At 44.1% G+C, this 72089-nt stretch overlaps 1 protein-coding gene across 2 annotated transcripts; it reads left to right on the top strand.

The window, feature by feature from the left end:
• Positions 1 to 23421: 23421 nt before the first annotated feature.
• LETM2 (leucine zipper-EF-hand containing transmembrane protein 2) lies at positions 23422 to 51987 on the top strand. 2 transcript variants are annotated; one of them, XM_015414206.1, is made up of 11 exons: positions 23422 to 23460; positions 39884 to 39959; positions 40226 to 40676; positions 43332 to 43475; positions 44089 to 44226; positions 45503 to 45706; positions 47496 to 47615; positions 48853 to 48963; positions 49774 to 49863; positions 50126 to 50200; positions 51649 to 51987. In XM_015414206.1, exons 1-11 carry the CDS (start codon positions 23430 to 23432, stop codon positions 51697 to 51699), a joined length of 1491 nt encoding a protein of 496 aa, XP_015269692.1. In that variant the 5' UTR covers positions 23422 to 23429; the 3' UTR covers positions 51700 to 51987. The 2 variants fall into 2 exon arrangements, with proteins under 2 accessions (XP_015269692.1, XP_015269693.1); XM_015414207.1 differs by lacking the exon at positions 23422 to 23460 and adding an exon at positions 37468 to 37538.
• The last annotated feature ends 20102 nt before the right edge of the window (positions 51988 to 72089 follow it).

Genomic DNA, 72089 nt, shown 5'->3' with positions numbered 1-72089 from the left:
TTATCTAGATCCATGACACCATAACCTCCACAGTGAACTACTGTAATGAACTCTATGTGGGGTTGCCTCTGAAGACGTCTTGGAAGCTCCAATTGGTGTAGAATGGGGCCACAAGGCTCGTCTCTGCAGTCAGCTGCTTGGAACTCATAACTCCAGTGCTGCATGAACTGTATTAGCTATCTATTTGCTTCTTGGCCCAGTTCAAAGTGTTTTAATGCCATTTATAGCCTAGGACTCTCATACTTATAGAACCACATCTCCCAGTATAGTCCCCTGTGCCATTTATGCTCTTCAGACAGCCTCCTCCTCGAGGTGCCCTCCATGGCCCCAGCAAGATCATGAGCCTTTTCTATGGTAAGCCCAGTCCTTTGGAAGGGTGTGCCAGAGAAAGGTGAGGAGACTACCTTCCCTTGCTACATTTAAGAAAGCACGTAAGGCTGTCCTCTTCTAGACAGCATTTGGTGGAAGGTGAACTTTTGAGCAGATCTGACTATGAGTTTGCTGACCTTGTGCTATGATTTTAAATTGGTAAACTGCATATTTTAACATGCTTTAATTTGGTTAATTTGTGCCTTTGCACCTTGGTCACTACACTGTTCACTGCCTTCAGTCCAAGGAGATAAGATGGGAAAGAAATGTTTTCAATAAATAACTCAGCAAGTTCAAGCAAACACTGGAATGACTTCTATACAAACTATGTCCTGCATTTATCTGAATTACTTTCTGGCATAGTTGGCCCTGTGTCCCCATCAGTTTTATCAGAACTCTACACGCTAGATCAAGTATTAACCTTTAATATATTGCTAATCACAAAACAATGGGATTATATATATACACTTCAACAAGAGTAATACGCCCTGTGTCCCCAAGAGAAATGTTCTAAATGTGCCTATCGTATCAACTTTTCTGAGATACCTAACTAGCATTAATTTTGAATTCAATTAGAATAATTCCATAAATGAGCATGCATTACATTTTCCACATGACTCATTAAAAGTTTGTTACATGAGGGATCAACTGCGCCTGTTTTATCTGAACTGGTAAATAAATCTCTTACCATTTTCTCTGGTGGTAAAGCTGTTTTTGGAGATATACTAGACGGTTAGAGCCTAAGTACTGCCAATTTCCCTGTCTCCACATTCCCTTTTCAGCCCATGAAGCCATCCCATCAGTTCTGCTCCCTGGGGTCAAGGGACCCTCAAGGACAGAGTGGGGGGGTTGCCCTGAGAGAAGGAAATCAACTGAAACTGCCACTGCCTCCTCTGCCAATAGAAGTGCCAGTCCCTCAGTGTAACTGCTGTTAACATTGGTAGAACAGCAATCTAGGATCAAACTCAGTAGTATAATTTTAAACTAATACTGAAAAACATTTTAAAATAGCATTTTGCACTTGAAGTGGAAACTCTCTCCACTATCTACAAGTTAAACTATATCAGCATGAACAGTTCAGTTTACTAATAGCACAAACGCAAAATGTATCTCACCTCTCAAAATACAAGACAATATTGGAAGGCAACCATAACTGAAAGAAAAATGCCAGCATAGGTAGATTTAACAAAGATACAGAAGGTTAAACAAAACATCTTCTAAAATTAGAAGTTACACAAAGAATGAAGAAATTGAAGAAGAATGAAGAAATCAACAACACTGGCAAATTAAAATCTAAACTTTAAGCGAAGCAGACCAAGAAAGAATCTGACGTGTACACTGCCCAAGACAGATCCCTGATTAAGGTTCTACCTGAAGGACTCCACACTCCCTTCCCTCAATGATGCAAAACCAGTCTTAACCATTTTAAAAAATCATCGGCTTGCTGCTAAACAGAAGTTCAAAAAGCAACCCCAATTCTTGTTTTCACATCCGAGTTAATAGTGAGCTCTTCAGCATGAAGGACTAACAGAATCCAAGTGACTTGTTTCCAGGCCCATCAGCATCCTTTTATGCATCATTAGCAAAAATACAAAGCCAGAAGTGAGAAGGACTATCTCCTCCATTTTCAGATCTGTTCTGTTACAAGACAGACAAGATGGAAGAGGGAGAAGCATCACCATGCTCAGTAAGGAGAAGCCACAGCTGGAGACAGCCCCTTTTCCTCTACAAAAGAGGTTGTGGCAAAACAGGAGGAGGAGGAGTTGTTCTACTACTGACTTGACATTCTTGCTCACAGAACAAAGAAAGGGGGGGGGCTTTTGTAAGCACCTTTTATTCTCCCACAGCTCATACCACACACTCAAAATTCTGTAGTGCTCCTGCACCTCAGAACTACCCAGCATTAATCACTGGAAGGGCTGTAGCTGACAATAAACAGTCAAGATGTACTTCATCCACTTGCTTATGTGTTTCACGTTTACTCATTTACACAGGAGCTAATCCTAAATTGAGAATGATCTGCATACACTTCAGCTACCCCATTTACTAGGGACACACTCAGCTTTCTGGTCTCTATTCCTAGTAAATAACTCTCCCTAATTTGCCCCTATTTTTGACTTTGGGGAATGCCTTGATAAAATGCTGCCAGACAAAGGTTGACATTTTTAGAGTTGCCATTTTTCTGGGTTCATCTCCCACCCAAGGGACACTAGAAATTAAATCTTGGCGTTAGATGCATCTTAACTGTAGCACACATGTAGATCAATGCATGTGCATGAGTGCATCTGTATGTGCCATGCAGTACACAATCTGCAATTGCCAAGGCATATTTTAAATGAACAGCAACATATTTTAGGACAATTATATTTTTCACATATATCTTTAACTGAGAGCTTATAAATCAATAAAGATCAGCTATTACACAGTAAATAACACAATGCAGAGCACAACCTTCAACAACAGGGAAATCAAGCAATAATCCTTGGTATGAAGAACTAGCATATTACACATATGTCATGTTCTCATGTATGAAAAGCTGGAAAGCCGGGATCTGGTACAATACTTTAATAAAGGACTACCTAAAAACATAACTGGATGGTAGATATTCTCTGTCTCAGTTTTGCTGCATGGAGAGAAAACTGTGCAACCTGGACCACTGGTTTGCTTATTGATACAATGTGTGGTCTTCAGAATACAAAAAGCTACTAGAAGCTAACATTAGAAATAGATCCATTAGTGCAGTGGTGGCGAACCTATGGCACGGGTGCCAGAGATGGCACTCAGAGCCCTCTCTGTGGGCACACGTGCCATCGCCCCAGCCAGGCCCAGACCATCATTAAAGTGTCGAATTCTCTGCCAAATAATTTTAAGTAAATGAAAGCATTTGGGATTGCTTTCCTTACTTTGTTTGGATCATCTTAAGTTAATGTATGAGTTGTTTTTTCTAAAGTAAAACCTCAGTATTCAGGTTAAATTGCCGTGTTGGCACTTTGCGATAAATACGTGGGTTTTGGGTTGCAGTTTGGGCACTCGGTCTCTAAAAGGTTCGCCATCACTGCATTAGTGTACGTAACATTTTTTTCTGGTTGTGGCATTTACCTGTTTTTCTGCTCTGTCCAAAAGACATTCCAATATGACAGTTAGCAATCCCCTACAATCAAATCCCCATGGTGTCACAAACTGAATTTTAGCTATAAGGATTTTTTTTTTTTTTGCCATTCTGCTCTTTTAATGATCATTTCTTTCTTTCTACTTATATATTTGTAGGGGTTTTTTTGCCTACAGTCTGCATGTCTTAGTTATTTAGAATATATGTAACTGTTAACTGCTTAACTTCATGCCTTGTATTTCATTAATTCATGCATTTTCCCCCCAGTGTGCATCAAATTAGGAAAAATCAAATGCATAATTATAGGATAGGGGAGACTTGTCTTGGCAGTAGTTACGTGTGAAAAGGATCTAGGGCAGGGGTGTTGAACTCATTTGTTATGAGGCCCGGATCTGACATAAATGAAACCTTGTTGGGCCGGGCCATGTGTGTCATAAAATGTAATGCCAAGTAGCGGAGATATAAACTTTATAAAGAACACAAACACAATTAAAGATTTTAAAAATTTTAAATAAAACATGTTTAAAACACTAGCACTTTTGCAATATTTTGTCTATTTAACAGTCTCTGATAACTGACACCTCTGCTCTGAATTATTGCATCAAAATGTCTGTACTGTAGCAATCTTGAGTGCTGTTCAGGTGCGTATCTGTAAGCTGCAAACCTACTTTTGATTTATTGACATTCGTTACAGAAATCTCAAGCTCAGTGTTCCTAGCCTAGGACCCAGGGGAAAACATGAAATGGCTGGGCATTGCAACCTTTTGTACATAAGCGGTTTCATGTGCTGGTCAAGAACATGAGAAGGCATCCTGACACAAACTGAGAGCCATGTGTTTGTCTACAAAACTATACTCTTCCCCAGAGAAATGTGCTGGGTGAACTTGGTCTGGACACACACTCTTGCCCTAACTCACCCCACTGGCTTGTTATTATTCCTCCTCTAAAACAGTTCACATTGCTTTCTTACTGAGAAATACTGGCTCATGAGGGCATGAATACAGTGAAAAGGGGGAGGGAACCCAGTTGCACCCAGGAGAGCCCTGGCATAAGGAGCCCAACAAAACACACACACACTGTAGCAAGGCACACAAAAGCTTATACCTTGAACAAAACTTTGTTGCTCTTAAAGGTGCATGGTATTTCTCCCCTGCGATTAGGGCAGCCCAGCAAAGCAAGCTCTCCCTCGTTCCCTCCCTCCCTTCAGGGAGGAGCCTCAGCCAGTGGAAAGAAAGAAAGGCTTCCCTTTGTCTCCTGCAGCCTGGCCAGGAAGCAAGCTCTGGCTGTTCCCTTACTCTCCCTGGGTGGGTGTCACGGCAGGACCAGGAGGCGTGATGCAAGCAAGCAAAAGTCCAGGAACAGTCCGAGGTCAAGCCGGGCAAATCAGGTAGCAAGGTTCAAGCAGGTTTAAATCACAGTCCAAAAGCAGGGTCAGACATACCAAAGTTTCAAGTCCATAAATCACAACAATACCAGAGGAGTCAGAGATGAACGCAGGGTCAACAAAGCCGAAGGTCAAAAGCCAAGGATCAAGCCGAGAAGAATTCCACAAGGTCTGGAGCAGAGAGGCAAGGATTCAGGTCCTGAACAAACGACGTTGCCAGCACAAATGACTGCTGGCAACAGACTTGCATATATACAGTGCTAGCTAATCAACTCATTAGCTAGCCAGGAGTGAGGTGTCAGTTATACCAAGATGGCGGCACCGCGGCGTGTTTGTGCTTCCACGCCCGCGGAGAGAGATTAAAACAAGCTAAAAACAAGCTAGGAAACGGCGGTCTGGCTTTTTGCAACCAGCTGAGCCAGCAGAGACTGATCCCTTGCAGGTGTTCCCTGGGAGGCTCTATCCTCCTCACCACTTAGATAGCTTTCAGCTACAGGATCCAGTCTTTGCCTTTCTGCTGCAGTACTGTCCTCAGGAGCCTGTTCAGGGGCATCAGCAAAGGCAGGCATGACATCAGCAGGGGCAGGCATGACACTATCCCCCCCTCAGGCCCCCCTCATCGAAAGGGCCAGGTTTGTCCGGGTGGGCTGTATGAAAGTGCCGGACCAAGTCCGGGGCATGCAGGTGAGAGGCAGGTTCCCAGGATCGATCGTCAGGACCATAGCCCTTCCAGTCCACCAAGTACTGCAGGACACCCCTATGAAGGCGGGAATCGAGGACCTGCTGCACCTCGTATTCCTCCTCGTCATCGATCATGACAGGAGGTGGGGGTGCTGGTGGAGTGTCCCGGTTCGGGTCCGGAGGAGCTGTCAATTGCAGGAGGGATCGATGGAATACGGGGTGAATCCTGAGATGATCTGGTAGAACAAGACGGAAGGCTACAGGGTTGATCTGGGCGTCTATTTTGTAGGGCCCAATGAAGCGAGCGTTGAGCTTGGCACAGCGGCCAGGAGCGCGGAGGTACCGGGTGGAGAGCCAGACGAGGTCGCCGACTTTCAGGGGTGTCCCTTCCTGTCGGTGGCGGTCCGCTGCCCGTTTATAGGCTTCCTTGGCATGTTGTAATTGCTCCCGAAGGAGCTCGTGAAGTGCATGGAGCTCTTGGATCCTGGCATCTGCAGCAGGAACGTCAGATGGGGGTCCAACGGGCAAGAAGAAGCGGGGGTTATATCCATAATTGGCTGCGAATGGGGTGGCTTGGATGGACGAGTGCACCGCGTTATTGTAGGCGAACTCGGCCAAAGGTAACAAGGAGTACCAGTTGTCTTGTTGGTACGTGGTATAACAGCGGAGATATTGTTCAAGAGTGGCATTCGTTCTCTCCGTCTGGCCGTCGGTTTGGGGATGGTACGCGGATGACAGGTGAACCTCCGTCCCCAGTCCCTGGTGCAATGCCTGCCAGAAGCGGGAAGAGAATTGCGGGCCTCGATCTGATATGATCTGTGCTGGGGCCCCATGTAGCCGGAAGATGTGATGGAGGTAGAGCTGGGCAGTTTCCGGCCCGGTGGGGATTTTCGGACAAGGAACGAAGTGCGCCATCTTTGTGAGGAGATCCACCACCACAAAGATACAAGAATGTCCGTGTGAGCGGGGAAGATCGACGATGAAGTCCATCGAGATGATTTCCCAAGGGCTCGATGGGACAGGGAGCGGACGAAGGAGGCCGGAGGGCTTGGCAGGAACCTCCTTGGCCCGGCGGCAGACATCACACGTGCTCACATACCGGTCAACGTCGGCCCGAACCCGGGGCCACCAAAAGTCTCGGGTGAGCAGATGAGCGGTTTTGTGTTGCCCGAAGTGTCCGGCTGGAGGTGCATCGTGGGTGAGGCGCAGGATGCGGGCTCGCAGGGGTCCGGGAGGAACATAGACCCGGTCCCGATGATAGAGTACGCCGTCTTTGACCGTTAGGTCTTTGGAATCCCCTTGTTGTACCTCCTGAAGGCGTTGTTGAGCCCAAGGGTCTGTAGCCTGACTGGCCCGAATGTCCTCAGCGAGGGATGCAGGTTCGGGAGCTGCGGCGAAAACGTTAGGTGGTAGGATACTGGTGTCAGGTGCTTCCGTTTTCGACGTTGGGGTATATTCCGGTTTGCGGGACAGAGCGTCGGCTTTTTGGTTTTGCGTCTGTGGAATGTAGGAAATCGTGAAGTTGAACCGCGAGAAAAAGAGGGACCAACGAATCTGGCGCTGGTTCAACCGGCGAGTGGTTTGGAGGTGCTCCAAGTTGCGATGGTCTGTGAGTACCTGTACTGGATGACGGGCCCCTTCGAGGTGATGACGCCAAACCTCGAAGGCGGTCTTGATGGCCAGTAACTCTCTTTCCCAGATGGTGTAGTTCTGTTCGGCTGAGGAGAGTTGCCGGGAGTAATAGGCACAGGGTTGCAACGGCTGAGAGGGATCCGCTCTCTGGGATAGAACGGCCCCTAAGGCCACACTAGAGGCATCAGCTTCCACTACAAAAGGAAGGTTCGGGTCAGGGTATCGCAGGAGGGGGCCGGTCGCAAAACGTTGCTTCAAAATGGCGAAGGCTTGGTCAGCTTCCGGGGTCCATCGGAAGGGTTCCTTCAGGCGAAGGAGACGGGTCAGAGGCTTGGTGAGGTCGGCATAGGCGGGTATAAATTGGCGGTAGTAGTTGGAGAACCCCAGGAGGCGTTGAACATCCTTCGGCAGTACCATGGTCGGACCACTATTCCCTGAAGGCTCGTCTGAACATCCCACCCCGACCCCGTTTAGGCGGCGAGCAGATTTTAGCTCGCCCGCGGAGCCAAATGGACCATGTACGGCTTCAGCTGGCTCTGCGGGATCCGATGCCCCCTGGCGGTTCATTAGATGAGCTTGTGGGGGACTGGCATGGCCGGCTCTCCGCAGCCATCGATGTGATCGCTCCCCGGCGCCCTCTGCGCCCCCGCACTAGGTTGGCCCCTTGGTATACCCAGGGGCTCCGACTTATGAAGCGGGAACTTAGACGGCTAGAGAGACGGTGGCGTCGAGCTCGTGACGAAGCATCGAGAACATCCTTCAGGACGCTTATGAAATCCTATGAGATGGCGGTCAAAGCTGCTAAGAAGGAATTCTATGCAGCCGCGATTGCGTCCGCTGGCTCGCGCCCAGCCCAATTATTTAGAACAATTCGGTCCTTAACAACTCTGCCACAGGGCAGACAAAACAGTAGGGAATTGGCTATAGGCTGTGAGGCTTTTGCGAGCTACTTCGCGGATAAAGTCTCGGTGCTCCGCCGTGATCTCCCCGCCACAGTTGAAACAGTGAGCGAACTTGAGGCCCCTTGCACGTCCTCGTTGAGTTTAGAATGTTTTGACTCGCTCAGTCTGGAAGAAGCTGACAGATTGCTCGGAACTGTGCGCCCAACCACATGCTCCCTGGATCCGTGCCCTTCCTGGCTCGTCAAGGCGGGCCACGAGGGGTTTCGAGGCGCTGTTCGGGAGATTATCAACAAGTCCCTCTTGGAGGGACGATTCCCGGAAGCACTTAAGGAAGCGATGGTCCGCCCTCTCCTGAAAAAACCAACCTTAGACCCGACCGAATTGGCCAACTATCGGCCGGTGTCTAATTTGCCCTATTTGGGCAAATTGATTGAGAGGGCGGTGGCGACACAGCTTCAGGGCTTTCTGGATGACGCTTCTGTCCTTGATCCACTTCAGTCCGGCTTTCGCCCTGGTTACGGGACGGAGACAGTGCTGGTCGCCCTTACTGACGATCTCCGGAGGCATCTGGATCGAGGGGGTGTGGCGGCACTGGTGTTGTTAGATCTGTCGGCTGCGTTCGACACGGTCGACCACCAGTTGCTGACCCACCGCCTCGCCGACGTGGGGATTCAGGGACTCGCCCTTCAATGGCTTGTCTCCTTTCTCCAAGGTCGGGGACAGAGAGTGGAGATCGGGGAACAGCGGTCCCAGAGGCACCCACTTGAATGTGGTGTCCCTCAGGGGGCAGTGCTTTCCCCGATGCTCTTTAACATCTATATGCGCCCTCTCGCCCAGATTGCCAGGAGGTTTGGGCTGGGTTGTCATCAGTATGCAGATGACACCCAGCTCTATCTGATGTTGGGCGGCCGGTCGGCCTCCGACCCTGAAGACCTTCAACAGGGATTACAGGCTGTGGCTGAGTGGCTCAGGCTGAGCCGGTTGAAACTAAACCCAGCGAAGACGGAGGTCCTGGGCCTGAGTCGGAACGGGATGGGGTTAGGGCTCCCTCTCCCGACCTTCGATGGGGTACCTTTGGTGCCTGCGTCGGAGGTTAGGAGTTTGGGAGTGCTCCTGGACTCCTCCTTGACAATGGAGGCCCAGGTAGCAGCCACTGCCAGGTCTGCTTTTTACCATCTGAGGCAGGCTCGGCAGTTGGCCCCTTTCCTCGACCGTGATGATCTGGCTACAGTGATCCATGCGACGGTCACCTCAAGGCTAGACTACTGTAACGCTCTCTACATGGGGCTGCCTTTGTCGTTGATTCGGAGGCTGCAGCTGGTGCAGAACGCGGCAGCTAGGCTGCTGCTGGGCCTCCCCAGGTGGGAGCACATCAAGCCTGGGTTGAAGGCGCTGCACTGGCTGCCCATAGCATACCGAATCCGCTTCAAAGTGCTGGTACTTACCTTTAAAGCCCTATATGGCCTGGGTCCGACCTACCTGAGGGACCGCCTTTCCCCGTATATACCCCCAAGAGCACTTCGGTCGGGGACCCAGAGCCGTTTAGTGGCCCCGGATCCCCGAGAGGTACGATATGCTGCAACAAGGGCTAGATCCTTCTCAGTGGCGGCCCCTACCTGGTGGAATGAGCTCCCGGAAGAGATCAGGGCCCTGCGGGATCTTATGCAATTCCGCAGGGCCTGCAAGACGGAGCTCTTCCGCCAGGCCTTTATGTAGGGGCCGCCGCACCTGCCCCCCCCTTCCACCACTACCAACGGTGGAAATACCATCAAAGTTGGATCGCCCTTGATGGCCCGGTGGCAAGACGGACTATGTGGCGGCAAGATCAGCCGATTAGCTTGGATTAAGACTGCCGGTATTATATTAGTATAACTAGCGCTGGCAGGGGTTACTTCCTGTAAGAGACAACTGTAGACCATCTTGGAACTTAAAAACTTAAAGCACTTTATTAGTATTACTATTAACAGTATGTATTGATTGTATTCTGTGATTTTATCGGATTTTATTGAATTTTATGTATGGGCCTATGCCCCTTGTAAGCCGCCCTGAGCCCGCTTGCGGGGTAGGGCGGGGTAGAAATACCTGAATAAATAAATATAATAAAATAAAGTAATCAGGGCTAAGAGATCTTCTGGCACGCATGCGTGCATTCTGCCTTCGCTCTCTCAGCTGTTGTCTTCTTACATTCCTGAGCCTGGTTACAGGTGGAGGCGAGTCTGATGATGAATTACTGGGCTGCAGCAGAGACTGATCCCTTGCAGGTGTTCCCTGGGAGGCTCTATCCTCCTCACCACTTAGATAGCTTTCAGCTACAGGATCCAGTCTTTGCCTTTCTGCTGCAGTACTGTCCTCAGGAGCCTGTTCAGGGTCCTCAGGAGCCTGTTCAGGGGCATCAGCAAAGGCAGGCATGACATCAGCAGGGGCAGGCATGACAGTGGGAGGAGGAGGGGAAGTAGCCTCAGCCCGTTCTTTACCAGACTCTCTGAATCACACAGGAGAGGCTTGCCATCTCTCTCTCCTGTGTGATTCAGAGAGACTGGTAAAGCAAGCTGTGACATGGCAGCAGCAAGAGAACTGAAAAAGGAAGTAAGAAACAGCCAGGGCCTTGTGGACCGGATTGGGACCCTCTGTTGGCCCAATCCAGCCCCCGGGCTGCATGTTTGACACCCCTGACCTAGGGGTCTTAGCTGACCATACACTGAACATGAGTTAGCAGTGTGATGCCATAGATAAAAAGGCAAATGCAATTTTGGGCTGTCTCAACAGAAGTACAGTGTCCAGATCATGCAAAGTGATAGCATCGCTTTACTCTGCTCTGGTTAGACTTCACCTAGAGTACTGTGTTCAGTTTTGGGCACCACAATTTAAGAAGGATATAGACAAGCTGGAACATGTCCAGAGGAAGGCAATGAAAATGGTGACCAAGTCCTATGAGGAAAGGTTGAAGGAGCTCTGTATGTTTAGCCTGGAGAGGTGACGGCTGAGAGGTGATATGATAACCATCTTCAAGTACTTGAAGGGCTGTCATATAGAGGATGGTGCGGAGTTGTTTTCTGTTGCCCCCGAAGGTCTGACCTTCTTACATGCCCAGGGAAATGCCGATCACCACTTTGGGGTTAGGAAGCAATTCCCCCCCCCCGGCCATTTTAACCAGGGATCCTGGAGGATTTTTTTTGCAATCTTCTGGGCATGGAGCAGAGGTCACTGGGGGTGTGGGGGGAATGTAGTTGTGAATTTCCTGCACTGTGCAAGGGGCTGGACTAGATGACCCTGGAGGTCCCTTCCAACTCTATGATTCTATAAAGGTCCATTCAGACAGATCAGCCAATCCTTATTTCAGTCAAGTATGAAATGTAATGAAAAAGAGACCATTTCCTTGCTATTTTGCTTTCGATTAAGAGGCCCAATTTGTCTCTCGCATAAAGGCCAGGAGATTCTCAGTTCTTCCATGTTGCCCAAGGACCCTTAATGGATTCATCCTCTATTGACCAGATCACCCACTGATAACTGACAGCCCAAGTCAGGTCCAGTAGCTTTACATATCTTTTCCAAATGAGGCTGCAGTTTTACCCATCATACCAGACTGCCAAGTGCAACACTCAACTGACCCTGAAGAAAACGTTACCAGCTTTGATTCTGAGATGGGAAAAGTTGCATCCATCCCCCTTAAGCCCTTTTCTCCCTTTCCACATCCCTAGAACTCCTTTAAAAAGTGTTAGGAAAGTGATGGAAATCTGCATATGGGCAAGTGCCAGTATAACCTCTTCAACACAGCAGTGTCACGGAACACTGGGAACATCTCTGACAGCTGCAAAAGATCCAAATTGAAATTCTGCTTCCCTTTCCTGTTTGCAGGTATTTAAGCCTAAGTGTGGCCAGAGGCATGAACCTTTTGGCAAGGGGTAAAGGGCTCGTGGGCTCTTTGACCATGGCTTGTCGCCAGTGAACCTGAATAAGCTTGTCTAGTGGATCCAAGGCCAGCCCAGGATGTAGTTTACTGTATACTTCACTTATTTCAACGCATTTTGTATGCTGCTTTGGGTTCCAACTGAGGAGGAAAGCTGAGTAAAAATATCTAAATAAATAAATATGACACACCTTCATAGATGAGGCTTAGCAAGTTTTAGGTAATGGCAAAGCATAGTGCTTAGCTAGAAACACCTGTTTATTTTCTTTGAACTATACATTACCCTTTTCCCTGTAGCTTTTGTTCTATGTACCTAATCAATTCAAAACCAGATTGAACAATCTGTCAAATAATTGTTTACTGCCCCCCCCCCCAAATGAAGCTGGCCTTATACTACTGGAATATAAGATAAGAAACAATAAGAATGCCACATGCACCCCTCCAGGAAAGCATTCTGAAGCAAAATTTTCCCTTTCTTTCTTGCACACCAACCTCTAGAAGGGATCGAGAGGAAGTTAAGACAGTAACAGAGGTGATGGCAGATCCTATTTCGGCTACAGTCCTGTGTCAGCTAATGAATGGATTGCAAACAAGGAGTTTAAATGTGGTTTCGTACATGTCAGCACAATGATCCCCAGCATGGTACCCTTGGGCGCTATGGTACCCACCAATGGTTTTCCCAGTGCCCATTTACTGATTCTACAAAATATCCCTTCCCCAAATTAGATCCTGAAAATTTGTTAGGAGGTCTGCAGTATGCAAAGAACCTAATACACCAAAGATTTAAGGATATTGAAGCACAAAACGACTATGCAGCCCTGCCTTCCTATTATAAGAGATTAAAGATGGGACCAGGTTTAAATGCTGCATCTTACCTTGGGCTCATAAAAAACTCTAACTATAGATGGGCATTTACTAGAGCACGGCTCGATGTTTTACCCTCAGCAGTACTTTATGGTAGATATACCCGGACCCCCATGCATCAGAGAATTTGCTCCTGTTTGTTAGAACAGGTGGAGTCTGCCTCCCATATAATACTTCATTGCCCCTTGTATGATGAAGAGAGACAGCAGTTGCTGACACCCCTTCTCTCACGTTTTAACCCCCTGGCTCATTATCTTACATATGATGAGGATTGTTTGATGAAGTTTTTATTGGCCGATACTTATGATTCTGTCACACGCAATGTTGCTAAATATTGTTACTTGGTAATCAAAAAGCGCAGAATGTATTGTAACTCGAGCCAGTTATGATGGAATTGACCGGTTTGGTATTTTAGTAATTAAGGCCATAAGGATCCTATGTTGTAGATTCTGTGCTGTACTATTTTGGTCTATTTTGCTGGTCTTATGACTGTTCTTAATAAACTTACTTACTTACTTACTCCCCTTCCCCAAAGAAAGAGACAGTTTGTGGCTTTCCTCCATACTGCTGGAGGCACCGCACCTTTGTTTCTGCAGGGAGCACCCATTCAGCAAAGCTGCCTTCATCACAGTAGGATACTTGGCTTGCAACCTTCCAATATTTTGAGATTGGCTTCAGAACACCACACAGCCATTTTGTGACAGCATCCACATACCAGTCTCAAAATTTCTGAAAGTGACCATAGGCTCAAGATTGTTGACCCTTGTTTTAGCAGATATCCTGGGAAAGGGGTATTGTTGCTGGATTCCATTCTGTTGTAGCATGGCTATGGAAATGAGGGATGCTACAACCAACTTTAAATTAATATACCTGTGCTACAGGTAGGCATTAGGCCTTCAAATAAGGTACTGCTTAGAGGGTGCCTGTCTACTAGTTCACAAACCTCTTCCTATACTGTCAAGACATAAATACACTGTATTGCCCACTCTACATGACACTCCTTTCATTGCAATCCCTTCCTGTTTTGCCTCTGCACACTATGGTATGCCCACCTATACACATTCTCTCTCTTTCTCTATATATATCTATAAGCCAATGATATACTATACAATCCCATCTACATTTTTACCTTGTATAATATTCTCCCTTGATACTTTTTTAATACTTAGAACACTATCTCCCACTGAGATAGGAAAGGTAGTCCTGCTTCATGGGAAGAGAGCCACACTGTTATTTGAGCCCTAGATCCCACACTTTCAACCTGGTGAGGTGCATACTCCAGCACACGAGAGGGAGAACACAAAGACTTCAGAAAGTTTTAAAAGATGATAACCAAATGGCTCACAAAATGGCAGGCTGCTGCTGCTGCTGCAATGACTGGCCTTCTTCCCCACCCACAATTAAAGAACAACACCACTAGATGAATACTCCTGCACCAAAGCAGTACATGAAACAGACAAGGAAGTGAAGAAAGTAGCATCAGCAAAAGAGCAGACTTACGGGAAACATTGAGCAAGCTTGCTCTTTCCACAGGATTTCCTTTGGTTTCCATAACATCTGCCCCAAACCAGCTTTGCATAAACACTTGGTATCATTCTGTCAACATCTTCACATCACATTTCAAAAGCTAATACAGATATAACACTCACAATCCCTTAACCATGGTTAAGCACCCAAGCCACTAAATCACATGCCCCACTCCAGGTCCTCCCCTCTCGTATGCGAATTTCCCTTGAACCTTACAGTCTCCAAGTGAGATCAATTCATAAACTGGCCAAATCAATAGGGATGAGTTTACATTTCATGCATTACTAATAATAGCACTAGAACAAAGTTTGAGTCCAGTGGTACCTTTAAGACCAACGAAGTTTTATTCTAGGTATAAGCTTTCATGTGCACGCACAATAGCACTATTACAGAAATTTGAAAAGATGCCAGTCACTGTTTCTGGGTATGAAGTTAAGTTTGCTTATTATGAAATGGAAGACATAAAACCACAGTTTAATAGCTGCCAAACAAATGATCAGCCAACACACAGGTGCAAGATGTGACTGAGATATTAAAGCCACTGGTGGTCACCTAACTTTGGAAATTTCTTTCTTTTAATACCTTTTCAAATAAAAGCACCCAAAAGACAAAATAAATAACAAAAAGGGGGGGGGGGAGATGGAAGGGCCAGCCATTTTGTTTTTCTTATCTATTTACTAAAGCTAGATCCCAGTGTGCAATTACTGACTTTCAAGATCCCATCCTACTCTAACGTGACTACAAGACACAAGCGCTACATGGAAAAGGGGACAAGGCTATACAGATACAATTAATACTAACCACAACCCTGTACAGTAGGTTTAGTATGTTATCCTCTGACTTCTGACAGGGGAGGGTGACTAAATATCGTGATTTGCTTACGGCGGCTTAGTGAGGTCACAAGTCTTGAACCAAAATTTCCTTCTTCACAGCTTAATCTCGCAGATGTTTCTTTTTGTTGAAGGAAAGGAAGTGTGTGTCAGGCAAAAAGGGGGCCTCTTTTTCTCTTCTATGTGTACTATGCATGTAGTATTCTGAGGAAGTAATCTGATTTGTACAGAATGAAGCTGTTATAAAAATCATTGATCAAGCTGTTGACTATCCTTAATATTTACTAATTAATTTTTCCAAAACAAATAAACAAATGAGGAACTGCCTCGGAACATAGCCCATAATACCAAGAGCCCACAAACATTCCCCAGGCTTGGTAGTCAAGCAGCTTTAAGTACCTAGCTAAACACAATTTCCTTTGCCCCTGTGAAGCAATGAGAAAGAAAGCAGCTCCCTTTTGTGCATCATGCAGGTTCAGCATTTTTCAGCAGACAGCATATAGACATCTGTGGCAAGCACTCCTCCCCAATCCATGACACTGACAGCACAGCACAAGATACAACCTACTGCCATTTTGAAGAGGCACACTCTGCATCCCTGCACTGTTGCTGTATTTTTAACCACACACAGTCCTCCTGTGGTAGAAACTTAGAAACAGCGGTGAACAGCAGGTAAAGCCTGCATTTGTAAACCTGAATTTGTAAACTCCTACTTCAAGCATATTACGACTTTGATGATCTTTGCAGACTGCTCTAACCTCAGATTTATTATGGGTTTGCAGTAGAAGCCTGATATAATTTGCAACATATAGCAATAAACAGCTCAGCAACGTGTGACCCTCAACACAGTTTGAATAAAATTTGCTGGAATGCTCAAGAACCAGGTTCCAAAAATGCAAAGCTAGCAAATGTTCAAACACAATATTTTAATAACTTCTCATGCAGAAAGTCTTATACTTTAAAATAAATACGTTCCATCAAGCCCAGCATTTTACTTTTGACAGTGGTCGTAAATTCAATGTTTTGCTGAAGGTATAACACAACCAAAATGTGGGTAATTTGTTCTCCAAACTATTCTAATGGCTTCAAAACGCAGAAAGTTGCTTTAAACCCCCTTCATCCATAATTAAAATTCTGTATTTTCCAAACAGTTACACAACTGCAGTAATTTATTACTAAAACGTTTTACTTACATAATAATTTATGCCACAAGATTTATGCCACAAGATATTCCACAAGACTTACATAATAATTTATTCCACAAGATATCCACCACACTTTGGGATGCTACTACATGGTAAATTTTCTGTTGCTTGCAGCAAAAGAAGTAGTAGCTATTCAAGTTCACTTTTGCTGGAGAAGCCTCACTACCAAATAATTGTGATGAATTTTATCTCAAGAATAAACACACATTTAATTTCTAATAGCTTTAACTTTGTAAATCACTGAGCATGCGCCTGTCCAAGTCAGCCGCTTTCAAGTTCCCCTTTGGTATTTAGATCTCCTATTGAAATCAATGAGGTTTACAAGTATGTAACTTGGACTGGATTATGTGCATTGTTTTCAAAGTAGAAATAAAACTGGTCAGCTTTCAAAAAAAGTAATGGCAAACTAAACATGCTGGTTATATGAAGCAAACTGTGGGGAAAATAAGACATCAGCCTTCAGCATACTGCAAGATCCTAATAATTTAGAAATGGTTCTATCAAGAACCCTAAAGTCATACCTAGAAACACTGAAGATGGATTGGAGGCTTCAGCTAGTGCAGAGAGTGAGATGCAGGACACACAAGTATTCCAGTCTAGCCCATCTCTCCTGCCTTCCGATTTGCTTCCATTGCTTGTTTTTACCTTTGATGCCCTGAACTTTGTTGCCTCTTAAAGAACACCACTATCCATGTCACTTTTACTCATCTCTCGAGATAAACTGATGCAATTTGAAGATGATCTGATTCAGACCTAACCACAAACCACGGTTTGGTGCTATGCAAATTGGCCTTTACTCACCAGTTCTCTCCTCCCTGCCATTCCATTAATCACTTCCACTTCAGCACAAGCTGGTTTGCTATCATACCCACACTAGCCAGTTATGATTCACCATTGCTCTTCAAACCTCATCTGTAAACCACGGTTTGAAACAAGTTTGCTATCCTGTCTCACACTCAAACCATAATTTACTGGTTTGATATAGGTTGCATTGAAGAATTAACTGAACTGCAGCACACAAGAACTGAGTGCATGAGCACAAAGATGGTCCACAGAGTGCCAAACCACAGCTTGGCATTAAGTCTGAACCTACATTTTCTGAAGGGCATCAAATCCAGCACAATGCTTTTTCTATCTGGGCCTATGAACTTATTCCCCAGGGAGATCTATCTGGCAGCCTTCCAACATATCTGCCAAAAAAGTGACATCATTTTATATCAAACGTTTCCCCTGGGTACAGACTAATTTATTTATTGAATTCCAATTATGCTACTGCGTTTTTAGCCAATTTTGGTATTCTATTTTAACAGCGCCACTTTAATGACTGTATGTTTACAATGTTTCATTTTTGCATGTTGTAATGAAGATACTCTTACAGAAGAGCAATAACCATAAAAACAAGCCAGAGGACTGAACCTTATGAGCTTGGATTTAACAGTACACATACTCGATAGGTATATGAATTCCTCTGAAATCAAAGACACTCTCTTACAGAAAGGTGTGCCTGCACTAAGGTGTTAGCCTCTCATCATCAACATGCTTGCATGCATGCAACTATGCAGTGAATCATGGTTTCATTCCTACTATCATTTTCATATGCACATAAACTGTCTTTTATTTTACAAACCTTTCCAAGAATCAATTTTCCTCCATCTCTGAAAAATGAAAAGAAAAAAGAAAACATCTCCATTTTCATTTAATGAGAAACACAGGGAATTATGTTTTTACTGGATCAACTATGTGAGCTCAGTTTCACTGTTTTAAAGCCTAGTTGGTCCAATAAAGGTACTGTCTCATTTAGCTGATGATTCCCATTCCAACACATCTTACAACGCTGTGATCAGTTTTGCTCATTTAAGTAAAAAGGTAATTTAGACTACACTTTTTGTTAGCGTGAAAACAATCCATGACATTAGCCTTCATAGAAATGCCATACCAATTCCGAACTTTACATACACGTAGTGCTTAAAAAGTAAAACCTTTTAAAGTGAAAAATCATCATTCCTAGAAAGCGTTTTGCTGCAATCTTCCCACTTTCCCCATCACTGTTTTATTTTCATCAGGTATCTGTCCTCTTCACTGGAGCCAAACATTACCACTTTAAGCAGTTCAACACCTTGTGTCATCCATTGATCATCTTTTACTATGACCCATTTAAAGAAAAATTGTAACCAGAAAAAACAGCAGAGCCATTACAGTCATCGCCTTGTCCAATATAAACACAATGGAGTTGCAAAATATTAATGAACCATTCCTACATGCAACTATACCACTGTAGTCAATAATAATAATAATAAATTATATTTTGCATTAGCCAAGATTGTTAGTTTTTTTAAAAAATGACAGAGAGCAACAGAACCACCTAGGAGTCTATAAACAGGTACATAAAAATGAAAAAATAACAAACTATGCTACTTTGTTTTTAAGACAAAATGGTATATTTATCAACATGCAGAATCCAGAAACCCACATCAAGGTTTGGCTGATTTACAAGACATTCACATTTATGCTTCTCTCACATCAACACAGTAAAAACAGAATTAACAAACAGAAAATGTTAAACATACATTCAGAATATGGAGCCTGTCTCCACTGCAGACAAAAAAAATTCTATCAAACTGAAAAATATCATCAAAGCATCATACAAATATACCTGCTTCCCACTTATCAGATACCTGAACAGCAATTTGTCTCACATCTCTGTTGTCTGCTGTACGTGAAATTCTAACAGCATTTGCACAGTTCAGTGTTGGTTAAAACATGGGAGACCTAGCTATTTGCAGAAAAATACAATCAAGAAAAACAGTTTGAGAAAAATATAAAGGGGGAAAATCTCTCCGTGTATTAAATTTAAAATATAATCAGTAAATAAGTTTCATCTAGCTGTTTACAAACGACTGTGCCTTTTGTCAGCAGCACTGGCAATGTAATTTCCTTGTTTACTTAAAGAAACCGCAGAAGACATTGCAGTTCCTTCTGCCATTTACAACAGAGACAGCCCTCTGCCTATTCCCGTTTAATTCTTCATGAAAATGGAGAGCAAAATATTTCTGTATAATCCCGTTGCAGCCTTGTATTGAAAAGGGTTAATTTCTGCACCGCAGTCCTGGCTGCGGAAAGGAAAGGGGGAGGGAGGGAGAATGTCGCTTTCCCTAGCTTGCTAATGATAAATTTCAGAATGGTATGAGGGTAGGAAAGAGAATAGGAAGCTATGAGAAAGAACTGAAACATCATTTGTTAACCCAGGGCAGTGAAGATTGGGGTGGGGGGGGGGGAAAAAAATGGGGGGGGGGGGGGGAGGGAAGATAAGGGGTGGGAAAGAGATTTACACTGCAGTATCTGGCAGCAAACATGGCTGCCTCTACCCCTTTAAATCGGAATGGCCCTCCTCTTCCTCCTCCATCACATTAAACTATTCTCTGGTCTTTCCTCAATTATCCCTCATTCTTCCTTTGAAAAAAAACCAGAGAGCACCTCTCCCTATAAGCAACAACAGGACAAATGTTCAGATCCTAGTTTTGCACTGTAATAAGACATTTGTGCAAGTTTACATATATATACATGGCATAAGAACACACACAAAAGACTGTTTCAATTGGCAGTCCCTGATAAGACTTCCTCAACTCCCAGGCCAGCAATACCCCATGACTCTCCACTCTAGATGTCATGCAAAAAGCAGCCTTTAACACATTGAACAACATCCATAGCCCAAATTCTCACACTTCGTTCACATAACTCGCCTTTAAGGCCATATCCCCAGACTCCTCCGTGAACTCTATCTATGGATATACACACTGAGCTGAACACCACATTATGTGCCACTTTGTAGTATAACCTCCCTCACATCCCACAGTCATTCATGCTGAAGATCAAAATACTTGAAGCTACCTAATGCCCACTAACCTCTTCTGTTTCTATCACCTTGTACAACTCATCACCAGCTGCCCTCTTAACAATGACTAATACACACATCCATACAGGCTATTCGACCACAACCATCTTAAACCCTCAGCTGTCTTTTCCATCTTTATCACTAGGGTAAGCCCTCCAGTTCACAAATCCTACTGTTTCCAAATTTCCTCCCGTTTCTGTCCACATCCTCAACAAACACACACCCAAACAAATCCCCAATGTTCCACTTAAGGCCTACTTTCCCAGCACCATCCCACATCCATGCTTGCTGTTCCAGTTTCTTAGAACATGCCAAATAGCCAAAATTCTTATACTTCATTCACACAGTTCTACTGTTAGCTCATTCTCCTCTCAGGTATTTGTCCCATATCTTCTGCCTTCAATGGTTGTTTTAAAGCACAAACCTCCTCCATCTGGGTTTCCGACAGAGAAGTCCTAAAAAGAATTACACCATTCTAAGGCCACCAACTTCAATGGATTTAGCACAGTGTAACTCTGCTTAGGACTGCACTGCCAGTCTCGGTTTCATTCTGTCCCCCACAATACTGCCTATCATATATTGGTGGGGATTAAGCCAGTGTGGAGTGATATAATTTATTTTATCATGGTGTCAGATGATTTAACAAGCATTTTATTTTGCTATATTTATTAGATGATTTTGGTGCTGCGACATATTAGCAAGAAACACACATAAGTATTACGCTGCTCTGATGCCAAACCCACAACCCAAATCCTCTTATAAAAAATAAATAAACACACAACCCCCCTATTTCCAATCCACTGGTACTAGTGATTAAGATCCCAGTTCAAATCTGGGATGAACTCCGTGGCTGGCCTGAGGCAAGCCACTTCCTCTCACATTTTATTTGCAACACAGAGATAATATTGATCTTATTGGATGACTATATTTCTGTTCTTGCCTTTTCTCCAAAAAGAGGACAGCGTGTTAATTTCTTCCCATTTAATCTTCACAAAGGACACAAGGGGAGAGACAGCAACCGTTCCAAAGTCACACCACAACCCAGAAAGCCAGGTCTCTCAATACACTAGCCACTACAACACCGTGGATTACTGACAGCTACTTACTTGGTATTACTAAAATAAATATTGATTCATAAAGCTACCCTGAATGCTCTAAAGTAGTGCATAAATGCTAATTATTGCAAGCCTTCAATTAGAACTGTTTTATGAGATTTTGGTTTAAGCTGCTCAATGTTTTATGCTGCTTTTATGCTCTGGCTGGGTTTCTTATTGTTTATTAATTGTTAGCATTTATGTTTTTGTTACGTTTTACTTTGCAAGCTACATTGAGCAGGTTCTCTGGAAAGACTGCACAAAAATTCTAAATAAATATAGGTAATTTCAGATGAGTAACTTTGCCTTCACGGCTTTTGTTGCCTGTAGCGACAAAAAATTGAGTCCAGGGGCATCTTGGAGACGGGGAAAAAATGTATTTCAGAATAAGCTTTTGTGAAGGAGAAATCAAGCAGGCTAGCCAAGCTTATTTCAGCATAACCTTTTGTGAGTCAGACCTCACTTCTTTAGATGCACTTGAAATGAAAATTTTACATGAACATTTACAACCAAAATCAAAGGGGGAAAAAAGTTAGGGGAGAAGAGCCGTTGTGGCAAAGAGGCCTGCTGTAAAGGCTTTAAGCGTCTATCTCCAGGCACAGGAGACTTGAGATGGCCGTTAAACTTAATGAGAGAGGTCAATTTCCAGCCTCCTGTTGGCTCTGGTTGTAGAGAGATAAAAATGTGAGTCAGAGCTCACTTCCTCAGACACATGAAATGTACATCTGTTAAGTAGATACATTTATACTAAAATCTGCAAAACAGAAAGGGGGGGGGAGATGTTACAAACAGAAACCAGCTTAAAACAAGATCCAGTCAAAAGAGCACCCCCACAGTTGTTTCTGTTAGTTACAGCTTTCAGTAAAATGCATCCACCCAACAACTGTACATTTTGTGTATCAGACAAAGTGAGCTCTCTGACTCACCAGAGGTTAGGTGCCATGGGCTTTTAAAAAAAGTTTATTGCAAACTTGTGCATCACAAAACTGCTTGTAAGTGACCAGGTAGGAAAAACTTTTGAAATCTTTGAAGTTCCCAAAATCTAAAAGAATGTGTGGGTTAGGGTTTTTTGTTTTTAAAAGTGTGGACTACTATATTTAATAACAGTAACGTAGATACTTAAAACAGTTCTGTTGTACGAAAAATAATTTAAAACTACGGACTAGTAACTTTTGCAGGCTGCTGCTATCACTGCCCTAGCCCCATCTCACCCCTGTCCCCACGGGCTCCAAAGCCCTCCCAACTCTTCCAGCACCCCTTCAGCAGCCCGCCCCCTCTGGAGCCCCGCCGAAGCCGCGCGGGAAAGAGCCAAGCCAGGCCGGCCCGGGCTCGGCGGCGAGGGGGCGGGCCAGGCCCCGCAGTAGGCCGCTCTCGATCCCCGGCCTCAATTTCTGCGGCGTCCCTGCTGCTGCTGCTGCCGCCACCTCCGCCTCGGCCTCCTCCTAGCGCCGCTTCTACCACGGCCGCCGTCCCGGGCGGCCAAGGAGCCGCAAGGCCGCGCGGGAAGCCAACGAGAACGCGGTGGGGTGGGGAGGGGGCGGCAGAGAGGGGGCGCTGGCGCTCCGCTCGCTCTCGCTAGTTCCCGGTCTCGGCCCTGCTCGTTCCCGCTCCCTCCGCCTCTTTCTCCTCACGCACACAAAGCTCCACACACGGGCCGCGGCAGTCAGCCCCGGAAAAAGCGGCCATTTCATTGGCTAACTTGGTTACGCCTTGCCACGGGACCTGCTGGGAGTTGTAGTTTCCCGCCGGTTCTTGGCCTTCGAAGAGGCGTTTGCCTCCTTGCTTTTGGGAACCGGGAAATGGATGGGGGTACATACTAGGGAAGGGATTTTATTTGCCAGACTGTAGATGAGGTATGACCCGCCCCCCTTTAATTATGATTTTATAATCGGACGGATCATAGGTCCTGCATCTAATGGTGGCCGAGTCTTTAAGGCAGTGCCTTGTCCAAATAAAATGCGTGTTGTAATACAGGAGCGTTGATAAGAATATACTAGGCATTTACATTTACTTTGTTTCAGACCAAGACTGGGATGGAAGGAAGACGTGATCCGCAAGATAACTGTAAGACCGAGTACGATTTTTTAAAAATATATTGCGACGCACAAACCGATGTCTGGCTTGCTTGCTTGTTTGTAAAGGTTGCAGATCTCAAACCAGAGAATAGCAGAATTATTAATAGCTTTGAGAATGCAGCAACTATATGGCTGCAATGCTATGCACTGAGTAAGCGCATTAAACGCGCAAGGCATAATGTCTGCATAAACATGCATGGGATCCAAATCCCGAAAAATAAAATAAAATAACAAATTCATTTCACTGTATAGACCATCCCATACCACCAAATCTTGCTGTACATCAAGTATTCAGTAAATACCATTGTATATTTTCCAATAGTTAAGGACTTATTTTAAAGCATGCATCACATCTCTTAACAATCTTTGGATAGTTAACAGTACAAATGAACCCTGTGGTTTCAGAGTTCTTTTAACATAGGAAATTATATGCAACAACTGAGATCCAAAACATACAAAGCAGGTTACAACACTATGGATGCTGTTTTATTGTAAGGTGTTTGAGAGATCAAGTGATAGAATTGTTTAGCACTAGCCTACAGAGCTAAACAAAACCCTTGCCAGATAATCCAAAAATCACCTCAACTAAAATTTTCCTTATGTAGAATTTGGGTTAATTGTATTTTCATGTTCCAGAGGATATTTGTCTTTTTATTCTATATAATCTGTGTGAGGGTGCTAAGGGATTATTAATCTTAGCTAGACTGATGGGTTCTGTAGAAACATCTGCAGCTGCAAAAAATTATATTTATTGCACAAGGTTGTGGGTGTGATTTTTGAGTTTTACCTGTAGATAGGGACTAGCACAGGTGAAGAAGGCTATTAGCAGAGGCATACCTGAAATAAATTCAACCTGCTTTTCAGCAAAAAGACTGAAAAGGATTAAATAGGTTTGCACATGCAATTAAACACAGTTTTATTGGCTTAGATGCACACTGTCTTCAAAAGGTGGTGGATTGCATTTAATTAACAATAAACTGAAATGCATCATGCTATGTTATTATAGTAGATTAGAATGCATAAAGCACTTCTGTTACAATGTTTGAAGGTTACTTTATATATTAGTGGGGTTCAGAAAGCATAGAAGGAAGAATTGTTCAGGAACATTCTCACTGTAGTTCTACCCACACCCACCCATCCCCCAGGTGAGAAGTGGGAAGGGAGGTTGGGAGCATTTTGGTCTGAAACAGACATCCTGTCCTGGCATTGGAGGAGTTGCAGTGTTAAGGACTGGAAGGTGGGATGATTCAGTCAGTGCAGTGTCCCTCCTGCATGCAACACGGGAAACATGAATAGTAGAGAGGAAGAATTTACTGTGGCCACAGCTGTTGAGGCCATTATTGGAGATCATTGTGCCTCCACCATTTGAGGGGCAGTGGGCTGCTATGAAAGAAGGCCTTCTCTGTAGTGAAGTACTTGCAGTATCTGTGTACCTGCCAGACCACCTCTCCTGCTGTGTTGTGCTGAGACCTTGCAGAAGAGGTAAAATCGGCCACCTCCCATTATGGAATGGTTTGCCTGAGGCTATTAGGAAGGTCCCCACACTTCTATTGTTTCACAAACTGGAGTTATTAAGGAGGGCCTTTTTTGGGGGGGTTGTATTTTTTCATATGTGCATGTATGTGCGCATGCACCTGGAGGTCATGGCGCTCTCTAGTGACTGACCCCTACTGGGGGCCTGGAGGATATTCAGAGAGGTGGCTGAATAAAGCCTACCCCTGTCCTCCAGACCAATGTTCCCTCTAAGCTGAGTTAGTGTGAGCTAGCTCACAGTTTTTTAGCCTCCAGCTCACAGATTTTTGTCTCCGCTCAGGAAGGAGGGCCCCAGAGCAAACTAATCTATGCAGTAGCCAATTCACTCGCTCACAACTTTATTGCCAGTAGCTCACAAAGTAGAATTTTTGCTCACAGGACTCCGCAGCTTAGAGGGAGCATTGCTCCTGACTGCTGGTATTTCAAGGAGGTCTCTCATCCAAGTACTTGCCAGAGTCAACCCTGCTTAGGTTCCAAGATCTGACGAGACTGGGCTTGCCTGGGCTATCCAGGGCAGAGCAGGAGGGCATTCTTGTACAGCGAGCAGAGTTGTGGCTTAATGGATCGGCTTAGGAGGTAACTTCTATTAGGGATAAAGTTCTCCTACACTGAGTATCTTGTTGCCTCCACGTTTTTTGTAAGCTGTAGAACAAATTCTCAATTCTGATGAATCTGTTATAGAATCTTGCTAAGTTTCTAGGTTCACTACTTGTTTTTTGCTGCTGGGTAAGAAACTAGCATTTTTATTGGGGCATCCTGTTTTTGAATGCTCCCCCATATTTTAAAACCAAAGCTACATGTAGAAAACTAGCACAGCCGGCTGTATGGTTTTGAATATTCATTTCACTGCTGTGCTAGATTAGTACAGGTTGGGAGATACTTATGTGAAGCGGAGAATGGACACTGCATTGTCTGTACCTTTGTAATCTCACATACTGCGCTGCTTGCAGTACACCAGCCTGGGGAGTTGGCTGTACATATTGTCATTTAATTTTGTACTTCTAGTCCTATTGCATTATCCATCCAGCGGCATATACTGTATGATTACTTTTGCTCTCTCTGTACTCTGTAATCCACCTTGAGTCTCAGTGAGTAAAGTGGGCTATAAATAAAATAATATGCAGGGGAATGCGGCAGCACAGGGAAGAACTGCTCTGCAACAGCTTCCCCCATCACCAGAGTAAAAGTGAGGCATTGTCCTTTATGACTAGGGTGCTAGGAGTGCTTTTGTAGTACATCTACTTTGGGAGGGACGAAAGAGAGGTCCTCTCAAACAGAGACGATTGAGAGTAAATGGGAAAAGAGCAGACATGGAGATGGAATAGCACAGGGATCATTTCGTAGAAAAAGTGCTAGGGGAACTCATTAGCATAACTCATTAGCATATGCCACACCCCGACATCGGGCCCGGCGGTGGACCCGCTAGGCCAGCGGGAGTGCGAGGAAGCCCCGCCAAGGCCCTCCCTGGCCCCAGGCAGGCAGGGGTGGGGAGAGGCGGGGAGGAAGCAACTTACCCTGCCTCCTCCTGGCTGAATGAGGGCTGGAAGCGGGGCGGCCAGAAGCAGGGGGTGGGGCTTCGTCATGTGCCCCGCCCCCCTGCACCTCACCCGGGGGAACTGCGTTCCCCCGCGTTCCCCCCCAAAATGACCTCTGGAATAGCGGCCTTTAAAGACCTTGATTTCTTTGTCCAGTTCATAATTTGGTTTCTGATTCCTGTGTTTCAGTTTATTGTAACCCCCTCTGATTAAATATTGTGATCATTATGGTTTCAGTATATTATTTATTGTTGTTTTTATGCTGTTGTAAGCCGCCCTGAGCCTGTAAAAATAAATGTAATAAATAAATTGAACAAACAAAAACATAGTAAATAAATGCTGGGGGGGGGGTATTGGTGAGCAAAGCAGCCACCACTAATACTGGATTACTGAATATATGCCATTTTGAAACAGAAAGACCTAGCTGAATGCCTGAGTTAGATTTATTTTTATTTTGCTGCTAATATTAGAAGTGCATGCTTGTCATAGGATGTAAAAAGGTAAGAAGCTAAGGGCTTAGGTTGGCCAAGCTCTGCCACATTTGTTTACATTCCCTAGAAGAAAATACACAGAGCACTGGGATGTGGAGGATGCCTTTAAAATTGCATTTAATTACTAAATGCATTACGTAAAGACAAGGAACAAGCAAGATTCTGGTGGATCGATTACAGTGTATGTGCATGTGTGTCTTTCTCTGCATTTCTGATTTTAGCAGCTGGGATTTGGCATCTGGGCAAGAGCCTGAGAATACATACAATAGTTTCTAATATCATTTTGGATGGAAGATGTGCAGGGAGTTATTTGCAATTCATTCCACTGTTGTCCAAATGCAAAGCATCTGAAGGAAAAACGTTTGTGCATCAAATCTCTTGTATCTACTCAAAGAGTAGAGGGGGGTGGGGTGGGGAGCTAAATTGTATTTACATGGAGCATTGACAGCAGCCAAAATAAAATACAACAGCATTGGGGGTGGGGAGATGGGAGAATGCTAATGCCTGTTTCCAGAATAAACCGCTAATAAAGCAAGATAAAGCAGCAAGAAAAGGAGACGTATGATCAGACAAGAGATGAAAGATTCCGCTAGCTGCCCAACACAGGCTGTGTGCATTTCAACATAACTCTTATTTTCCAGTACAACTCACAGGCAAATAAGGCATTTGTCTTATCTTGGTTTAGGACTATAATAGGATGTATTTAGAAGCATATTTAAAAACATACAACAAGCCATCAAAACTGGAGGTGACCTAGAAAAGTCTTCTTTTCTGATCTCCTTGAACACCTCTGCCTTGAGCGCACAAAGCTGCCTTATGCCAAGTCAGTCCATTGGTCTACCAAGCATTGTCTACTCTGACTGGCAGCTGTCCAGGGTTTGAAGTAGAGATCTACCATAGAAGGAGACACACAACTGTTCTGTTTTTTGATCCCACAAGTGTAACAGAACTCTTGGAACTGCACTGGTAGGCTGCAGTGGGGAGGGGGGGGGAGGAATCAAAAGGAACAATTTTGCCCCCTACAGCTTCTCATCCTGTGGCTGTTACTCCACACAGGACCTTAAATTCCAGGAATAAACTTTCCTAGGGTTAGAAATGGCTGCTGGGGGGAGGCAAGAGCTTGTGTAGGCAGCGGGAGCTATGGGTATACACCTGGTGTTATTGTGAATGATTTAGTGTATTAGGTTTTCCCCCTCAATAAAACTATCTCTTATTTCACCATAATCCAGGTCTCTGTGCTTTCTCCTATCTTGTTATTTTGCTTTCTTCTACTTTGTTACTGTTGGTGTGTGTTAGCCTCTCAAGTTGAGCATAAAACCAGTAGCTCCTTTTAGCACAGGAGTGGGAGGTGGCAGAAAGCAGGTTTTGTTGGCTGTTCTGCAGGGTGAGGCTTCTTCAGGTACTGTTCATTGCTGCTGTAAATGCAGAGAGATGCACATTGGCAATGAAACTTCCCCAGAGGAGTTTTCTGTACAGTTTTCTCCATCAGGGCCTCACGCCAGCCATTTTATTTATGTATTTAAAACATTTCAAACCATCCCCCCATCTTTTTGGACTCAAGGCAGCAAATGCCATTTCCCTGTGGGGGGTGACAGCAATTTATTTTTGTATTTATACCCCGCCCTCCCCGCAAGCGGGCTCAGGGTGGCTTGTGCATGCCTTCCCATCCAAGCACCATGATAATGTGCTTAGACTGCGCTCTTCCCAAAAAGATCAAAGAGTACACTGAGGATGATTAGGTCATTGTGGGGTGCTTCCCACCCCCCACACAAATGCTGTAGTTTGGAAGCAAAGGCAGAGAAAAAACTCGATGTGGATGCAGTACCTAAGTTTGGACCCAGATTGGAATGCAGACCTCATTCCAAAAGACATGTCTTATCAACCACACACAGGCCCCGGTCACACGAGCCGGATATTGCGTGGGGGGGGAGGCGTGGCTAATTGCCCCGGCGCAGTTTGATCCGCGATTATGCGATCAGATGCCCTGGCAGCACACCACGGGTTCTTCCCTTAGCAGCGGTGGGTAAACGAGGGACCGGAGGGGAATGCCGCGCGCTGGCGCAATCACACCATGGGAGTCTGGAGGCAGCCCGTGGCAAACGTTTACTAGTACTTTGCCCTAAACTGGGTGAGAGGCATGTCCCGTTACTTTTGTATGCGGACGATGCTGTCCTGCTCTCGCTCTCAGAAATGGGGATGAAAAGGATGCTTGCTCAAGCTCTTGCTTATTGCAATAAGAACAAGTTGTCCCTGAACTTCGATAAATCCAAAATCATTGTGTTCGAGAAAAGTTGGAAGCCCATTAAGTGGATTATACAGGGGGAAAAAATCGAACAAGTCAAATGCCATAGATACCTGGGCATCTATTTCAATTATACTAACAGGGAGTTTCCGGTGCCTGCGAGACTGCGCAGACAGACCAAGAGAGCCTCCGCGTCTTTGCTCCAAAAAAACGCAAAATAAAAACTAATTGAGGACTATAAAGACTAAAACTACTCGCTGATAAGGATGGGGAGGCAAAAAGGAGGGAAAGGAGCCAAGAAAAATAACGAGGAAGCTCAACAAAGTGAGCAAACTATGCAACCATCGTATGAAGACTCCCCCCCCCATTAGAACTCGACTCCGAAGAGGAGGCATATTATGCAAAGATTTTTTATGAGACTGGGGAAAACACAATAGACGTGCCTGGCAACAGTTTAGATGAGTGTGCGGAGTGGCCCCCGGTACAGGCTGAGGAAGTCGAAACTTTAATTGCATCAATGAAAGTGGGGACAGCCCCTGGGCCTGATGTTATACCACCTGAGGCCATAAAAGTTTTCTCTCAGTGGTGGTCTCCCTTTCTGGCAGATTTATTCACTGCTATAGATAAGACCGGTCAAATACCAGATGACTGGAAAAATGCCATAATAGTACCGATCTTCAAAAAGGGAGATTGCCAGCTCCCAAGTAACTACAGACCAATAAGTCTTTTGTCCATCATTGGGAAGCTCTACGCCAAACATTTGGCCACAAAGCTTAAGTCTTGGATATTAGAGCAGCAAGTCCTTGGGATAGAGCAGATTGGGTTTTGTCAGGGCAAGTCAACTTTAGACCATTGCATTGTCCTTAATCACTTAATTAATAAATACAAATCTGGGAAGGGTATGAAATTATATGCGGCTTTCCTGGATCTCACGGGTGCCTTTGATTCGGTGCCCAGGGATATTCTGTGGGAGAAATTAAGTGACATGGGGATAGACAAGCGACTACTGTTCTTGATTAAAAATCTGCATTCTGGAAACACCTGTCAGATTAGATATTCTAAGAAGGGGGACTTAACAGCTAAGATTCCCATTAACGTGGGAGTTAAGCAGGGCTGCATTCTTGCGCCAACCCTGTTTAACCTCTTCTTAAATGATTTAGACCCCTTTATGAGGAGTATTGATGGCCATTGCCCTAAACTGGGTGAGAGGCATGTCCCGTTACTTTTGTATGCGGACGATGCTGTCCTGCTCTCGCTCTCAGAAATGGGGATGAAAAGGATGCTTGCTCAAGCTCTTGCTTATTGCAATAAGAACAAGTTGTCCCTGAACTTCGATAAATCCAAAATCATTGTGTTTGAGAAAAGTTGGAAGCCCATTAAGTGGATTATACAGGGGGAAAAAATCGAACAAGTCAAATGCCATAGATACCTGGGCATCTATTTCAATTATACTAACAGCTGGGCTACACATATTAAAGAAGCAGTTAAGTCATCAACTAACAACGCCCTTGCTATTGCCCGTTTCTTTTACACCAAAGGACATCAATATATTCCCACTGCTCTTAAAGTATTCAACCACAAAATACCCGCCAAACTGCTTTATGGTATCCCAATTTGGGTCTCGGCTTGTAATGAAGCTGTAGAACGTGTTCAATCTAAGTTCCTGAAGAAAATCTTGGGGCTACCAGCTTGCGTACCATATGCAGCTATGTGCCTGGAGACAACCCAAAGACGGTTAATTACGATGGCATGGACCATAACCTTCAAATTTTGGCTGCGCCTTCATTTTAGATGTGGCCCAAACAGTCTTGTGGTGCACATGTTAACTGAATCCCATCTATCGACTTGGTTGATTAATATAGAGAAAAAAATTTCTATAATCGGCTTTAGTTTTGATGACTTGGTACTTTTGTCTGAGCAGAAGGCTTTTGCCTTACTCAAACAAAGACTCCTTGATATAGAGGTGCAAGATCTGAGAAGACTGGCGCACAGACATTGCTCTCCCATGAGTATGGGACTTTCTTTTAGCCACATTTCCTCAGGATACCTGGCAAAACTGATTCAGCCTCATCTTCGTAGGGCTTTCATGCTAGCACGGTTCGACGTCCTTCCCTCAGCTGTTCTATCGGGAAGGTTCAAGAAAATTCCCTATAAAGATAGATTGTGCCCCTGTGGGATGGGGGAAATTGAATCCATTGGACATGTGCTATTGCACTGTAAATTACACTATGACATCCGTGTTGTTTATATTGAACCTGTGTTGCACCCCCTTTTGGGCCAATCTGATGAGCATAAAATTAGTTCTTTATTGTCTTCGCATAATATAGAAATTCTGGAACCTGTAGCAAATTTTTTTTATGAGGTAACTAGGAGGAGAGGCTCATGTTAAGGCAATTCGGAATGTGATACCCCTCCAGCCTATCTTGAGGCTCTGCTGCATGTGTATTTGATATTTTATGCCAATAAAGGTATTGTATTTGTATTTGTACTAGTACTTTGAAGGTACTACTTTTTAAACACGCATTTTTGGCGGTAAACCACGGGTGCGCACCACTTCCCAGATGTTGGGGTGTGATCACGCCGGGATAATCCGCCCACCATCCGTGCCTCTCCCGCGGCAACTTTGCCGTGTGACTGGGGCCACAGTATTAAACTGTGTTCTGAGGCACAGCATATCTCTGAATACTAGGTAGTGCGGGCAGATCATGCCTGCTTTGAGAACTTCCAAGAGCCATTGGGTTGACAGCTGCTGAAAACAGAAAGGTGAAAGATGGCAAGCAGTTTTTGTATCTATAATCCACCTTTACCTTTATTCCCTGCTTTCAACTAGCAGCCAACTTATGATGACTCTGTAGGATTTTCACAGCAAGAGACATTCAGAGATGGTTTGCATAGCAACCCTGGTATTCCTTGGTGGGCTCCCATCCAAAGGCAACCAGGACTGACCCTGATTAACTTCCAAGATCTGAAGGGATCAGGCTAGCCTGAGCTATCCAACTCAAGGCACCTTAAAAGGACCATTTAAAAAAAATGTATTACAGATATATTCCACTTTTCTTCCATGAAGGAACTTGTAGCACACTATATGGGGTCCCAAGGAAATCTCTCATCCTGTCACTGACCAGACTCAGATCAGCTTAGCTTCGGCAAGGTCATTGTATAATGTGCCTTCCAACCTACCTTAAAGCTGTGAGGGTCAGTTCAAGCAAATACATTATCGCTTATGTACCTCTGTACAGTACTAGGATTCTTTCCATTTTTCTTACTTGTAATAGTTCAGATTGCTAGGCACTAGCCTTGTATGGTCAGACAAAGATGTTGTAAAATACTTAAAGCCTCGCTTGCCTTAAGACATCATACCAGCCATTTTTTTCCTGTTCTGCCAATGAAAGATAAATTCTCTCTAAATTGCAATCAAGAGTTTGGGGAAAAGATTTTCATATCCCTTATAATAAATGCCATGAACTTAGAGCTGTTGTTTCAAAAATTAAAGTTGTTTCGTGTTTTGCAACGGCACATTGCGTCACAGCTGGGTTCCTGTGACTAACAACAAAGCATAGCTGAATTGATGATGAATCCATATCACACTGTAGAAAGCATTGTGGAACATCTGATTTTTAAATAGGAGGATCCATTAACTTCCAAAGCAGATATGTTGCTGTTCAAACATAACTGTAGCCAATTGCTAAATTCAGGTGGGTAGCCATGTTGGTCTGAAGCAGTAGAACAAAGTTTGAGTCCAGTGGCAGTTTTATTCAAGGTGTGAACCAAATGTAGCCAATTGTTGTTAGGCTACAGATGAGATTTACATCACTCAAGATCTAACTTATAAAAAAAGGGAAAATAAAGCTTTCCAATCTGCTTAGGTTGTATAAAGATCAGGCTTAGAATGAGTTCACAGTCATTTTAAGAGCAACTGAAACATCCTGTGAGGATTCAACAGGAGGGGAAAACTACGAGATGGTTTCTAAATCCAGCAAGAGGCCAGAAAGATGTGGACTACTGCTGTCATACCAGCACTGTGGGTTAAAATGGACATAACCCAGACTGGTGTAGCCGTGTTAATTTATTTATTTAAGTGTCTGCCCCATTCACATGTAAAGCACGGATAATGTCTACGTTTTACACAAAACACAGCACACAGATCAAGAAGATGAACTTTCCCCACTCTACATTCTTACCCCATCACTTCTGATACTTTTCTCCCCACAGGGATTATTTTCAGTATCTGAACTAAGGTTTCTAAATGGCCTTGAAAAAATGTCCTGTCTGTTTAATAAAGACTAAATGTGTGGGAAAGACTGAAGGTAAAAGAAGAAGGGGACGGCAAAGGATGAGATGGTAAGACAGTGTTATCGATGCAACGAACATGAAATTAAGCAAACTCCGGTGCACGACAGAAGACAGGAGGGCCTGGCGTGATGTGGTCCATGGGGTCGTGAAGAGTTGGACTCGACTGCAACTGAACAACAACAACAAATGTGTGGAAATGGGTAGCTGAAGTTTTTCATGGCAGGAAGCTAAACAACATTATCTAGTAGATAACATCCCATTAAGCCTCTATTAAAGGACCGGGGCATTTTTCTCCAGAGCAGCTGGCAGCCCTTAAAAAAAAACTACCTGGGAATCGGGATAAGAAGGCACAGGGATACAGGAAGGAGATTTAGCTCCTGTCAACTTGGGTCCTTTCTGCACTGGCATCTTTTAGCACTACTATTGCATTGTTCTTTCTGCTGTCTGTGCAGAAGTGGAACAACATCTGCAGTTCTCCCTGGCATTTAGTATAGCATTATATTCCCACTACAATCATGCAGTGACTATCCACACAGCAACAGCCAACAGCATAAGTGGGAGGGGTGTTCTCAGATTTGTCCCCAGAAAGCCACCTGGGAAATCTGCCTGCTTGCCTGGCTCCCTTCCCTGCTGCACTCTCTAAATCCCAGCAGCCCTTCCAATCTGATAAGAGCAGCTTTCAAGTCAATGTCAGGCAGCTTCATTCAGCCTTCATGGTTCTGTTAACTGGAGAGAATTTAATGCAGGGTGCTTGTTTTTGATACATTCAGAGTAGTTTCAGTCCTTTGGGGGGGGGAGTGATCTCTCATTAGCATACTTTCACTGTTGTGTGTCTCCAGAACTGAAACTGACATGCAAGTACTTACAAAGAAAAGTTCCCCCAGATTTATCAGCTCATGCTTCCCTGGTCTCTTAATAACTCCACACACACACACACACTGTAATCAGCTTTTATTTCCTTGTTTCATGTCTTTGCAATCCCAAGCAATTTAAATAGAAGATGGGATCACTTTGCAAATCACTGTGCAACCAGAAAATAGCAGGGCACTAGCCATCTTGTCAACCTGACCACTTCTGGCAAGTGCATCAGTAACAGTTGGCCAAAACACAGCGGGCAGATTGGTGTTACAATTACATTCAGTGTCAAAGTGCACACCCCTTCTGATGTTAAAATTAAACACCTCCCACTCCCCGCTGCATACTATCAATGTGCATTAAAATGTTGAATTTGTTTAATTTTTCAGAAGCTCTATATCTTTGTTACACATTTGTTCTCTTTACTCTGTTTTTTATTCGTTTCCATTGATTTTAATAGGGGAAAGACTTCATACCTGTAACTCTCTCCACCTCCAATCCAACAGGGATGACATTCTTGAGGACTGTACTCCTTTTACCCAAGAGACTCTCCTGCCTGCCACATTTCAGAAAGAGATGAGAAAGCATCTCCATTTTATAAGCAATTCACATTCTCACAGAGTATGCATACAGAAGAGTAACATTTTTCTGTGCTTTTACCCTCTGTTCCCAGGATCCTCAAGCACGAGATAGAGGGAGGAGGGAAAGAAGTCTATTTTATAAACAATAAATTATTATTGTATGTCATTGTGTGTAGTATAGACAGGAGATCCGAAGATTGTCTGGCAGTCTTAAAGTTCTAGCTTTTTAGAGTTATGCACCACTAGTTGGCGAGCTAGACTTATTTGGGGGGAGGGCTGAGAGAGCTCTGAAAGAACAGTGACTCATCCAGTTCCCAGGTCACCCAGATGGCTTCATGTGAAGGAATGCAGAATCGAACTCAGTTCTCCAGATTAGAGTCCGTCGCTCTTAACCACTACACCACACTGGCTCTCTATTTTATAAACAAAATTCTTATAATGTTAGTAAGTGGAGGTAAACCCTGAACCCTTCTGCACTTTACCTCATTCTGCTAAATTGTTTTCAGCATTTTGCTTCCAGCCCAACTGATTTCCTGTATCACTCATATACCTAGTTGAACAGAAAGGAGGTTTTTGTAAATCACATGTCAGAACATAATGCAGCACGCAATAAAATAATTTGTAAGGTATCTTAGGTCTCTTTAGCTGCAATGCTAGGTACATTTACACAGGATTAACTGGGGTTATGGGGCTTACTTCAGAACAAAAGTGTACAGTTTCATACTATGTTATCTATTTTGCTGTTACATCTTAGAAGAGAAGAGATTGGATTTATACCCCGCCCTTCACTACCCAAAGGAGTCTCAGAGCAGTTTACAAACTCCTTTCCCTTCTCCTCCCCACAACAGACACCCTGTGAGGTCGGTGGGGCTGAGAGAGCTCTGAGAGAAACTGCTCTTTTTCAAGGACAGCTCTTATCAAAACTATGGCTTGCCCAAGGTCATCCAGCCAGATGCAAGTGGAGGAGTGGGGAATCAAACCTGGTTCTCCCAGATTAGAGTCCGCGCACTTAACCACTACACCAAACTGGCTCACCAGTTAGCATCATTAATCCTTCAAAATCTATTTACATGTATGGATGGCTCCCTTAAGTCAGTCTGTACATATTCAGAGACATTGTCCTTGACTGCCAGTCTGCTCCAGACAACATTTAAAGTGTTGTCGAAAGCTTTCACAGCCAGAGTTCATTAGTAGTTGTAGATTTTCCGGGCTGTATGGCCGTGGTCTTGGCATTGGCATTTTGCCAGCAGCTGTGACTGGCATCTTCAGAGGTGTAATACAGAAAGACTTGAGTACTCTCTGTGTCAATGACTACAGTGCCAAGACCACGGCCATACAGCCTGGAAAATCTACAACAACTAATACAATTCAAAGTGCTGGTTATTATTTTTAAAGCTGTAAGCTATCCAGGACCAAGATATTTAAATGACTGTTCCCCATATGAGCCTGTCCATCAGCTATCTTTTTTAAAAATAGAATACATAATCTTTGTACCTTCAGAGGTAAGGTGCATGACCACTTCAGACCTTCCTTCAGGATGCAACTTTCTCCCCATACGTACTCACCCAGCACCAAAAAAATCCCTTTTATTCTTAGGGTTTGGCTGTTGGGTTTGTTTGTTTTTTAACACAACTACATTCCCCCCCCCCCCGCGCCCCTTTTAAAAACATTACTGCTTCTCTGACTAGAGCTTTCTCACAGCTTTTCTCCCGCTGATTTTATAGCTGTGAGTTTTAGAGGAAAGGTGTGACACAATTTTTCATGTTCAGTTATTTGCCATCCCCATTTTTATCGTTTTAAGTCACTGTGGAAACCCATATGTTGAAGGCAGTGAGCTACTAATATTTTGAATAAATAACATAACCACGTTGTGTCTTTTAGGTCCTTTAAAAATTTGCCTGAGGAGGGGGAAATCATGTTCTGTCAAACACGGCAAAATGTTCCTATCAGCGGTTTAGTTCTTGTACTTTTTTTTTTTTTTGCTTTCTGTCATTTCAGAAACATCAATAAATGTATTTAAAAATAAAGAAACTAACAAGCTGACTAAATCATGCTATCCTCACTCACTTCCTGCCCTATACCCCAAAAGAGTGTCTCCATAACAACCCGTCTTGCATCAAGAGGTAAAGTGTAGTGACATCACATCCATCGGCCCGAAGGAGGGGGGGAACCCATCCGATCCGTTCCCCATCAAAACAACTAACAAAATCCCAAGCCAACCTTTCAAAAGCGCACGCGCGGTCCCTTCCTTATGCTTCATCTCTCCTTTTCATTTCGTTCTCAAAGAGAAGTCCCTCCCCCGCACTCCCATTCGCCTACTCTGAAGCTAGGCACCGCCTGCTTCTCCCGGGCTTCATTCCTATTGGCTCTGTCTCAAAATGACAGACTCCAACCTCCGCTGTCCAGGACGATCATAGAGTTTACACCTTTGAAAGTAGAGCGGCCCCTTGTTTCCTATGGCCGCGGAGGCTCATGGGAACTGTCAGCTGCCCCAGAAGAGGCCCGTTGCGGGGGGAGGGAAAACATCCGGGAAGCAGGTAAGAGATTTTATATATATGTATATAATATATGTTTGAACATGTGCCATTAGGTGCGTGTGTGTGAGGACTCTGTAAAAGGGTTACAGTTCAGACCAGGTGATGGGGGATAGGATAGGGACAGGCAAGCCTAAATGGGCAACTTATTCAGGACAGTGAAAAACCAGGGCTCTTTGCTTCAAGAGGGGCTGAAACTGAAGTATTTTGAAAACTAAGCAGGCCTGGTGGGGGGGGGGGGGGGGGCTCCGTACCAATGAAAGGTCACTCAGTGAACTTCAAGACAAAGTGAAAATTTAATGACTCTATTCAAGACATGGGGGAAATATACCGATTTGACACTTATAACTATTCTTATGACTGATTCATCAGGCTCCATTAAAGGTTAAGGAACTCTTTTACTGGTAAAGAAACTAAGAAAGGTATGCAAAATTGTTAGGATGTGTGTCTCAGAGAAGATTGTGGAATTTACTTGTGAGTTAACCTGTTTAACCTCCTCTTGACAAATCCTAAATAGTGAGTATATGTAATTCTTGCGTGTGGTGTAAAGTGAGAATACTGGGAAGCTTTATGGGAAGCCCTGGCACCCGCCTGGTGGAACTCTCTGCCAAATGACATCCATGCCCTGTGGGACCTTTTGTAATTTCGCAGGGCTTGCAAGGCAGAGAAGTTCCACCAGGCCTTTGGTTGAGGACAGCAACGGGCACCACCCTGGCTGGCACTCCCTCCTCCTCTTCCTCCCCCTTTTCTTCAACTACACTCCCACCCTACCCCCTCTGTGAGGTGGAGACATGGTTTGAAGTTCAATGCATTAACATCATCTGAACTATACTAATTGTGGATTGTTTTAAATTAACTTGTTTAAATTGTCGGGATTGTTTTTAAATGATGTTTTATCTTGTTCATCTCTCAGAGCCCTGAGTCTTCAGAGATTGAGTGATTTATGTCTGATTTATAAATAAATAAAATAAACCCCAAAGAAGCTGATTAAAATCAAGATATTCATATTCCTACAACAGTATTACCATTAATTTAGTGATTAAACCTAAACATTTTGGATGTAGTAACATAATTTGTGTACCTCTGTCCTGATCCTCAGGCTGGAGGCAAGGCAGTAACAATATCTGGCAGTTGGATTGAGCAGTTGGTTCAGAGGATTCAAGCAAATGGTAGGCTAGTCAATGAAGTCGCAGGCAAGTTTATCCCATGCTGGCATCAGTGTCACTGCAGGCTTATACAGGGAGTTTCCCGAAAGGTGGTGCTGGGTCTAGTGTTAAGTTCATCTCGCAAGCTGACTCAGCTCCTCTACTGATGAGGAATAGCAGGGCCCAGCTCCTGCAGACTCACTGGTTTACTCTGGTGCTGCTTTAAGAGAGGGGAAGCTTTGGGCTGCCATTCACAGGCTTTAGCCCTAGTTCTATGCCTTTTCTGCTTCTGGAGGCGATCTGTAGGTCTGGCAGCAGTTGGGTCCATGCTGGCTCAGGGCACAGTGGCTATTCTGGCAAAGATTCCCTTCAGGGAGCCACTGAGGAATCCACCTTGCAGGAAGTATCTGCCAGAGCAGGGCTCAAGGACGGGTCCTCCCCTTCCAGTGAGGACTCAAACTCCCAAGCTAACTTGGGTCAAACAGGTTTTCAAGCACACGGGCACCAGGAGCAGGGATGGATGGTGGTGGAAAGCTTACTCTTGCTACTGTGTTGTGTGCAAAGTGGTCTTTAATCCCATGAGTCTGCCTACAATGATGGCAACAGACGAAACCTCTCTGTTTGACAATCTGGATCAGGGGTGTCGAACTCATTTGTTATGAGGGCCAGATCTGACATAAATGAGACCTTGTTGGGCCGAGCCATGTGTGTCCTAAAATGTAATGCCAGGTAGCGGAGATATAAACTTTATAAAGGACACAAACACAAAGATTAATGCTTAAAACATTAGCTCTGTAAGCTGCAAACCTACTTTTGACTTATTGACATTCACCACAGAAATCTCATGCTCAGAGTTCTGAGTCTAGGACCCAGGTTAAAACATGAAATGGCTGAGTAATTAAGAGAGTCTAGCGAAGCAAGCTATGATGCTGCAGCAGCAGAACTGGAAGCAGGAGGTGGCCAGTTCCACTGTGGGCCTGATGGAAGTCCTCCAGGGGCCTGATCCGGTCCCCGGGCCACATGTTTGACGCTCCTGATCTGGATGCTTTCTGTTTTGTGGTGGAGGCTGTAATTGACGACTGTAATAATATTGGTTAGTTTAATGGTTTTCTACTTGTTTATTGCTGTGTTAATTGAGTTAATGTTTTTAAAAAGCTATTAGAGAGTTTTAAATGGTTTGGGTTTATTTGTTTTCTGTGTTAGGCCATAGACTAGACCAACTCCAGGGCAACATGGCCTTCTACAGCTGTAACATATTCTTTGCAATAGCCAGATCCAGGTAAGAACTGAAATCTTGTTTTTAGAAAATCTATATAAATAAAGTGACAGTGTTTGCCAGGTTTGACAGGAGAAATACATTATTTCTTCCTTACCCAAGGAAACCAAAATAAGTGTAATTCAATGCCATGTGAATCTGTTGCCTTGAAAAAAAAGTGAAATGCACTCACCAGGTCATGAAGTAGTGACCACACAACTTTGTCTGGCTATGAAGCCAACCTAAATTTATGTTCCTCTGGCACTAGTAATGACTGAACTTTTTTTCAGGGGATCCCACCTGCTTGTACACTCCAGCTGCTCCCCATTTTCCCCCTCCATCGCAGTTGTTCAGCTGGTAGATTCCCACCTTAATCGAACATACCTGAAGGACTCCGATTGCCAGCAGCTACTCTACAGCACAAAGCAGGGCATTGGACTACCTCTTTCACCAACGCAGCCCATACGACTCCTTCACTCATCAGCTCACAGGCACCAAGAGGGTCAGGACAAGCCCCAGCTTAAGCAAAGTACTGTAAAAAAGGACACTGAGGTGGTCAGTGTTCCAGTCAAAGGCGCAGAGCCTGCTGTCCCTAAGAAATCATTGCGGCAGAGGATTGTGGATGAACTGAAACACTACTATAATGGATTCCACTTGCTTTGGATTGACACAAAAGTGGCTGCCAGGATGGTGTGGAGACTGTTACATGGGCAGGTCCTCACCAGGAGAGAAAGGCGAAGGGTGAGCAAAGATTAACTTCTTCCATGGAGACTAGCATAATAACCATCTTCTACCATCTTCTTCAACTAATGGTCTTTCTATCCACAGTAAAAGCGAGCAGACTGGCTTTTGGAGCTATATGTAGTGGCAAGCCACTACACTTCATGTTCTGCAGCCTGTCTGCTCCATAGGCTTTGTGACAACAGTGCATGGCAGTGTCCTTACGCTCCAAAGTTTGCAGCATGCACCAATCAATCATGGCTGGACCCATCTACTGTGATGTACCACTTGGAGGGGGGTGCTGGGAGCAGGGACAGCCTCACCCAACAAAGAGATTGCTGGGTTTCGTAAATCAGCCTGGAAACCAAGGGCCTCATTGTTACTGTCTCTGTGCTTGTTTCCACACACTGCATTCAAACCCGTCCCTGCATCTCAGACTACTCTGTATCATTGATGGTAGTCATGGACTTAGGCACTGTTTCTTGAGGAACAAGACCTATGTTGCACTGTATGGTTGTCTACTAGTCAGGTCTATTTCACTGTTGAAAAAAAGGAGAAGTTGCTTCTCAAGCGCACAGAAATTTACAAGAAGCCGCTTTCTCAGTTCCTTCTGCATATATGCCATTTCTGTGGAAAAGGGGAATGAGTTGGTTTCCTAGGTGGGTCCAGTGCAGCAGAAAGTTTTCTGGTGCACTACCAACGTAACCCTGTGCCCATATGTCTGCCTAACAAGGAACACTGTTTTGGCTTTTCAAGTTCTTGTCATTAGTCTAATAACAGAACTGCTTTGCTGGATTAGACTATCCAGTCTGTAATTCTAGACTAAATGGACTGATCCAACATAGCGGTACACTGTCTTATGCCAATGAAAAAACTGGGAGAGATTTCTGGCTCCTGGATCCCCTCCCCCGCAAACTGATACTATCAACTGATATTGTTTCAAAATCGCCAGATTACTATTTGTGCACACTTCAGACTTCTCCCTCTTTGCAGTATGCCCTTCCTGTCCACACTCAGATCTGAGAAAAACTCTGTCTTGTTATGAAATAGGAGATGGGCAGTCTCTCTGGTCCTCCTTGTTTCTTAGCAGAAGGGATGATGGTTCCGGGGCAGGGGGAGAAACACAGGAATCTAAATAATCCTAAAACAGTGTTATCGTCCCATTTTTATAGGAAGATGGAACAAGCCAATTGAGATGGTAATTCTGGCAGCCTGGCTACATAGCCCTGTTCACAGTTATGCTATGCCATGGAAGGAGCAAGATTTTTGACTCAAGCAGACAGCCGTTAGAATACTTTCCCATCCATTTCTGTTCAGTGTGAAACCTCCTAACATTTCCCCCCAGGGCTTGATGTAAATGTTTCAAATGGGCTAAACATTAAGCGTCTTAAAAGAAGGGATTTTTTGAATGTTCTAAACCAGAACAGAAAATCACTTTTATTTATTTACATTATTTATAGTCCATCTTTCTTACTGAGACTCAGCATGGATTACAGAGTGTAAGTCAGTGCAGTCAGTAAGGTGTGGCATCCAGTAACCATGTAATGGGATTAGGATGTGGAAATTAAAACCAAGTGAAATCTGAAACAAAGCCTAAATTATTAATGTGGCATATTAAACTATGCAGAAATTTCATAATAGGATAATACATACAGCAACAGTCTTCTGTCCTTATGCTGGATGTCCCCAGGAAAGAAACTCATGATGGAATCCATTATACTAATTCATAGCCCAGTTCTCCTTTGTAATTTCATGGCATACATAAAACTAAGTTTACCTTGTTTGAACAAATGGTTTAACAAGTACATTTTAAGCACTGTGTGCTGCCAGCATGAGTTAACATAGACCTCTTAACATTTTTGTCCTCAGGTCCTGGAGGAGAAAGGTTGCCATTTTTCCATTCCAAGCTTTCAAAATGTTGAAAGATTGTAGGTAGCAGTGTTGATCCACAGAAAAATTCCAACAGTAGCCAGCTAAAGGCCATCCAGCTCTTTTGTTGTTGTTGTTGTTCAGTCGCATCAATACAAAGTGAAATGCTGCATAAATTCACACAAAGAAATTAATGCTGAAATCCAACTTCTATTTCACTGTAGACTTACTGTCCACAGTGAAATAATAATGGTTGGTGATAAGAGCTGTTAGAAGCCTTCCTGAATGTTTGGATACCTTAGTGGTGAATTAGACTGTGAAAGGACCACTGGAAATTGAAGTTTGATAAAGATTGTTCTCGAAACGAACGGCAAAACTCGAGAAGTTCGTCCCGTTCTGTACATCTTGTTGACACTCTGGTGTCTGGATGATGTCCACCTGTTGAAATACAAGAATTATAAACAACATGGAAGTTGGATTTCAGCATTAATTTCTTTGTGTGAATTTATGCAGCATTTCACTTTGTATTGATGTCATATGTATTGCTGTGCCCTTAGTTTTTGTTGTTCAGTCGCATCCAGCTCTACAGAAGAATAAAACACTACCTAAACAGAATTACTAGAACAAGCAAGGTTCTCTAGGGAAGGAATTCCAGAGCCCCAGAGCCATTTCTTTAAAGGCCCCGGATCCTCACTTTTGTTCCTATCACTTCCCTAGGAGCTGCTTACTCTGACTGTATAAACTAATGGAAGGGCAATGTAACTTAATTTAATCTAAATGTTTGCTTTGCATATCTTATCTCTGCAGCTGTTGAGAACATCTGCTGATCTCTTCCGGCTGGTTCCTTTCCTGGTGTTCATCATTGTCCCCTTCATGGAATTCTTACTGCCTGTGTTTCTGAAATTGTTTCCTGAGATGCTGCCCTCAACCTTTGAAACACAGTCCAAAAAGGTCAGTATTAAAAATGGCTTACTTGGCTCAGCCACTGAGCCTTGCAGTGCCCGTGGTTGTACAACCCATGACAAGGAGCTGGTGTATTAGGAACCATTTGCCTCCAGCTCTGACCAAGTGGCACTCCCCCACATTTTTTGTCACCTTGTGTGTGATGGTCTAACAGGTGCTTGCTTTTAACATGCAAGCAGTTTGCTTCCCAAGACATTTGGGGGGGTATTGTCTGGCTGGGTACTAGCTGCCATAAGAGGACTGGTGGGAAGCAACACGGTATCCTTCCATTATACTTGGATCCAACTGCAGTTGAGAGTGTGTCCCCCCCCCCCGAATACTTGTGTTACACTTGGTCAGTTGTATGCATCTGAGTCCTGTGAGCCACTGCCAGAACCTATTTCAGCTAAAAAGAAGTAGAATAGAAATATAATAAAGATCCACTGTGGAAGTAGCAAGCAAATACTGATTCAGCTGTGAGAGGAGGAAGATAGGGGATGATAAAAATGGTCTCTTACAAGGCTGTTGTAAGAATTTCTGAGAATGTATTGGAAAGGACTTGGATGTTGTAAAGTGCTAGATAAATGCAAAGAGTCGCCATTTTCTCCTCTGTATTAAAAAGGAAGAAAAGCAGAGAAAGAAGCTGAGTGCTAAGCTGGAAATAGCCAAATTCCTGCAGGAGACCATTGCAGAGATGGCCAGAAGGAACAAAGCTTCTACAGGAGATGCCACCAAGCAGTTCTCTTCATATGTTCAAAAGGTACAAACTTCATGATTAGACAAGCTTCAGTACCAAGAGAAGGCCATTGATTTGGTCCAGTCAGGTAGGTAGATAAGATTTAAAGACATCCCTTTCCCACAAAAGGCCTTTTTTAGAGAGAAATAAATAAAAAGCATACACCCACCCTTTCCTGTTGATAAGTTTATGCAGCATATCAATTATGTTTACAGGGAATGCTAATATCTCAGTACTGAAATTGGTGGCTTTCTGTGCTTACATGCTAAGTATCCTGAGATTTAGTACTCTCAATACCTGCACAGTACTAACATTCTGAATCTGCCAAGTTGCAGTATCTTTTTGAGAAGACATTTCCTGCTGTTTTTGATGTTGTCCTATATGCTGTCTGCAGTTTTTCCTTCAGGATATAAGTCAGCCTCATCAGTGCTATCCATGGACTTTGGTAGCAAGATAACTAGAGCATTCACAAGAGCTAAGAGCAGCTGGGTTGTAGGAGATGGAAGTCTGGATCATTTTGGCAATGAGACTAATTCATACAACCTTGCAAATCAGAAAGAACAGTATCTCTTAGGAAGCGTCCAAAAGTTGTTTTAATATGACCTCACAGAAGGGACATGAAGCTCATCCACTCTGACCATTTGATGGGTGTTACTTAGATCAACCCTCCCACATTATCCAGATTAGAACATTCAACAAGCAAAAATGCAGATGCAGACTAGCTTCCCTGCATCATAGGGTTCCCTGCATCATAGGGTTCCTGTGGGCAAAGACTGTTTTGGTGACATAATCCATACTATCTGAAGCATGGGGGAGTGGAGGTGGGGTTTAAAAGAAGCAGCAAATACTTTGTGAGTTTATGCAAGCAGTTCTCTGAAGAGGCAACATAAAATTTTCTAGGTAAAATTTAATTGAACTGAAACCATTCTATCAAGCATATGAATCTGAAAAAAGCCATTTCAAGTAAGTAGAATTGCTTATAAATGCCTTTGCTTCAATGGAAAATCATACTTGCTCTCATAATGGAATTGGCCAAGAGCTTTACTTTCTGCTTACCTTGTGAAGCCAACAGAAGTACTTGAGAACTCCAGTAAGCCACTCAGTGATCAATTTAGATGCGTGCAAGTTCATACTCTGAAATTTGTCTTTCTTGGGGAGTGGGTCAGCAAGAAATGATGACATTGTAATTTAATCAGAACACCTTGAAGAAACTGGCTTCTTTTTAGCTCAGCTCCTAGCTGGGGCTGGTGGTCCAAGATGGTAATATTCTCACTGCAATCTTACCCATTGCCTTGCATAGGTTCGGCACAGCGGCCAACAGCCCAGCACCCAGGAGATTGTCCAGTTTACCAAGCTGTTTGAGGATGAACTGACCCTGGAACACTTGGAGCGGCCACAGCTAGTAGCCCTCTGCAAATTGCTGGAGCTGCAACCCATTGGGACCAATAACCTCCTCCGCTTCCAGCTTCTGTTGAAGCTCAGATCTATTAAAGTAGATGATGAAGTAAGAAACTGTAGACGCATGGGGTAGACTTTGCATGCTGGTTAATGCGGCAGCATTAGTTTCTTCCTGTCCCATTTAGTCCGTTCTCTCTTCTAATGTGCCATTTACATCCAAAGTCCGATAGGTGTAGTTGTGCCCCCAACTCTAAGAGAGATGCATACACAAAAAGGTTTGTATGTGCTCTACAGTCCCACCTGGGAGGGAGGCTAGATGCAAAGCAGGGTCCTTGAATACCAAATGTTGTAGTAAAGTACCATCTGTCATTTTAAGAAGAGGCTATGAAATTTCTCAGCTGATCTGTACAACAGGATATCACAGGGAAGCCTGTGTTGTCCAGAATGCAGGTAATAAAATTTGAAGTTCAAGGTCTGAACATCTTGTAACATCTCCAAGGTGCTTTTAGTGTATGATATAATGTGACCAAAGTGCCCATGTGCCTAAATGTTTCTGTCCCACCTACTTAAGTACTCATTGACCAGCTCCTGTGTGACATGAATGCCATTAAACCAATTGCATTGAGTGGAGCCATGAAACTGTGAGATCAGAAGAGATTTGCCAGTGGCATCCAGAGGCACAGTAGGCAGAGGCCAGGACAAAGGGTCAGTGAAAAGCTAGAATATCTTCCACACTGTGGTCAAGAGCCCTTAGCCGAAGTAGTAAGGGGTGGCCATAGTTGTTTTCAGAGACAAATGCAGTGCTTCTAGACTGAATTAGCCAAAGTCTTTTGACAGTTCTTCTTTCTGTACTCTCAAAACATCTGTGTTCTTGCATTGATTATGCATGCAGGCATAGAGCTTTTGGTGATGAAGCCTAGGGCTAAAGAATTTTAGTTGGTCAGCTGACTGAAAATGACAAATGTATTGGTCCACACTGTGCACATTGCTTAAATCATACTATAGGTGCCCTTTTCAGATACTAAAAGAAGCATAAACATTCAGAATTTAAATGCTACCACTCTTTGCTAGAAAGAAAAGCCATCTTATAAAGCATTTTCTTTTTCATTATGAAAAGGCCATGGCTTGAAGCGCACATGCTTTGGAAGAAGAAGGTCTCAGTTTTAATTCTTGGTATTGTAGATATCAGGTATTTGGAAACTCCTGGAGAGCCACTGCTAATCCAAGGAGACAATGTTGAGCTAGATATAGCAATAACTTGACTCTGCTTCCGAACAGGCAGCTTCAGAACAGGGGGAGTCATAGCTTGGTGGCAGAGCATGCAGAAGGTCCCTGGTTCAGTCTCTGGCTAAAGGACCTCAGGTATAGCAGGTATTGGAAAAGACTTTCCTCTGCCTGAGACCTCAAAGAGTCGCTGCCAGATGGAGAACACAGTACCAAACTACGTAGACCAGTGGGTCTCCGTATATGGCCGCTTCATATGTTTATTTTCCAACCGGTCACACACCAGAAACCACAACAACCTCAACAAACAGAAGCATATGCCCTTAAATTCATAGTCTCACTGATTGAAATCGGCCCTTACATGTTCCTCAAGTAAACCTGTAGCTGATTAATCTACCAATCAAAATCTACTCCTGCATGAAGCTGATAATGAATTTCCAGCATAACTATTATGGGCTTACTTCTCAGGACAGAGCTGTACTTAAAAATGAAGGCTTACCTGCATCTTAAGCAGTTGGAAGACCCAGCCCAAGCACACACATTGCTAGAAAAAGGCCATTTGGCTCCGATACATGGCTTATATATTTGCTTCCCTGTTGCAGAAAGGGACAGAGTTTCAATTTCCAAAAGAATGAAGTGATGTTAATTTGATCTCTGTTTTCTGTACACAGCTGATTGCCAAGGAAGGTGTTAATGGCCTGAGTGTGTGGGAGCTGCAGAGCGCATGCAGGGCAAGAGGAATGAGGTCGTTGGGCCTCACAACAGAACAGCTGAAGGAGCAAATCAAACAGGCAAGTTGGGGACAGGGGAGGGAGAGAATGGCTCTGCTTTTTGGGCTCATCTGGGCAGACAATGCTCATTCATCCTACAGAGTTTTAATTTATCATTTCTTAAAGACATGCAGTGAGCTGCAGACAGAGCTTGAAATTCCTCTTCAGTTGAGCTAAATTAATTTTACTGACACAACTTGCTTCTGGCTGGGCTGAGAGCCTCTAGAACTGCTTTTCCGACTCTGGGCAGCAGGTATTGGTAACAGGTTCTATATAATAGGGTGAGGTCAAGTCCTAGACAATACGGATCTTGCATCAGCCGTAGTCTGAACTTAGCTGAGCTCCTAAATAGCAAAACAGGCCAGCTGAATGCTTAAGTCCCACCTCTTAGCTCAGGGGTAGCAGGAATTTAAAGGAGCAGAGGCCTAGCTAGGAGCCCAGCACTCCAGCATCACTGAGCGATAATCAAGTGTGTTCACTGTTTTCTTTGTGGGGAGCTTACCGATTAAATGCTGAAAGGTCCATAATCAGATGTTCTCAACATTTTTTTAAATGGAGGTAGCAGCTACCTGGAGCTGGGAATCAGATCTGGAGGGATTTAACCTTCCTACTACCATGTGGTTTTAATCAGTTGCCTGCCGTAGAAGGGAAAAGAGGCAGACACACTCTACTTGTCTTCCCCCACACCCCTTCCAGGTTTTAAGAGCCAAGGGGTTGGTCTTCATCAGGGAAATGATGGAGGGGAACGGGTTAACCTCATTCTTCCTCTTGCCCACAAGTGACTCCTGTTTCTGTTAGAAAACACTGGGAAGATCCATTCACCAGTCTCCCAATTCTGGATCGGCTTGGCTCTAAAGCCCCGACCTCAAGGGGGAGGATTCCCTTGCCATGGGTCTCAGGCCTGCTTTGGGTCAGTTCCTGCTGGTCTGCACTTGTTGAGATGTCCTGGTCGCCCTCTAAGGCATCTGGAGACAGGAATTTGACAATGAAGCAGGACAGTTCTTTTCAATGTAGAACTTCAAGTCTTAGGGGAAACATCAGGCCATTAGGCAGGAATGAGGAAGTCCACCCCACCCCCAGCCACAATCCCACCAACAATCCCAAGGATGCTTACCTAAGCAGGAAAGCAGTAAGCAGCTGTCCAACCACTTGTACTGGGAGGGTTCAGATTCATAAAAGCCTCTGTCCACCTCTGTAAGTCAAAGTTCATGCATCGGATTCTCTAAATTGTCTTTCTCCTTGTCCCCCTCTTGCACAGTGGCTCGATCTGCATCTGAAAGAGAATGTTCCTCCTTCGCTGTTGCTACTTTCTCGCGCCTTATATTTGACGGAGGTGAAGCCCAAACCTATTGCAGCGTCATCAGCTGATGTGAGTTGGATCTACAGCAATTGTGTTGAAACAGATTTCTGCAGCAATTGTGTTTAAACAGATTTCATCTTCCACATTTTCATGATAGGAGACACTAGAGAGGCACACAGAGATAATAGTGGAAAATGCCACAGCATCTTACAAGTTGAGGCAGAGCTGCCATCCCCCTCTTTTCCTTTTCAGACTGTGTGTGGTTATTCCACTTTATAATAACAAAGTATAGACCACTGTAATGCTCTTAAAATATATTGTATTTTTTTGCAATTGCTGCCCAACATCCTATACTTGTTTAAAGTTCTGTTGAGTCCACTGAGTCTTACTCCTAAGTAAGTGTGCCTAGATTGCAACCTTGATTTGAATATTTTGAATACCGTGAATATGGACCCTTCTGCCCCACTTACTGAAGCCTGAAGTGTGGGTTATGAATGAACAAAGTAGACAGTACCTGTAATTCCCCCACCCCCCGAGTGCACAAACACCCTGTCTCACAGCTGCTTTTAGCTTTAAAAACCATATCTCCCACCGTCTCATTTACTTCAGCCCTTGGAAATCACAGGGATTCTTGCAATGCTTTCAGCATCTTCCAGCAACATCCACCTCAGGGATTGCTCCCATGCTGATTCAAGTAGCTCTTCCATCAACCCTGTCCTGCCTGACAACATGCTCAAATAAAATACAAGTGATGCTCTTGTTTGTGCCTCAAAGTCCATAAACTCCCTGCTGACATTCAGTTATCAGGGTGAAGGCAGTGTTGCTGCTATGAAATCTGTAAAGTGAATAGTGACAAGAAGTTGTCTGGCCTTTTCTTAGCCTCTGCCGAGCAAAGCTGCTGAAGAAATGGGCACTTCTGAAAATCAGGAGACCTTGCTGGATTCTGCTCCCAGAGTGCAAGGAAGTAAGGTGAGACACTGACTTCCCCACAGACCCGCCCTGCCCAGTCTAATTCTGAATAAATCCTGATAATTAGTTAGAACACAGGTATTGGGCATTGAAGTCACTTCGTGAATGGTAATGGAACCACAGTAAGCAAAAAGGACTTTAGGCTCTCAAGAGGTGTGCTTTTGCAACAAGATCAGCTCTGTTAATGAAGATTTCCAGGACTCCTAAACCTTGATGGGAACCTATAATAATTGACTTAATTTTTTCTCCCTCTTTCTTGAAGAGTGAAGAATTTATAGCACAGCCAACAGAGAAATTACCAGTTCCTCAAATGTCAGCTGACCCTCCTGCAAGCAAGGTGACTTTTACATCCATATTTCTTAGGCCACACATCACATAGATACATTTTTTAAAGGGTAGACTTTGATAGCATTCACAGCCCTAAGATAGTTGGTCAATTAAGGCGGGTGGCTTTGTGGATTAATCATCTTAGTCAATTAATTCATTATTTTAAATACAGTCAACTGATTAAATTTGCACTTGACCAAAATCTCAACCTGCTTTTTCCTTCCCACTAAATGAAGGAAGTGAATGATAACAAAATCTCTCCTTATATATAATTGTGTAGTGGGGTGGCACTTTCTGAACATTCCACACGCCTCTAAATCAGTTGACTCCATGTTGTGTCACTCAGAAGCTGTCCCTATCCACTGGCTGCGTTGCCTAAGTCCCGCCCACAGAGGCAGCGCCTGCCAAAACTTTCCTCAGAAGATGGTTGCTTCGCTCCGGTGAACACAGCTACTGTCTTCACTCTCTTTGCCAGATGACGATTGATTCCCTCAGGGGACAAAACCCGCCATCTTTAGCCTCCAAGCCAAGTTTGCTGAGGCAACACTTTGCAGAATGGAAAAAAACCCGCCAAGTAAACAGCTGTCAGCATGGCAGAGGTTGGGGGGGGGGGACCAGCCCAAGTTATCACAAAAAAGCCAGTGGATACACACACAAGCAGAGATAGAGGATGGGACCAGACACACAAAAAACAGGAAGCCAAAAAACTGAAGCATGCTGCAAAGCAGAAATACAGACACAGTCACAGACAGATCTACGTAGGCATGTGCAAACAGGAGGAGTGCAGGAACAACTGACTGAAGTGGAGAATGTTCAGAAAGTGCTACCCCAGTATTCAGTTATATATAAGGAGAGATACTGCTAATATGTACTTAATCTGCTTCCAGGCGATGCATTCGTTACACATCACATCTGTCTAGAACTCGTTGTATTGCTTTTACAACAAGATTTACTGCTAGTAACTCAATGAGAAAAAATAATTGATCATATGCAGAAGGGTTCTCCTGAGTTTCATTCCTTGTCACAGCTCGGTGCCAGAATCCAAAGAAGAATGAGTATTCCATGCCTACTCCACTTGTTATAAGTGGTAAATTTGACCCCTCATTCTTGGGTGGAAAACACACAGATCAACATACAGCCTCTAACCATCATTGAAAGCAGAATGCTGTGAGATTGCCAACTGCCTGCTTTCTGCTGAGGAATACATTTTTTTACCATCTAAAGACTTCACAAAATCAATCAAATGCAACTTCATGGTGGGATTTCAAAGGAACTACTGCAGTGTTGGGGGCAATAGAGTTTAGATGTCCTACCATAAAGCCCTTAATATGCTTGAAAATGAAATGGGGCTAATTTCCAAGCATGTTGTGATTAGTATCAGGCTGGGTAATGTTTGCACGGGTATACCAAAACATCAACCTCCCTCCTTTTGACATTTTGTCTTTCTCTTTATTGTAGACAAAAATGGAAACCTCTCGGAGTAGCAAAGCCAGTGCAAATGGAGTTTAGCTGTGCTTCCAGGAAGGACTCAGGCATTTCAGAAAGAAAAGCCTCATAACTTAAATCACACTGGGGAGCAGGGTTTTTTGTTCTTTTGCGGGCCAACTCCTTCCCTCGCACAAGAGTCTGCTATTCTTTCACACTCCCCCTGCGTAACCCAGTTTGGTCTGATCCAGATGTTTTTGTTATCATCTCAACCAGGCAAAAAGGGGACCTTGTGTTATAGTGCCAACCTCTTAATTTACTGTAGCCCATGTAATTTAACTTATTTTTTGTAAATATGTATATAACCCACAAACAGGACAAGCTGTAATTTATACAACATTGCTAGATGTTAAGATTCGTGTTTCTTAAAAATGTTACCGAAGTGATGACTTATCTTTTTTTTTTTTTTAAACAAAGGCTTGACTAGCAGAAATTGAGTGCTTCCCTAAGCTGGTGCTATAGAACTGGGGCTTCCCATTCAACAAGCTTGACCTACTTGGACTTTCAAATGGTTTACAGGCTGATCTTAAATGTTCCACTGAGTGAGTTCAGAGGCACGAACTCCCAAGTAAACGTGCACAGGATTGCAGCCCTAGTTCCAGTTAAGTCGGTAAGCTGATGGTGCTGCAAGAATATGAAAGTAATCCTCCTTTACTACAGAAGCAGGACAGAGCCTCTTATAAGTTTTGTCCCATTACATTTTCTAAAAACTCCCACTGTCTTCCCCGACAACTCCAATTTATCAGAAAGCAATCCCTCCAATGGCTCACTAGACTTTGTATAAGAGGCCAGTACCACCACAAAGCACAAAAGCAGGCCATTCTATTAATCAAAGTATGCATTGGGCTATAAAATGTTCTTGCCACCCTAAGCCAGTGAAAACAATTTTTTTCACCCATTGTTTTTTTTAAGAGTTAAGCAATCTTATAAGAGTTATGTGCTGTGGAACTGGGAAAAGACAGTAGTCAATAAACCTTACAGAAGTACTAGAAAGTAGGAAACACTGGAGAGATCTTTATCATTCAACTGTAAGGCCCTCCTCAGGAATAAATTCTCTCTGCTTCTCCCAGGACTGCCCCATTAACAGTAACTGAAAGCCTCAGGACTGTTCCCTGCCCACCAGTCAAGTGGGCACATCTTTGTAGCTCGGTAGCCATTTAATAAGATCTGATCTGTGATGCTGGCTCGCAGAGCATCCCACTAGTTAATATTCTTTATAAATGTTTGTTCAACATGTTCGTTTTGTGACGGAAATATACCTTCCTGATAGCTGTGCAGAAGGATCTAGAGACCAAACATTTTTGTTCGTTTCAGCCTCTGGAAATATATTTCCCCCCAAAAAAGATATCTATTCTGGACATATCTGAGACACTTGTTTTTATTGTACAATTTAGGTTTGTCTGTTTAATCACACAGAGCTACTTTTGTAAGACAGACTATTCGAATAGGGCAGTCATTTGACTGATGGGAACACCTGCCACCCACTGCTCCAGACACTAATGTCCAAAGGAATCCTTTGTGAACTTTTGAATCAGTAGGAGATATAGTGCAAGTACTGTGTTACCTGATGAAGAATCTTGCTGGTGGGTTCTAGTTGGCCAGGCAGTCCAATAAATGGCCATGATGCTACATCATGCCTCCCATTTGTTTGTGCAAGTATGCTAAAGGCAAAACTTCTCACTCAGGGACATGTCCCAGATAGATGTACCCTTGAAAACATTATAGCTTGAGGCATTTGGGGAAAGGGAATGGGACGGTGGAGGTATCAGCTGAAGCTGGACCTTTTCAAAGGGATGATCCTACCCACACAATGTTCATACCTGTAACACAGTAGCAGGCAATGACTTGAATGTGCAGGTTTGCTGTCTCGCATCTAGCACCAAAGGTAACTTCACATTATCTCATATACAATGTTCTTCAGCTTCAAGGCACAAATGCATGGTAATCAAATGATTACATGCATGCATGAACTAGCACAAAGTCTGCATTAGGAAATTTCCTCCCACCTTATCTTTCATAAAGGTGGCCATTTTTTTCTTTCATACCCTAGTTCTTAAAGTATTCTCCAATAGCCCCTATGTCCTTTAAGTGCTGTTAACTACAATTACAATTATATACCTTTATTGGCATAATGAGTGCTGTTAACTATAAGAAAAGAGATGTGTATACCCATAGCATGTATGCACTGTGCTAATTTAAGAAGAACGGGATGTGCTAATCCCTTGCTGCAGAGCCCTGCTTCTTGTGCTCTGCTGGTCCACCTGGGCAACAACAACAGTTTGATGGGCCATAAATTGCCCATAGCTATCTTGCACCCATTAATACTGAGATGGCTTGGAAGGGTTGGTGTCAAGTCAAAATTCTTAGATAAGAGAAGAAGAAGAAGAAATTGTATTTATACCCCACCCTTCACTACCCAAAGGAGTCTCAGAGTGGCTTACAATCTCCTTCCCTTCCTCTCCCCACAACAGACACCCTGTGAGGTAGGTGGGACTGAGAGAGCTCTGAGAGAACTGCTCGTGAGAGAACAGCTCAGAAGCAACTTGTAACTGACCCAAGGTCACACCAGCAGCTGCATGTGGAGGAGTGGGGAATCAAAACCCGGTTCTCCCAGATTAGAGTCCGCACTCTTAACCACTACACCAAACTGACTTTCCAGTTTGAGGAATATTGAAACAGCCTAATTGCCCTTGGTTTCTTTTTGTTCCATTGTTACCTTCTGGAAAACAGGGTATGGAAACACTACAAAACCCAGAAGGGACAGTGGGATGGGTTTTGCACAACACAAGCAATTCTGACATTCTTGTATCATCTTCAACACCCTGAAAACAATCATCTGTCTCCAGCCAAGGCAGCTGTTGTTTTCAGATTCTGCCTGAAACTGTCTAAGCGAACAGCAATGTTGTTAAAAGGGGCACTTATGGCACAGCAACTGGCTAAAACACTGATAGCAGTTCATAAAATTCTTTGGTGGTCCACTTTGATCAAAAAGCAGAAATATAAATATATGAATTACTAAAGAGAGAAAGCAAAGAATACGAAGAAATGGAGCTCATTGTTATTTAATTTATGGAGTTAAATGTAGCAGCCAAGACTAGCAACACCAAATTATTCAAATTGTAGAAATCCCAAAAAAATGGTAAAAATTTCCTAAAGGATCCCCTACAAATTGGGATTACGTTAGAAGATCCATGAATGGGTCCTCTGTGAGATTTTTTTTAAAAAATTATAAATAGCAACCACAGGAAGAGGGGGGGAATTCAATAATTCAGATCAGGCCAATATGTGCAAAGGAGGATTAACCTTTTTCCTCTGCACCATGTTCTAACCACAAGTTAGCCTTCCAACTACCATACAGTTACTGATATTCTTCCATTCCCAGGGCAAATAACAGCTTGGTGTGGGGCAACAGTGGTCTGGGAAATGACCCAGAGGGAAAGGATAAAACCTACCTCCCACTGCGCTACACCCCTTGAGCCAAATCAGGGGGTCCCACAACTGCTGTTTACCAGTTAAAAAGCCACCAGAGGTCTGTTCACAGATTCCCGTACACCTCCTAATTCAGTTTGACTCTTAAGTGAAAGAGTGGGAATCAATATAAGTAAACTCAAAGTGATACATGCTGGGATAAAAACCGATCCTTAATTTAAAGGACCATCACAAAAAGTTTTCAGTATTCAAAGCACTTCACATTATCACAGTAATCCTTACAACAGCCTCGTAAGGGTAGGTGGGTATTATTATCCCCATATTGACTTGGGATTGAAGCTGAGTCCAAGCTTGCCTAGGGCTGAAATTTGAACCAATGACCACCTGGACCACCACTCATAAAGTCTATGCTATACCAATTCCCAAAGAGCCTTATACCTTGGCATATCATATAAAAATGTTAATAAAGTAAAATAATTTAAAGTTTCCGTCAAATGAGCTTGAGCCATTCCTTTCTACTGTCCGTAGCAACAGAAGCAGAGGAAGAGTTGGTTTAATAGCCTGCTTTTAAGAAGTTTCAAAGCAGTTTACAATCACATTCCCTTCATCTTTTGCTCATAGTAGTAAAAATTCCAGGTTCAGCAGCCATTCCTGCACAGCCTCAGCAGGGAGCAGCAGAGCCCAGGATTTCTCCAAGAAGTCGTCTCTGTGTGTGTCATCGGTTGGAGGGAGACACTTTCTTCATTCAAGGATAGTCCTGTATCATGAAAGGCAAAGAACAGCACAAGGAGCTTGGATTAAACACAACAGCTTCTCCCCCCTCTCTGAGCTGCAAACCACACATGTTTCCCACTGCCAGCACTATGCCTATACCCCTTTTCTGGACAGTTTCATGTCCACAAGGCAAGGCAGATGCATGGCAGAGATTCTTCAGATCACCACTACAGTGTGCGGTGAACACCTAGCACAGACACAAAAAATGATTGTGTCACTGTATTTGCTCATGAGCAGACCCTCCTCAAAATGGCCCTCTGATAAAAACTAAATTCTAATATTTCCCAAACAAATGTTTTGTCCCAGCTTCTCTTGAAATCTTGAGGAGGTGATCTTTGGAAGGAGACTCCGTAGCATCCCCATTATGCAAAGATGGTTTGCAAAGATTATTATTGCTCTTTGCTTTTATCCACAACTGAAAAGTAGCCTAACAGCACAATCCTAAACAGATCCAGATAGTCAGCCGTGTTGGTCTGAAGCAGTAGAACAAATTTAGAGTCCGGTGGCCCCTTTAAGACCAACAAAGGTTTATTCAAGGTATGAGCTTTTGTGGGCAAGGCACACTTTTTCAAAAATGTGTTCTAATCCTAAACAGAGTTACATCCTACTAAATCCCTCAGACTCAATGGGTATAGAAAGGTGTGACCCTGTAAGAGGCAGACTACACAATATGTATTTTAAATTAATCAGGTCAGTGCACATGGATCCCCACAGTGGGCTAGATAACACGCCGTACAAAGTTTTAGTCCACTGACAGTTTTAAGACCAACAAAGTTTGGTGTAGTGGTTAAGTGTGCGGACTCTAATCTGGGAGAACCCGGTTTGATTCCCCACTCCTCCACTTGCACCTGCTGATGTGACCTTGGGTCAGTCACAAGCTCTGGCACAGCTGTCCTTGAAAAAGAGCAGTTTGTGTCAGAGTTCTCTCAGCCCCACCCACCTCACAGGGTGTCTGTTGTGGGGAGGGGAAGGGAAAGGGGTTTGTAAGCCGCTCTGAGACTCCAAGTGAAGGGCGGGGTATAAATCCAATCTCTTCCTCTTCCTCTTCTTCTTATTCAAGGTATAAGCTTCCATGTGCCAGCACAGATATTCCAGGCCTGTTTGTCTCCAGGAAATGATGTGAACAGGAAGGTAGAGAGAGACCCCTCCTCTCCTGTTCCAAATTCGGCCCCATTGTGCTTGAGGAAGAAAATTCTCCACAACTGCCATGTTGTTGTGGGAAACCCCTGACCCAGCATTAAAAAGTGTACTGTTTAGTTTGGTCCAAAGGTGCATAACAGCATCAGCTCACATTCATCCCATTTCATTGCTACCCTTCCCATGGCTTCATATTGCCTTGCCATACACCCCCATCTCTAAATTTACATTGTAACCTCTTTGGGAGCAGAGACATGCTCCTTGCTTACATTACTCTGCAAAGCACTGTGTACACTGAAATTTATACATGTTGTCATAATTACAACCAAAAAAGGTGAGCCAGCCTGTTGCCAGATATTTCCATTAAGATGACCACAACCTTCCAGACTTAGAAATATTTCAAACTGGAGAAAAAAAACAGCAACAATCCCCTAGAAGCAAGAGAATACCTTTGGATACACTGGCTGAACCTCATCACCTTCCCTTGGAGATTAATACCTCCATTTTTACCAGCACAATTAATTCTGTTGTTGATCTCCCTCACTCCCATTCACCCTTAAAGAGGCAACATCTCCTTCCTGAGAATTCTTTCCACCCACAGCATTCTTAGAATTATCACTTGGCTCTCAGCACCTCTTCCATATCTAACACTGATGAAGGTAGAAGCCAGAATATTTAGCCGATTTTAAACTTAGGGTTTTTTTAAAAAAAATTAATCTAGGATGTGTTTGACTGCATCCTGAGGTGCCAGAACACAACAATCCAGCACTGTGAAAGTATTTTTCCCGGCTGGGGGCGAGCTCTGGGGCTATATGAGTAGTGAAACACAGGAGGAGATATTATTTTTTCTCCCTCCCAATGAGAGAATTTGAAAAGAGGAAAACTGGGGCCGGAGATGCACACTTCATGACATCCATCCCCCAACCCTAATCTTATTTTCCCCCATTCTAGAATACTATAAACTGTTATGGACTAAAGCCAGGCAATTTTCACACCCATCTCCATATTCCATTTTCCCCCTTTTAACCAACACTCAGTTGACCTCAGCATTCTGTGCCCCCTCCTGGAAGCCACTGAGCACGCTCAGTCCATGTTGGGTCATTTCAAATGATTGACTTCTTTTTTAAAAAATTTACAAACTGTTTTATTTTTGCACACCTAAGGAGTTCCCCAAGTATGAAGATTCACCTGCCTTCTCCATGAGTGGCCCTACAGGCAGGTGTGGGACCATCAAGGTCATAATTGGAAGAAGGAGTATGAGTTGGGAGCCTGAAAACAATAGCAAGGCTGGGGGGGAACAAAGATGGGCCTTCAGGCATCACTCTTGAGTAGGGTTGCCAGGTCCACCCCTGCAAGGGATGGAGAGTAGGGATGCCAGCTACAGGTTGAGAAATTTCTGGAGATTTGGGGGGTGGAGCCTGGGGAGGACAAGGACCTCACTGTGGTACAGTGCCATAGAGTCTACCCTCCCAAGCATCCATTTTCACCAGGGGGACTGATCTCTGAAGTTTGGAGATGAGCTGTAATTTTGGGTGATCCCCAGGTCCCACCTGGAGGCTGGCATACCTACTCCTGAGCTGCACCCTCTAAATCAGGGCATCTCCAACCTTTTTGAGCCTGGGGGTACCTGTAGAATTCTGACGTAGGACAGTGGATGCAAATAGAAAACGGCTCCAGCAGGAGGTGAAGTCAAGCACAGAATGTCAGGGAATGAGGTCTATAACTCTAATTATTTATTATTTATTTATTTGATTTCTATCCTGCCCTCCCAAAGGCTCAGGGTGGTTCACAGGTGGCAAACCCGGAATATAAAATACAATAAGACATACAATAAAATACACATGTAAAACCATCCTATAACATGGTGCTGTATTAATCAACCAAGATGGGAACAACCACCCAACTTTGGTGGCCAGCTATCCCGGTAGCGCGGTCTCCCGCTATGCTGTCAATAACTTCTGCCAGGGCTTAACCCGATGACATACTACCTCGGTGGTAGGATAGTGGCAGCGGCGGCTCCTACTCGAACGCCTGGCGGAAGAGCTCTTCAACATTTTAGGCACAAACTCTGTTTAACAAGACACATTTTAAATTAACCTCTTGTTTAAAAAGTATTTTCTTGCTTACACACAGCTTACCTTCAGTCATGCTTACCTTGCTTACACACAGCTTACCTTCAGATCCTTGCGCTATGGTACCAGCTGATGCTGAAGCGATTTTGTTCAATCTGCACAGCCAATCAGATCTCCAGCAGCCAATAAGAAGCCCTGCCCACTTTCTAAAAACACATATTGGATGCCAGGAAACATGTGGGTGGGCACCAAAGCTCCCATGGGTGCCATGTTGGGGGCCACTAATCTAAATCTTGGTCATCACTTCAAGACTCATCATACTCTAGGTCCAGACAGTGCTATGCAGAACTGTAGCCTTAGTCTAGTGTCTTCTTGGCCATCCCTTCTTCCACTTTCCTCACAGTCCCTCCCCGGTGTCCAATTGCAAGCTCCTTGGTAGTGGAGACCTTTAATCACAAAATGGGAAAGAATAATAAAACCACCCAGTTAGATAAGCAAGATCCTTCATCCACCACGTGCACACACACACACACACACACACATGCACCCCGACTCTTGCCCTCCTTTCTCACATCCATGCTACAGTTTGCCCTACAAAATTACACCCCTGGAGTTCCCACCAGTTTGCCCTACAAAATTACAGTTTGCCCTACAAAATTACACCCCTGGAGTTCCCACCAGTTTTAAACTGCAGTGGCTCCCACCATTGACATCAAGAATACACCAGTCAGTATATCTGTTGTCTGTCTCAAAAGAGAGAGAGAGAGAGAGAAAAGACATTTTGTTGAGCAAATGTTTTTAGTTCATGGAAGTTATTAAGAACCAGCAGGCCAAACATTATCCAGAAATGAACATTCTCTTGACAGGGGCTTTTATTATTTTTTTAAGGAACCATGCTAAGAAATTAAAATCTGCAAAATAAGCTGATCATTAGTGGGCGGCATAATGAAAAATCCCGGCAGAACTTCAAAAGGTTCTGCCTGCTCCGTGTCAGCAGCCCAGCCTGAAGCATCAAAGCTTGGACCACGGGGCTGCATCATTCCAGACGGGTTCCAGCCAAGTAGAAATGAACAACATGGCTTGAACTTCCGAACCCTTTGCTGACTCCTTGCATAGCCAACGATTTCCCGCTTCAGTCCGGAGCACAGTCTGGCTGCCCAAGCACACCTGGCAGCAGTTACAAGCAAAACACTGCCTATGGATGCCTGTGCATTCTGTGGATCTTTGAGCAGGGTCAGCTGAGCTCTACCATTGGGCAAGTTGAGGCAGCTTGTCTCGGTCAGTACATTGTTAGAACCGTAAAAGACAGCAAATGATAATTTATGCAGCTTTGTTAAACTAGTTCTACTCCTCCCTCCTATAGAGATGGCTTGTATCAGAAGAGCAACAGATAGTTAACATACCCGTCCACACCCCTTGTTCTTCCTAAACAGGAGTTCTCTGGCACAAAGCCACTAGAAAAGCCAACAGGTTTCCCTGAAACTGTATTGCACCCCCAACAGGTACTGGCCAATGGCTGTCTATTTTGGAGGAAATAAGGCCATATCTCATTCTAGGGTGGCTAGCTCTGGGTTGGGAAATACCTGGAGATTTTGGGGGTGGAGTATGAGGAGGGCAGGGTTTGGGGAGGGGAGGGACTTCATGAGGATATAATGCCACAGAGTTCACCTTCTAAAGCAGCCATTTTCTCCGGGTGAACTGATCTCTGTCACCTGGAGATCAGTCGTAACAGCGGGAGATCACCACCACCACCACCACCATCACCTGGGCTGGCAATCCTATCTCATTCCCATGTTTTGGAACAAAGCAGGGTGGCAAAATAACTAATAGGGGCTTCATTCTACTTCAGATTCTCTGACTCCAAATCTGATTGCATGATAATGAATAAATTATATCTATATAGGAATGTAATGTTTGCACAACTCCAGTAGCTAATTATTCCATTTATATTTTTGCCACTCTATGGGGCCACCATTTGGATTTTCTGCTGCCTCAGGATCTTTGGAACTTCAGCATGCTTAAGAAACCAGTCTTGCAGTCCTGTCTGAAAATAAATCTGTTCACACATGCATGTATTGCCTCCAGCTTATCTAGATGGAAACACTCTACAAACTAAACAGTGTACCATCCATCTGTGACCAAGGGAAACTGAAGGTATACCCTGTGTAATCCTCTCAAAGCCAGATTTTTGAAAAATATCCTTGATAGCTACTGTTGGTTAACTGATACAGTAAATTTCATCTCTTGCTCTGTAATCTGAATAAATATATGCTATTTATAGAGTTTGCCTTGTCAGCCTGTAAGATTTGTTGTAAACTGCTATTCCCTGCCAAGGAGGCCATTTAATAAATATTACTATGGAGTACACTTTAACCTGAATATTGACCCATTGATGCTGCCCAAATCAGAATACCTGATTCTCTGTATGGCATTCCAAATGATAACGTTTGTTTTCAAACAAATAAAAATAACGGACACACATATACATCACTTCAGCCAATTACTGGCAATGCGTGGTTTGCAACTGAATGTGTGAACTGGCCCTGATTGGTGGTCCTGGTCCTGATGAGGTGGGATATAAAATTTGTGAATAGAATAAATAAATAAACTGACCCCTCTGTAAAGCTTTGTATTTGAGGCGATAAGGAAGTTCTCGTGCAGTCATGTTTGATCTATGATGCCTCATTCACACACACCAATTGCCACTTCATCACCAGGTGGATCAACATGCATGTACAAATTGGTCCTTCAAAACCAGAGTCGGGCTGAACACATCACTGTCTAGAAGCAGGGGCTGATTGCCCTACACCTGGGGAACGAGAATTAGCTCCAGAATCAGTTTTCACTGCCAGACTCAGATCATGAAAAATGTGAAGAAAGATCTCAAGGCTGTTGTGTTGGTACAGTGTTTTGGATGGTCTACATGGTACAACTTAACTAGATCAAGGTAGGCAAGTATTTGGCTGTTCCCCTCCCTCCAATTGATAAAGGTTTTTTTTTTTTTTACTTTTGTCCTTCTTTGGAAGACAGTTGCATCAGACTGGAAGGCAACTTAGAAGTTTTTCAGAAGGATTCCGAATGCAGTTGCCTCCATTTGTTGTCTGGTTTCACAGATAGGGTTGCCAGCTCCCAGGTGGGAGATACCTGGAGATTTGGGAGATGGAGCCTACAGAGGGCAGGGTTTGGGGAGGGGAGGGACTTCAATGGGGTAAAATGCCATAGCGTCCACCTTCCAATGCAGACATTTTCTCCAGGGCAATTGATCTCTGTTGTAATTCTGGGAGATCTTCAGGCCCCACCTGAAGGTTGGCCACCCTAATCACAGAAGGCACATAGCCAGCTTGACAGCAGCTTCAAGCTGACAGTTTTAACCTGGGAAGACTTTCAGGCCTGGGCCGCTCATATTTGAAGGACCATACCTCCCCACTCTGTGGCCACTCACTGTCTTAGGCTGAAACATCAGAACCTGTTGGTAATTTCACTGATGCTGTCAGGTGGGGCTCCGTCTCCCGACCTTCGATGGGGCGCCTTTGGTGCCAGCGTCGGAGGTTAGGAGTTTGGGAGTGCTCCTGGACTCCACTTTAACGATGGAGGCCCAGGTGGCAGCCACTGCCAAGTCGGCCTTTTACCATCTTTGGCTGGCTTGGCAGTTGGTCCCCTTCCTTGACCATGATGACCTGGCCACAGTAATCCATGCGACGGTTACCTCGAGGCTAGACTACTGTAACGTTCTCTACATGGGGCTACCTTTGTCGTAAATCCGGAAGCTGCAGCTAGTGCAGAATGCCATAGCCAGGCTGCTGATGGGTCTCACAAGGCAGGACCATATCAGGCCTGTCCTGAAAGCGCTGCACTGGCTGCCAATAGCGTACCGGGTTCGCTTCAAAGTGCTGGTTCTTACCTTTAAAGCCTTATATGGCCAGGGTCTGGCATACCTGAGGGACCGCCTTTTCCCATATGTTCCCCCAAGGGCACTACGGTTGGGGACTCAACATTGACTGGTAACCCCAGGTCCCAAAGATATTAAATTTGCTGTTACCGGGGCCAGGGTGTTTTTGGTGGTGGCTCCTACCTGGTAGAATGAGCTCCCGGAGGAGATCCAGGCCCTGCAGAACCTGGCGCAGTTCTGCAGGGCCTGCAAGACAGAGCTCTTCCACCAGGCTTTTGAGTAGGAGCCGCCACCATCACTATACCAGCACCGGACCACCACCACTAAATGGAGTGGGTATCATCGGGGAATGAGACAGCCCTGGGAGGAAGGACAGATTGCTGTATCACTTGGAATCTATTGTGTCGCTTTGGGACCACTTTGTCATGTGTGACCCCATCAGTTATTTATGACATCTAGAGCATTTGTATTTTTACATGAATGATTGTTTTACTGCTTGTTTTATCTTGTTTTTATCTGTTTAAGCTTGGCATATGTGCCTCATTTGTTAGCCGCCCTGAGCCCATTTGGGGAGGGCGGGGTATAAATTTAATAATAAATAAATAAATAAAAATGAACACTAGGATGGCATTGGTGAGAATGCGGCATTTTTCTGCAGCAGTTCTGGGTTTTCTGGAATCACCTGAATCTGCTTGGAAGGGTTGCAGGACCTTTGGCAAGGCAATAAGTTTGGCCATTTAAAAAGAAATCAATATGTGTGTCCCGGGAGCGGGACTCCCGACCCCCCCCGGGAGGAGCACAGCGGCCGGCAACGGGGACCAAGGAGGGCGACGGGGAGCCAAGGCAGGAGGCATCGACAGGCGAGGGAGGAAAGGGCGCCGGGGAGAGAGAGGTCCGCGGCGTCCCGCGGCCACGCCCAGGACCGGGGGCCGGGAGCAGGAGAGGCGGACAGAGGAGGCAGCGACGGGTCCCGGAACCGGCACGCGCGCACGCCCGCGTCGGCGGGCGGCGTGGAGAGGCACCGGAGGCACTGAGAGCCTGACCACACCCACAGGGGAGCGTTGCGGTATTTGTACAGGGGCGGGGCCAAGCAAGGGGGAAGGCACAAGGGGGAGCACGGCACGATGGGACTGGGAAGACGGGAATAAAAAGGGGGAGAAAGGAGGCGGCCGGGGATGACTCCCGGATGACTGAAGGTACAGAGAGAGGCAACCAGTTACATCCAGCAGGGAGTGTTGTGGGAATGGTGGCGTAACCTTCCCCACGCTCCAGGTGTCTGAGGCCTTCATCCTCCTGGGAGGCGGGGACGGAAGGGCAAACCAGGGTGGCCGGAGTCAGAGAGTTGGGGAGCTCGAGCGACAAGGACAGTGAGGAATCGTCCTCAAGCTCCTGTGACAATGTGCACGACTAAGGAAAGACTATCTTGTTTTATTTATTTCTGAAAAGCTTATACTGTTTTTTCCCAGTATTCACAAGTGTTCTGTCATTGAGATGTTTAAAATAAATACAGTCACAGGGTGCTTTCACACATGCTAAATAATGCAGTTTCAATCCACTTCAGTCACCATTTGCAAGTGGATTTTGCCATTACTCACAGTGACATCCAGTTACAAAGTGGATTGAAAGTGCATATGTGTATGAAAGCACGGTGGTGTTTCATACTCCTCCCAACTTGTAACTTTTTTTGCAATTGCAGTGAAACTGGCAAAACAGCATTTTAAATCTTTTCTCCATGGTGTTTCCAGTTGTTCTGCTATCCCTGTGCTGCCAAGGGAAATAGTTAATAGCTTTCTTTGTTGTTGCTCTTTGCAGCTGATGTCGTGCTAGTGAACCCCCCAAGATTTTTTGTTTTTGTTTGAATTTGTACGACTTATTTTGGGGTCTATTTGGCCCATACACAAGATTAATAAAGTACTTTTTTTTTTAATTCAGAGGAGGGAAAATACTGCAAAATCATTCAACAAATAATGCAAATCGAGATTATTTGCATGGGCTTCATACAGCTGATTGTTTTCTGCATAGTTGCCAAAGGCAAGGATGGAATGGAATACAGCAATAAAAATGTATGGATGTTGAATTCGGAAAGGCAGGACAAACAAACAATCTCCCAGGAATCAGAGAGAGAAAGAGAAGATGCTCCTAAACTAATTCTTTTCAAAGAAAAAGGTGACGGAAAGCCCCCCCCCCCGCCTACTAATGTGTATGACTAAGGAAAGACTATCTTGTTTTATTTATTTCTGAAAAGCTTATACTGTTTTTTCCCTGTATTCACAAGTGTTCTGCCATTGAGATGTTTAAAATAAATACAGTCAAGACTTCATTAAGGTTGAGGAATATATGAACAGGGAGTAGCAGAAGACTGGGGAGAAAGTTTTATTACCAGCACCCACCACCCACTTCTCTGCCTGCACATTTTTGACCTTACTTTTCAGATAAGTGTCTTTGATAAGCAGAATCAGAACTTGTAGCACATGTACACACAAGGTACATAGTGCTCTTCCCTCTTCTTATTTCCTCTTTCTCTTGACCAGGCTTATGCAACTTCAGGCTACAAGGGATGTGTATGGGGGGGCATTTGCATGCTTGAGTGCTCCCCACAAAGAAGAGCCTTGCATATTGAAAACTAGCAAGCCCGGTACAAGAACTCAGGTCAGGCTAGCCTTCTCAACAGGCTATTCTGTCTCTGTTGCAGGCAGTTTCTTCACCTATGGAACAGCATCCAGACTACCTATCCTGAACTGACCCACTCCAGGAAAAACATTAGCTCCAGAGTCAGCTAATGATATAATTTGGCTTTCAGACCAAGAGCTGCACAGATGGGTAGGCAGATGCATTTGCCTGTTCTCCTGGGGACAACCTGCATTTGCTCTAGGTGAGCAGGCAAAAATTCACAGCTGCAGTACCAATATGGCCGTTAAAATGGCACTTGGTTTGCCTTTGCCTTCAGGACTGCAATGAAAAAGGTTGAAGAAGCAACAGAAAACCCATGTATGTATTGTTTTAGTGCCTGTGTTATTCAGCATTTGCACAGAATTTATGCTATTATTTCTCACTTCTAGAAGTTGGTATCCTCTCAGTCAACCTTTTAATATTTTCACTGTCTACTTTTGTTAAGAGCACAGCGACTAGACAGGAGTCTGACGAGATTTGCTTCCTTTCTCCTGTAACCTTGGAAAATATCACCGTTTCCGACGCGTGGGCAGAAATTGTGTAGGCAGCTCTGTTTTTACTTCCTTTGCCACTCTGTCTTTCGTTTATTTTGCTTTAACATCTTAACATTCCCAGGCCACAGACAAAAGATTTAATTGTTATTTGTTGATGTTGGAAATGCAGACATTTTGCCTCTGTCTGCTAACTCATTTTGCAGTTTTATAAGAGCCCAAGAATTGCCGATGGAACTAGCTCCAAGTTATTCAAATTTGCTCATGACTGATCTTCCCTAACCCAAAGCTATAAAAAATCTTTGAGCCTCATAAAATAGTCAGACTTGCTTTCAGGTTAACAGTTGTATATGGTACTTGATTCATGGGTGAAGTTGGAGCAATAAAGAGGAAAGATTCTCCAGTTCCAGTCTCTCCCTGAGATACCCTGAAACCTTTCAGACCCTTTCCTATTTTGTAGTCTATGCAGAATTGGGGGGGGGGGGGCAGGGCTCAAGAGAGATACCCACATCTCTCAAAGTAGCTACTTTGATCTCCTTAGGGAAGTTTTCTGCTTTGATATGCAGGAAAGTCTTAGCTAAATTCTAATGAGAGCCTATCCGATGCCCCAAAGAAATCACAAGGAAGATTTACAGCCCACTCAAATGGAGAAACTCTATAAAAACAAGGGGGGCAGCAGGGGTGGCAAAAACCATTAGTAGGGGAGGGAGGAATTCTCTATATACATTAAATGTATGCTTTACAGAATGGTGGTAAATGATGTTAATAGGTATTAACAATATTATTCTTGTAGCATCTTAAGAACGAACACATTTTCCTTTTAGCACTGAATTTTGTCTAGATTTTACTTTAGCATTGGCTTTTGTAAAGTTTGCAATTCTAGCATTCAACTAGTCCACAAAAAGTTTATTTTAGAATAAAAAGTTATTACACTTTCAAGAGCCACAAGACTTCCTTTTTTAATCTTTTAGCAACCAACTAAGACAGCTCTGGAAATCTGTTAATATCTTTTGGAATTATTGTAATAAAAACTGGTAGAACATTACTCCCTGGTCTGATTTTATTACCTAGTATGGTCTTCCCCAGTGCCTTCGCATGGTAGTGGAGTAACCTGTTCCCTTCCTCCTATTTTTCATCATAGGATAAAGATTCCACCTATGAATTAAGAGTACCCTACTTCAAATTCTCCAAGGTCATCACCACCCTTGGTACATCCTGGAATAGCACTCTTTCCTGTTACACACTTCTGTGTTCTTGAGTTAATTCATTCTAAAGTTCCCTAAATATATTCTGATGGAAAGCTGGGGAAGAAAGACGGAAGCTCCTGCTACTTCTGGCTGTCACTTGGCGTCATCCCTGTACTCATTGTGACATTAAAACAGAGCCACAGCAGCGAAGCCAGATCCTTGTTCCGGTTGCACAGCTGTTACATGCATTGCAAAGAGACAAAAGTTAGAGCAGAATTCTCCTCTGCAACACCAATGAAACAGTGAAGCCATGGGAATGACCTTTCCTGCATGCATATTGCCTATCAAAAGGTCTAACTACTTATATCTGTGCTTTATCCACAGGTATGTCTACCACCACCCTGACCTGGGTGGCCCAGGCTACCCTGATCTTGTCAGGTCTCAGAAACTAAGACGCATTGGCCCTGGTAGCACTTGGATGGAAGGCAGGCAATAGCAAACCATCTCTGTCCGTCTCTTGCTGCGAAAACCCCATGGGGGTCACTGTGAGTCTGCTTCAACTTGGGAGCCTGCCACTAAACATTATTTTGTTTCTCTTTGAGCCAAACTAGACTGGAAGGTTGGTGGGGGAGATCCCCGTGCCCACCTTTTCTTGTCTAAATAGGGGATGGGATTCCATTTTTTAAAGACACAGCCCAAAGATGAGGGGAGTAGACCCTGCATCCTCACCACCCCTTCAGGGTGGTCTGTTACTTGCAAGATTGTTCTCCCAGCCTGGCTTGGATACTAAAAGACATTCAGGTTTTGTGAGGAAATCCTTAAACTGACAGGACATGAATGAAGATAAGGAAGAAGGTGGGTGTAGCTCCATAGTCCAGAGTCCATAGATGTGAACGGGCAGACACATGAATCTCTGCGTCCCCTGTCCTTAGGTCACATCTACTTTGCCTCCTTCTTCCTGTATTCAGATCAAGGTCGAAGTGTTGTGTCCGCTGACTGCCACCAGAGGCCAGCAAATACCCCAGAGCTTGACTCTGGAGGAACAATGGGGACAAGGCTCCTGGTCTCTCCACTGAGGGACCAATGGGACACTGGCGGGAGATTCAAACCCACCAACGGGACCTAGGGGGTGTCCCCATATGTGTATATAGTTGGCCCACGGGTTTTAATTTTATTTATATATGTACTTTATGTAAGCCGCCCTGAGCCTGCTTTGGCGGGGAGGGCGGGGTATAATTTGAAGGAAGGAAGGGAGGAAGGAAGGAAGGAAGGAAGGAAGGAAGGAAGGAAGGAAGGAAGGAAGGAAGGAAGGAAGGAAGGAAGGAAGGAAGACTGTTGGCCTTGGCAGGCTGTTCTTTGAAGCAAGCTTATCCAATGGTTACCTTCAGAAGTAAATTGTGAGAAGGGGCCGAAAACATATGGACGAAGTCTGAATGAAATGTCCATAGGAAATGTACCCATGTTCCACATGGCATACTCCAACTGTTCAGACCTTAATAGCAGTATCAGCAGGTATTCATACTGCCAAAATTAACTACATATTCCTAGCACTAAGGGTCAAACAAGACGTTTGCTTTTTAAAAAGAGTTGGGTCCTGATTTCCTGGCCCCAGCTTGGGTTCCCCACAGCCATATAGCAGCTGTGACAAATGGCTATTTTAAAATAAAGCAGAGCCCATTTGGGCTCAGCATGCTGCCACACAGTGTGTGTGTGTGAGTGAAGTCTCTTCCCCCCTCCCGAGCCATTTTCCATGCCAAAACAAAGCTGGGAAAGGAGTTCTTTCCCAACATGCACTGAATACTCAATGTGATGTGTTTAATACCAGGCAAACACTGACCCAGGGAAAACATATTTTGTACTTAGGCTCTGAGAACCAGCCAGAGTGGTCAAAGCTTGGGAGATAAGCTGGGCTGACCATCATCAGTGCTTGGATGGAAGACCACCAAAGAAGACCAGGGATGCTATGCAGAGGAAGGCAATGGCAAACCACTTCTGCTCATCTCTTGCCTTGAAAACCCCATGAGGCTTTGAGAATATGTTGGGTATGTTCTGGAGTAAAAAAAATGCCGAGCACACTCTAGCCAGTGGTGGATTGGCCCTTTAACTTACTAGAAATACAGGCAGCCAGGAGCAGGCAAAGCAGAGCTCTGGTGCTGGTAGCACCACCGGGACACCACTGACGAGAGTCAAGTCAAACAGCTCCTGTGGTGCTGCCCACATTGCTGTGGATCAGATTGGCTTGTTTTTGGTCCCCTTCAATGTCCCAGTCCAGCCTTGTCTGGAGCTGAACAGCAGCATTGTCTGAATGACAGCCAAGGAACGCAGTATGAACACAACATGGAAGCCACCATCCAACTGCAAAACCCACCAACAAACGAAGCAAGTGCATAGCTGTGTGCTTGTGTTTAAGAAGAAACAGGGCTCGTGTTCCTTGCGTGGTAGGAATTCTTGCTGGCTTGATCTGGCTTTGATTAAACTCTCCATTGTGGGATTCACTGACAGTGGACATAGTGATGGCCACAAGCATCAAAAGGTTTTAAATGGGACAGATTCATGGAGGATAGTAGTCCCTCAGTGACTACTAGCCAAGTTGACTAAAGTGGACCTCTGTATCCTGAGATAGTAACCCTTTGAACACCAGTGTTAGGGGGCAACTTCAGGGGAAAGCTTTAGCCTCAGTGCCCTGTTTGTTGGCCCTCCAGGGCAACCGGCTGGCCACTGAGCAAACCGGGATGCTGGACCAGATAGAGCACTGGTCTGATCCAGCAGGGCTCTTCTTATGTTCTTGTGGGGTGCTGAAAGAGCAATTATTTGGTCAGATGTCTCTGAAGCTCAGTGTGGGCCATTTGCCCAAGATGCTCAGGAAAAAGAAGCTCGAGTTCATTTGAGAGGCCAAAGCAGCCAAGCCCCTGAATGCTTGTCTAGAGTTCCTGTCCTCTTCCATTATCCTGTATTAAATGGGATAAGATGTTCTCTTAAGATACATTCTAAAACTCTCTCCAAGGGAGACCCTTTCAAAGGAACATTATCCCTTTGCAGGAAATTAAGGATATTATCGCAGTAATTTTCTGCCCTGTTTCTTGAAGGGAGACCGGAAAACTGTACCAGCAATCTGAAATTTATATCCCAGGTCTTTGGTATTCTTAAAAAACATTACAATGTTATGTCTGAATAGCATTGGCCTTGTTCACAGGAGGCAAAAAGCCCAAAGCAGTAGTAAAGTAACTATCTCAGAACGGAAAATTGGTTGTAAAAACAACATTCTATTGTATGTCAAACTGTGCTGTCCTTTACAGAAGAGACTGAACTAAGGCAGACTTTAAAGGCTGTGATCTTAATCTTCATCCTTTGGACTCCCATAGTTACTGTGTCTGTCAGCATTTACAAACAACCGAGGCTGTCAGGTGTTGAAAGAACTTTTAGTAATTGATTACTTGTCTGCCTTTTAACCAATTCATCTACCAAGTTTACATGCCAAAACATTGGGCACCTTTTTGAGATAACTGAAGGCAGTTTGAGATAACTCACAATGTGCAAAACAATGGTGGAAGAAGAGACACAGGGGGAATAATAGCATCTGGACCTGGGGCCTTCCCTAGTTTCTGTTGGACTATTATCACTTCTACTTCTCCAGGATTAACCAGAGGCCATTCTGGGACATCCTTCAGTGATGGTATGGCAGTTCTGGACTTAAGAGTTTCGGTAATCATTAAAAAATTGATGAAAATGTTTCTCCAATACACATGCTGGAATGTAACCATCTATGGTACTTGAGACTCCATCATGTCAAAATAATTTTGGATTATTCAATAGTGATGCATTTTCCAGGAGACACCAGGCTTTGCTTTCAGCTTTCTTTCTCATTAATAACTGTTTATACTCTTTCTTGAGTTGGAAATATAATGGTGGCAGAACTCTGAGATTGCTTTCCTGTGGTTGCAATACATTCTATGTGTACACTTCTTAAGATCAGAGCACTCTCTATAAAACCAGAAGCTTGAGCTAAAAGACCATTTGGCGAATGAATTGTATAGATTTCAGAAATGGCATGTTGGAGAACCAATAGCAAGTCTTCAAACTTCTGTTTCATTAGGTAGTCCAAGAATGGCTGCATATAAATTCATGAGCTGGGGGACTGTAACAGGCTGGCAAATTCTCGTTCCAACTTGTTGGTCCATTTAATTCTCGTGCTCCCTACCTCAAGTCTGAATTGGGAAGCGGGGATTGTCTAATGTGTAGCTGCAGCTCCTCTGAGAAATTAACTTAAAGGAACAAGGCAAATGTTCACTGTCAAGCTGATTGCCAACTTCAGATTTGCAATGATGTTCCAAAAGATCACCAGACACCATATAATAATCCATCACACTGGCTCCGTTGGAGGGTACAAAGGTATATTCTCCTGATTTATCAGGTTTCCGAGTCATTTACATTCCTCAGACCAAATCTTCTAGAGAATAGGGTTAAATTAATCCCCGCTGAATCAATTCCTTGATCTTTGGAAATTCTGAAGTTGCATCTAGTAAATCCAGTAAATTTTTCCTAGCCCAATGCTTAAAGAATAACTCATTGGCCTTATCCTGGCATTAAAAGCACCTGCAAAGATCATCCTACCTGAGATCATTTTCAGATATGATGGGGATCAATTGCAAAGAACAACCTCTACCCCAGAAATATGACTCCATCCTGCCCACTAACTGTAGTTCTGTTTGCAAAGTATAAATGTTCTTCACGTTTTTTAAAGTAGTACCTGGGCATACCTTGTTGG

The sequence above is a fragment of the Gekko japonicus genome, unplaced genomic scaffold, assembly GCF_001447785.1.
Source record: "Gekko japonicus isolate JY-2015 unplaced genomic scaffold, Gekko_japonicus_V1.1 scaffold9, whole genome shotgun sequence".
Classification (NCBI taxonomy): Eukaryota; Metazoa; Chordata; class Lepidosauria; order Squamata; family Gekkonidae; genus Gekko; species Gekko japonicus.
Note: the sequence above shows the minus strand (reverse complement) of the source record. Positions and strands in the feature narration are given on the sequence as shown.

Bases quoted from the DNA above. Each gene is read 5' to 3' on its own strand.
- LETM2 (XM_015414206.1), top strand. From the start codon at position 23,430: ATGGAAGGAAGACGTGATCCGCAAGATAACT. The intron at 43,476-44,088 runs GTCAGTATTAAA...TGTATTAAAAAG, and splicing joins TTGAAACACAGTCCAAAAAG to GAAGAAAAGCAGAGAAAGAA. The intron at 49,864-50,125 runs GTGAGACACTGA...TCTTTCTTGAAG, and splicing joins CCAGAGTGCAAGGAAGTAAG to AGTGAAGAATTTATAGCACA.